We start from the raw sequence: 69,224 nt of genomic DNA on the forward strand, positions 1-69,224 counted from the left end.
ACACATGGAATCCACTGCTGCAAGAAGTGGCGGCGGCTACATTGACAGCTTCAAGAAAGGATCGGATGAACGTAATAGAGCAGAGGTCCCTCCGTGGCTATTAGCCACAATGCTGCGATGGAACGCTATGTATGGGGCAGATTCCGGTGGGTAGCTGTGTTGGTCTGAAGCAGTAGAGCAAAGTTTGAATCCAGTGGCACCTTTAAGACCAGCAAAGTCCCCCCCCCCCAAAAAAGGTATAAGCTCTCATGTGCGTGCACACTTCTTCAGAAACAATGAAATGGAATTTACCAGTCCATACATATAAGGCAGAGGTTGAACAGCAAATCAGCATACAACATGACGAACGGCACTAGCGCTGGGGGTTCTGCCGCCTCAGGCAGAGCCCTGCCCCATCTTCCAATGGGGAGGGGAGGTGTGGCAGCAGGCTGCTCAGAGCTTGGCTCCAAGCACACTCACTGCCATTGCTGCCCCCCCCCCCGACCTCGCTCAGCCTTCCTGGGTCTTGGGATGGCTGAGCATGGTCGTGACTGCAGCGGGCACACTCAGAGCCAGGCTCCAAGCACGCTCACTGATGCCCTAATCCTGCTCAGCCTTCCTGGGACCAGGAGGACTGGGTGGGGGCAGGAGGTGGCCGCCTTCATGTTCCCCAAGTCTGCAAAAGTGGCCGGGTGGCACCTGAGCACTGCGGTCCTCAGAGTCTGCAAGGCTGAGGAGTGCGCTGCGCAGGTGCTGCTCACGAAAGCGACCCAGCGGCATATGCGCTCCATGAAGCTTGCTTTCTGTTGGGGAAGGCAGGCTCTGAGAAGCACACACGCTGCAGGTGGGGATACGGGGCACCTGGCAGTGGCGCCCAAAGTGGCTGCCTACTTGGCCTAGGTGTGTGATAGTGATGCCGGGTGCGATAGTGAAGGTGTTTTAACTGATGCACACTGGAATAACAAGCTAAATTTATAAGGTTGTCACCATTGTTTGGATTCATTCCGAGGAAAATTGAAGCAAATGCAATATGACGAATGAATGAGTGGATTTAATTTCAAGGGAAATTGAAGCACATCAATATGTTAAAATTAGGGAAAGATGTGTAAATGTATCTTTCTTAATTGTGGAGTGCTAAGAGTAATTAACTGAAACCTTGTTATTATGCTCCGTCTGTCTCCTCTCAAGCATGGAGGTAGCGAACAGCATCTTCTTGAGGGGGAGTGATTTATGGTGCAGTGTTATGTCTCCTCCGTTACCAGACCAGAAAGATACATTCCAATATATCAAGGGTAGCCAACGGTAGCTCTCCAGATGTTTTTTGCCTACAACTCCCATCAGCCCCAGCCAGCATGGCCAATGGCTGGGGCTGATGGGAGTTGTAGGCAAAAAACATCTGGAGAGCTACCGTTGGCCACCCCTGCAATATACCATCAAGGTTGGCCCTGCCACTAAGCAATCTAGATGATTGCCCAGGGCACCAGCCTTCTGGGTGAACCAAATTGGGTACCAAACTGGGTGCCCCCAATATGACTCGGTGACATTATCAGTGTGGTGGGGGGGGGTGCCAGAAGTTAGCCTTACCTAGGGTGCCAGACAATCTAGGGCCAGCCCTGTATATCATTCTAACGTTCACTGCCTGAGGCAGTGAGACTCCATATTCCTGGCACTTGGAGGGCAATAGTGGGAGGGCTTCTGTAGTTTTGGCTCCGCTGGTGGATCTCCTGATGGCACCTAGTGTCTTGCTACTTTGTGGCAACAGAGTGTTGGACTGGATGGGCCATTGGCCTGATCCAACATGGCTTCTCTTATGTTGTTATTCAATACAAAGAGCAAAAAGTCCATCGACCCAGCAGAAACAAATTAATAAATTCATTAAAATCTGAGAATTGTGGGGGGAGGGGGAGTGGAAACCAGCAAACAGGCAATGAAATCAGGCAATTCAACAGTATCTTTAAATGCTTTGAAAAATAATTCTAAAGAACATAAGAGTCCTGCCGGATCACACCAGTAGTCCATCTAGTTAGGTATCCCAGTTCACATAGCGTCCAATGAATTGCCTCTGAAGGCCAACGAAAAGAGCATAGAGGCCAAGGCCTTCCACAGGCATTGCTTACTAGTGGTGATAATCAGAGATTTACTGCCCTAATAGGAGGTTCCATAACTAGTGGGTGCCACAGCTAGTAATAGTCAATTGTAGACCTATCCTCCATGAATTTGTCTAATCCCCTTTTATAACCATCCATGTTTGTGACCAGCACTACATCCCTTGGCAGTGAATTCTAGAGTTTAATTACCTGTTGAGTGAAGAAGTAATTATTTTCATCTGGGGAATGAATGGATATCATATGTCATGAGTCTTTCCCCTTCTGCAGATACCCAATGCAGACAACAACAGGCATTGATTATCTGCTTCTGATGTTGGGATCCAGAGATAGACTGGAAATTCTTCCTGTTTTACAGGCTACCTAGTTCCCCAAAGGGCTTCCTATCCTATCCCAGTGGAGCAGTGATGCTCCATATTCTTGGTGTTAGGTGGAAAGGCAACAGTGTCCTGGCCTCACTACTGGAACTCCTGATGGCACCTGGGTTTTTTGGCCACTGTGTGACACAGTGTTGGACTGGATGAGCCATTGGCCTGATCCAATGTGGTTTCTCTTACGTTCTTATCTGAGCTAGTAGTGGTGCTCTTGAGTCTGATGCTGGAGATACCTAGACTGATTATTCTGGGAGACTTCAACATCAGGGGTGGGTTGGCCCTGGGAAAAATCTGGTGACCTACTGACCTTATGCCCTCCCCCACTGCAGAGTCAGAAGGGGCAGAACAATGATGCCAGCCCAAGCAGGGTATTGCCAGCCCAGCTTAACCCTACGTGGCTGGACATGCAACCACTACGTGCAGCCAACATGGAGAAGCAAAGTATAGGATTGCCAGAGCCCTCCAGGCAACCAGCAGGGGATGGGGAGGGACTTACCAGAAGCAGGACGAAGGCCTAGGTGATCTTGTCAGCAACGTGTCTATGTCACTTTCAGTGTGTGCTAGAAGTGACATCATCGTGCTGCGCCGGCGTGGTGATGCTCTGGTATTTCGGCAAAAACTCTGTGGTAAAATGGCTTCCTTCATTGAGTTTTTGCTCATTTTCCAGAGTGTTGCCCCAGATATTGCCAACATGATGACTACTTGTGGACTCTGGAATGTGCCGGAAGTGGCATCGCCACATTGTCATCCATGTAGCCTGGGCGTCCCTTCCACTCCTGGTATGTCCCCCTTCTGGTCAGCTGATCAGTGGCAGGGAGCAGGGCATTCCAGAAACCCCATGTGGGGTATCAGTGCCAAGCTTTGCAACAGCAGGAGGGTTCTGTGACCCTTTTCCAGGGCTGTTTTGGCCTCCCAGTCTGTCCCCATTTTGCATTTTATCTGGTCCCCACGCCAGTTACTGCAATGTTCAATAATTTGCAAGTGCCCCAAGGAGACTGCAGTCTCTTAATTCTCCTTTTCAACAGGCTTGTGACTAGTCTGCTGCTTTGGGAGGGTCCCTCTTCGGAAATTGGACATGCTTGTTTAGGACTTTGGAGGAAGATTCCCGTTAACAATCCCTTTCTACCAGTGTTGTGGGGGTTTTGTAGGAAAAGCCCAGCAGGAACTCATTTGACTATTAGGCCAGATGCTCCTGACATCACCATTGTTTCGCACAGGGCTTTCTGTGTAGAAAAAGCCCAGTAGGGATTCATTTGCATATTAGGCCACACCCCCTGACACCAAGCCAGCCGGAACTGCATTCCTGTGCATTCCTGCTCAAATAAAAGCCCTGCTTTCTACTAAGGAAGGAGCTTTCCAAGTCTTGACCCAGAGAAAACGACTTATACTTTCCATCCAAACTTTCCTCTTAGTAGCTGTAAGATCCAACCCCATGTGTTTTAACCTGGCACCATAAGCTACAAAGATTCAGAACCAGATGAAAGAGATGTAGGGAAACTTTTCCATAAAAATAATTTCTACAAGGCTAGATTTACCTTTTATATACAAGCTGAACAAAGCAATTAAAAGTAACTATGTCATTAACTGTTATTACGTTTATTAACTATTGCTACTTTCCCCCCTAAGCTGTTTAAACAGTATCACACCAACTTCAATGGAAGTCCAAAAAAAGTACTGTTAGATTCCACTGGAATTGGATCTGTCTAAAGCTGGATCACCCTCCAGGGTTCCTTTTAGTTGGGTGATTGTCCCAGCTTAGAGACTCAGAACAGAGGAGGAGACTAGAGTTTTTCTTCTCCTGGTGTTTACCTTCTACTCTGCCAATTACCTATTCCCATCTGCCAGGGAACAGGTCTGGCTCTTCTTTCCTGGTTGGGCACGCCTTTTAAATGCTTCCCCAAAGGAGGGCCAACCCTGGACTCAGCTAATTCTCCCTCCCCAACTCAGTCCTGAGGAGTGTCACTGGCCCATCCCGCTGGGATTTTTTAAGGAGAAGGCTGACCTACCCGACCTCCTCAAAGAAGGTCAGTGCTGCTGGCTTTCCTGCCCCCTTTGTTTTTATTCCCCTGGGTCTCAATGCCAGGGTAGTCTCTGGTAGAAATTTGGGTGGGTTGGTGGCTGCTGCTGAGCCCACCACTACTGAGAGCCAGCTGGGCTCCTTCCAGCTGGCTGACTCCCGAGTAGATTCCATCAAGACGAAGGCCTGCTACGACCTGACAATTTCCCCCAGCCTTGAGGCTTGCTGGCATAGCGCGCTTTTGGTGGGGCTTGCAGTCTCCTGGGGTAAGTATAGAGATGAAAGCATCAACCCCAGACACAAACTTTTTAATTCTTAAGTGTTTTAAGTGTGTGGGGGGAGGGAGCAACAGTGGGAGGGCTTCTAGTGTCCTGGCCTCACTGATGGACCTCCTAATGGCACCTGGGGTTTTTTGGCCACCGTGTGACACAGTGTTGGCCTGGATGGGTCATTGGCCTGATCCACCATAGCTTCTCTTACGTTCTTATGTCTGGAGCAGTGATGTTCTGATGTTCTGGCTCCTTCCAGCTGGCTGACTCCCGAGTAGATTCCATCAAGACGAAGGCCTGCTACAACCTGACAATTTCCCCCAGCCTTGAGGCTTGCTGGCATAGCGCGCTTTTGGTGGGGCTTGCAGTCTCCTGGGGTAAATATAGAGATGAAAGCATCAACCCCAGACACAAACTTATTAATTCTTAAGTGTTTTAAGTGTGTGGGGGGAGGGAGCAACAGTGGGAGGGCTTCTAGTGTCCTGGCCTCACTGATGGACCTCCTAATGGCACCTGGGGTTTTTTGGCCACCGTGTGACACAGTGTTGGACTGGATGGGTCATTGGCCTGATCCACCATAGCTTCTCTTACGTTCTTATGTCTGGAGCAGTGATGTTCTGTATTCTTAGTGCTTGGATGGGTGTGGGGGGAAACAGTGGGAGGGCTTCTGGTGTCCTGGCCCCACTGATGGACCTCCTAATAGCACCTGTTTTTTGGGGGGGGGCGCCACTGTGCAACACAGAGTGTTGGACTGGATGGGTCATTGGCCTGATCCACCAAGGCTTCTCTTATGTTCTTATGTCTGGGGCAGTGATGTTCTGTATTCTTGGTGCTTGGATGGGGGGGGAAACAGTGGGAGGGCTTCTAGTGTCTTGGCCCCACTGATGGACTTCCTATTGGCACCTGGATTTTTTTGGCCACTGTGTGACACAGAGTGTTGGACTGGATAGGCCAGTGCCCTGATCCACCATGGCTTCTCTTATGTTTTTATGTCTGGGGCAGTGATGCTCTGTATTCTTGGTGCTTGGAGGGGGCAACAGTGGGAGGGATTCTAGTGTCCTGGCCCCACTGATGGTCCTCCTGATGGCACCTGGGGTTTTTTTGGCCACTGTGTGACACAGCGTGTTGGACTGGATGGGCCATTGGCCTGATCCAACATGGCTTCTCTTATGTTCTTTACAATTTAAATACTTAGAATTTGTTAAGGGTTTAAAAACCCAGAATCAGGAAGCTTGCTTAATTAAATTAATTAAAACCCAGAATCATGATGCGCTCGATTAAATTAGCTTAATTATAATAGAACATGTAAAAATAGACATGTGAAAACAAGGAGCTTCTTTGAAAGCATAAGGAACTGAATTGTACAGCTACCTAGTGCTAATAAAATGCTAACGAAGAGGCAGAGGGTATCCTACTCCATCGACTGGCCTCTATCCTATGATACCATCTCTGCTGCATTACCATCATTTATTTAACTATAGTCACAGACTTTAGCATGTTGCAAATGTATTTAACCATGCCACCATCTATGATTTGGTTTATAACGCGTATTGCTTATTATACTGTTTGTTTGATTTGCGTTTAACTGTATAATTTAAATTGTTATTTAAAACGGTGTTATCCATCCTGAGTCCATTCTTGGGAAAGGACGGGATACAAAATTGACTAAATAAATAAGATAAATAAAAAAATAACAAAGGAAAGAGGGACTATGAGCATGTACAGAGTGTATTTAATAACCACAGCTAGCCCGCACAAACTCAAAATTTAAGATGTAGGGCTTCCATGTCAGAGAGAAGGACATTGGTTATAGTTGACTTCCGGCACCTCTCTTCAAAAATTAACCGTGAATTTATCCCAAACATTTTGGACACCTGAGAAACTTCATGCCAGGCTCTCAGATAGTAGTTTTCTTATCTATGAATGTCTTGTTATATCCCTCTCAGCCCCCACACAGAATGGCTGTCCCCAGTCGAGAAGAACTGATAACTCTCCGGGAGTCTTTCCGGGCCAAGAAGCAAGCATGTTTCATCTTGGGTGCCTCAGGTGAGACCGGGAAGGAGTTGCTGGCAAAAATCCTGAGGCAGAAACTGTTCTCCAAGGTGACAATCATTGGCCGGAGAAAGCTGGATTTGGAAGCGCCATTCTACAGCAATGTGGTAAGAGGGCAGAACCCAATTTCTAGGAGTTTAGGGAACTGGGCAGCTAGTGATTTTGCTTACTATGTCTTTGGTTCATATTCGCATAACACCACCAGCTGCAATCTGCTCAGAGGCGTGCTTGCCCTTCCACCAGCCTGCAGGTCTGGATGGGAACGGGCTTTCTGAAAATGTGTCACGTTCTCAGGGTGCAGGCAGGCAGGAGTCCAAAGCCAGTCCAAGGTCAAAGTCCAGGAAGTCAAGCAGGAGCCAAGTCACCAATGCAGAATCACAAACCGGAATCGGAAGTCAATGTCCAAAAGCCAAAAGGTCAGGGTGCCAAGGAAATCAAGCAGGTCAGGATCATGTCGGAACATGGATGCAAGCCAGAGAATAGACTTGTTGCTTCCACAAGGTTACCAGGTCCTGAGTGGGAGCTATATGGGAGTCTCAAACTGCCTGTTCCCTGGGTGGCAGTGAGTCTGCTAGAACTCAGGGCTGAGAGATCTGAAGCATCGGTGTGCCTCATGTCTTCACTCTGAAAGTTCTTTCCGGAGCCTGCTTCGAACTCTTGAGATGGGAGGAGGAGAGCTTGGAGGAGATTGATCGTCAACAGCCTGGAGAGTGATTGATGGGCCAGCTGCTGTTTGTTCAGCTGAGGATCTGGCTGGCAACTCTTCCAGGTCTGTTAACCCTTCCAGCTCCTCCTCGTCAGGGCTCATGACAAAATGTGTGCTAAGCAGGGGTGGAATTCTAGCAGGAGCTCCTTTGCATATTAGGTCACACACCCCTGATGTAGCCAATCCTCCAAGAGCTTACAAAAAAGAGCCTTGTAAGCTCTTGGAGGATTGGCTACATCAGGGGGAGTGGCCTAATATGCAAAAGAGCTCCTGCTATAATTCCACCCCTGGTGCTAAGCAGTGTTCCCTCTAAGCTGAGTTAGGGTGGGATCACACTGGGAATCTGGTGCGGCTTTCAAAAAACCAGTGCTCTTTGATGCATGCCTTGGCAATCACACACGGGGGAGACACGGGCTGCACATGCACAAGAGGAGCATTCAAACTGCTAGTGCATGAACAGGTGGGTGCATGACATGCCCCAGCCATTCCTACAGCCAGGAAACATGACCTGCATGCGCTTTAGAGATTTGCTACTGGGAAGTTCCTGGTAGCTATTTAATCTGGTCCCAGCCTGCCCTAACATAAGGTGAGTATAGGCGGGACTCGGGGGGGCAGATGTGCATGTGTGATTGTACACATTAAATCTGGAGGGGAGGTGTGGCTAGGCTGGGCCAAATCTCTCATGTGAATGATGTGATCTCACCCTTAGTGTAAGCTCCAGTGCACACGTTTTTGTCTTAGCTCAGGAAGGCTGGCCCCAGAGCAAACTAACTTATGTAGTAGCCAAATCACTCGCTCACAACTTTAATGCCAGTAGCTCACGAAGTGGAAGTTTTGCTCACAATATTCCATAGCTTAGAGGTGCTAAACTGTGGATTGGTTATTCCTTGGAGTAGACTGAGGTGCGCTTAATCCATAGGAAAGATGCTGCACAGACCAGTACGATTAAAGGAGGTTTATCCTTTAGTGGCTACTTTTCCTTTGATCAGACGGATGTAAACATGGGATACTATTCACTGTGCTGTTTTCTTATTTGAGGCCTGTTTTACATTATGGAAATCTGTGCACAATCTCTTTGTAAAAAAGGGAGCTAGCTGAGGTAGAGTGTCTAGGTCCCTTCTGGCAATCAGTGGGGGATGAGGGGTACTTTCAAGGAGCAGGAGGGAGGCCCAAGCGATGTTGCCAGTGACGTGTCTATGTCACTTCCAGCACTTACACACTGCGACATCACAGTGACACTCTGGTATTTGGGCAAAAACTCTATGGTAATAACAGCTTCTACAAAAGAGTTTTTGCTCGAATACCAGAGCACTGCCTGGACATTGCGGGCATGATGATATCAGTTCCTGACATGCAGAAAGTGATGCCACATTGCTGGCAACCTCATCTGGGCCTTTCCCTCTCTCTCCTGGTAAGTCCCGCTACCAGCCAACTGATTAGCAGCAGAGAGTGAGGCTGGATGGTAAGGGTCCGGTGTTTCCACCGTGAGGGGAGTTGCAGCCTGAAGTTAGGATGTTTCTCCGGGTGTTAAGCAGCTAGAGACACACCTGTTAGTCCAGAAATGGAAGCGTTGGAAAGTAATGCTCCTCAGTACTAGCAGTACCCTTGTGTTTTCCGTTGTTCTACCTTACTACTACAATTAACTTGCTGACCAGATGGAGGCAGCAGCATTCCAATTTTGTGCACAAATTTGTGAAAGATTTGAACATTGTGAATATTTTCTACACATATACTGCAAGTTTCGTAAGACGCTTCCTGGAGGAAGGACCTGGCCATCCAAAATAGGTTTTACTCTGCTAGCGGTTCGTTGGACTTATTTATGATCTGGACTATTTGCACACTGTTGTATATATGTGCATAAATATGTAAAATGATGAGATTGCTGAAATGCACTTTTTTCCATGTATGAATTGCATTTTGTAATACTATTTTTCACAGAGTGGTTTTGATTTGTTTGGTTGTAATCCCCAGTTGGGGACAGGGGATCCCTCAGTTTGGTGGCCCTTCCCCTGCTTCAAGTTCAGCAAAATGCAAGGGGAGGGGGAAATGTCTGTTGAGGTATTTCCATAGGGTATAATGGAGAATTGATCTACAGGTACCTGGGGCTCGAGGGTGGACTGTTTTTTGAGGTAGAGGCACCAAATTTTCAGAATAGCATCCAGTGTCTCTCCTCAAAACACCTTCCATGTTTCAAAAAGACTAGACTAGGGGGTCCAATTCTATTGCCCCAAAAGAAGGTTCCCCTCATTATTTCCAGTGGAGGGAAGGCATTTAAAAGGCATGTGGTCCCTTTAAATGTGATGGCCAAAACTCTCTTTGGAGTTCAATTGTGCCTGTTGCAACTTTGCTCCTGGTTCCACCCCAAAGTCTCCTGGCTCCACCCCCAAAGTACCCAAATATTTCTTGAATTGGACCTGGCAACCCTAGCTGGGTGTCATAATAAAATTTCATTCATAACTAGGGATAAGATGGGCAGTGATTAGACAAAGGTGGTCACTGGAAGGGAGGTTAGGTGATCATCTTCAGAGTGCAACAGTTGTAGTTCTTCTTGCATACCCCAAAGAGGATGTTCAGATAGGAAGGGAACCTTCCTTCTACTAGACAAAAACTTCTTGTGCTAAAAGCAAGGACCTGGACTCACTCTGGTCCCGTTGGTGGCGCCGCAGGGAGGGCAGCCTTTTGTTGGGTGGAGGGGGCGGGCCAGGTCAAGCGCGGGAAGTAGACCCCACCCCCAGCCTAATACTGGCCCTATGAGCTGTCTCTGGGGTTGGTCAGAGGGCAGGGATGCCAAGCAGCTACTTAGGACCCAGCGTTGCAGCCGCCTGCCCTCTTTGACCATTGGATTGCTTGGAATGCACACATGCTGCCCCAGTCCCAGGCCACGCACATGGCTTTGTTGATCAGGAGTACAGAGACCCGGAGAAGGCAGCAACGAGGGAAGGGACAGAGCAGATGAGTGGCAGAGATAGGAAGAGAGCCTTCCTTCTACCAGACAAAAACTCCTTGTGCTAAAAAAGGTTCCTTGCAGCTGAACAGAGTGGTAGGATCCAGCCCTGACTCCTTATCCCTGTGGAGGAGAGCAAGCAAAAGCTTGCTCGTGTACGTCTGAGGAACAGCAGAACTGCCTGTACTTAAAATGCCAGAGGGATGAATACCCCCTGTAAAGAACAATGCTTTTTCTCAGAGTGATTCCCTGACCACTTAGATCCGACACATCTGGAAGTGAGCGCAGCCTTCTAGATTGGTCTGAGAGCACGTTTTCCTGGCAGTCCTTGTCCCAGCTTTATTATTTAAGTTTTTTAATGACTTCTTTCCTCTTCTGGCTTCTCCTTGTGCCCCACCTCCCAGAGGCAAGAAGTTGTTGACTTTGAGAGACTGGATGAGTTTGCTGCTGCCTTCCAAGGTCACGATGTAGGATTCTGCTGCCTTGGCACGACCAGAGGCAAAGCTGGAATGGTAAGGAACTCAGCTGAAATAAGGTGTAGGACAGGGCACAAGACACAGCAGAAGCAAAGGAAGGTGGGGGCATGGCAGGGAGCCAGGAAATGAGGGGAATATGGCAATCTTAGGAGAATTTGTCAGAGCAGACATGAGCCGCTTTCTATCCCACCAGGTCTAAGGCCTTTTCAGCAAACTCAACTTACTCCTTATTTTCTTGGCAGTTGATTCACAAACATTGAAGTCTATAGGGGCACAGGTCTTCCACCCATCTGCCCTTCCTCTGCATTTTCACAGTTGTAGAGTCAGTTTATTCTCTTCCACATGTGCCTTAAATAAAGGACTTTAAAGGGAGGGTGTGGTCCACATGAGTGGTGTCACTGCTGGCTAGGTTTGTCAGGTAAGGTAAGGTAAAATTTTATTTATATCCCGCCCTCCCCCGCTGAAGCAGGCTCAGGGCGGCTAACAACATCTAAAAGCAAACAATCAATAATACAACATCAAGTTAACATTAAAACATTAAGACATTAAAACCATCAATACTTAAGTAACAATTCTTACCTGGCTGCCGGCAAGGGTACCATAGAGGGTTTTTTTACCAAAATGCTAGTGCATCCCTGTGCGCCATGCTGGGATGGAGCTCTTTGGGGGCAGGTCTCCCCCACCATCCAATCCTGTGTTGGTGGGTTGGAGGATCCAAAATCAGGGGAACCCCCACCCCCCAAAGGGAGGCTGGGAACCCTATTGCTGGTGTCACGTCACACACAAACCCTTTTTTTATTTTTTGCACATACTTATACTGATATATTGATATCATGGCTACATTATTTAAAAGGGTACTGAAATGTCATTCTATCAATGTACTGTTGCAATGGTAGGTTGAGCAGGTTGTCCAAATTTCCAGCTTTAATAATAATAACAAGTAAGTCCCTAGCCTCATGGAGATGTAAGGGGGGAAAGCATATCTCTGCAAGGGAAGAGGATAGAGACTGAACCATTTTAAAAAAATAAAACTGGAAATTCAGAGAACTTGCTAAGCCTATTGTTACAATGGTATAGTGTTATATCAATATTTTAGTGCATTTTTTGAAAAAAAAATTAAAATGCAATCACATCTTGAAGGTGGGGTGTAGGAGATGGAGTGGTTTGGTGGTGGTGGTGTTCCAATAGTTGAAAAGTGAGCTAGAGGTAGATGGGAGTGGGCAAGACAAAGAAAACCAACAGAAACATTAATACAGAAGTTGAAGGAAAACTCAAAATCAGCTTCCAGTGGAAAAATAGGGGTAAAAGTGGTCTCCAAATGACGGAAAGCCACAGGGGGTTGGGGAACAAAAACCCAAAGTGAAAACTAAAGGCACAAAAATGTGTGGCTATTAGGGGATAAACCAAAGCAGTATGGGATAAGAACAACAGCAAAGCAGAAAAGTGCTGAGTATAAAATGGGAATGCTCTGGACAATAGGAGAATTCCATCATTCTGTTTAAGCAAGATATGTGCTGGATTTTGGATTTCAGAGAGGGAGATAGGGTGAGAAAATGTCACATATCCCAATTTAGAAAGAAGCATGTATTTTATTTTCACAATTTTATACCAACTCCCTTGGCATCGAGGTTACTTTTTATAAATAACCACAGCCTTTGCCCCTTTGCCTCTTTCCTCCAAGTCTGTTTTCCAGCAGCAGCTATTTGATGAGGGAGTATTAGGAGAAGACTGGTCCACAGGCCTAATGTTTGAGACCTAATATTTACCTAAAATGAAGCCCCATCACAAGAGTCTAAATGAATTGTAAGAATTCTGGGTCGTATGAAAGCCACAGAAGCTCTGGAAAACTACAGTTCCCAGAGATTTGTGCAGTGATGATTGATCTTTGTGCCTAATGAACAGGGTTGCCAAGTCCCTCTGCCGCTTCGGCGAGGGACTCTTTTGGCATGATGACATCACCCAGAAGTGCCATCATCACACCAGGGCACATGACACCGTGGACACTCTAGGATTCAGGGTAAAACTCTATGATACCCAGAACGACACACTAGGATTCGCGGTAAAAACCTCTATGGTACCATAGAGTTTTTCTGCAAATCCTAGAGTGTTCATGGCATGCCCGGCACGATGACATCACTTCCAGGTAACATCATCGTGCAGGGCCCATCACGTGGCAATGGGGCTGTTTGGGGGCAGGGATCCCCCAGCAGCTTGCTCTGTGCCGGTGGGTTGGCCCCAATGAGAGCTTGGCGGCCCTACTTATGAAAACTCAAGGAAAAGCCTTCTGTTTCCCTTCCCCTATCATCTCGTTGTTAAAAACAATAAAAATATTGATTTAGAATATTAATATTGATTTGAAAACAATAATATTGATTTATCACTGGTGATACTGAATATATATGTGGGTGCATGTGTGTGTGTGTGTATATATATAAATCCAAATAAATTACTCCTTTTCTCCACTTCCGCAGGCTGGACTGGTGCGTGTTGACAGAGATTATGTTCACCATGCAGCAAAATTAGCCAAAGCTGGTGGATGCCGCCATTTCATCTTACTGTCAGGCATGGGAGCAAGTCCCACCAGCCGTTTCTTCCTCTTGCAGGTTAAGGTGGGTCTGAGGGGTGACGCAGGGTTGCCAGCTCCAGGATGGGTTTTTATTTATGTCTTTGATTTTTTTATCCCACCCTTTCCTGCACAGCAAGACTCAGGGTGGGATAAAAAAGTTAATGGTAGTCCCCTGAACCCAGCTTCTGCTGGAATCGAACTCAGGTCATGAGCAGAGCTTGGACTGCAGCTTAACATTCTGTGCCACAGGGCTCTTTTCAGGATGGGTAAAGTCATAATAAATAGTTAAAAACTATACAATATTAAAGAGAAACACTTAATAAACTATAGAATATTAAAGATAAACACAAGATTGGTGCTTAATTAAAACCAATGCTCTATAGGCAATAACAATCGGGAAGGGGCAGGTAAGAGGGAACAGAAACCAGAGTAGCAAAGGTTGGTGCTATTCAGACCATTGCTATCCCTGCTGATATGCTTGGTGGAGAGGGGAGGGACTTCAGTGGGGGATAACACCCCAGAGTCAATCCACTTCCAAAGTAGCAACAACAGAGAACAGTTCACTTGGAGAAAAATGTCTGCTTTGTAAGTGGACTGACTCTGGGGTGTTATCCCCCACTGAAGTCCCTCCCCTCTCCATAGGGTTGCCAAGTCCCCATAGAGTTTTCCCTCCCAAATGGCTAGAGCATCCGGGAAAACCATAGAGTTTTCCCGGAAACGCCTAGAGTGGCCACCGTGTGACATTGCCGGCATGATGATGTCACTTCCAGACAACATCATCACACTTGTGCCGTAGAGGGAGGTTCCCCCTGCCGGCCCAATGTGGGCTGGCAGGTTGGGAACCTCCCGGGCAAGGGAACCCCCTCCCAGACTGGAGGCTTGGCAATCCTACCTCTCCACCAACCATTAGTAACCTTTATTCCATCATCTGTACACCATTGTGGAACAAACAGCAGCCAGTTGAAAGTTCTTGAAGCCATGTAATAATGCATATGTGGAAGGGTCATTCTGGAATGTTTCAGAGACTATAAAAGCAACTGTAACTGTTATCAGAACTCTGAACTGCTGGCATTTCATGCTAGAGTTCCCTTTATCCAAATACAGTTTGCTCCTGTTGTATTGGGGGCCTCGCCTGGTATGGTTTTACTGGACTTGACTCACCAGAGAACACTCACCAGAGAACACAAGCCCAAGATCTGGTTAACACCATCAAGAATAAACAGCTTTAACGGGAGGTTAGATCGCTTCATGGAGGATAAGTCTATCAATGACTACTAGCCATGGTGACTGAGGAGAACCTCCACATTCAGAGGCACTAAACCTCTGAATCCCAGAGTCAGGAGGCAACATCAAGGGAAAGACTGGGCCTCTAATCCCTGTTGCTGGCCCTCCCAAGGAACTCATTGGCCACCGTGTGTGACAGGATGCTTGACTAGATGGACCATTGATCTGATCCAGAAGGGCTCTTATGTTCTTAATCAATCTCCTGTCTTCTAGCCCTTAACTGTGATACCATGGGGGTGAGCACACTAGGCTGAAGAGTCTTTGATTTTGGAGGACTTTAACCCAGGGCCGGAATTGACATAAATGAGAGCTTGTCAGGCCGGGCCATGTGTGTGCCTGTTTAAGATGGGGTAGCAGAGGTAGAAATTTTTAAAAGGTTTTTTTAAAAAATAAAATAAAACATTATTAAAACATTAGCACTTGTTCTTAAAGATGCTTTCTTTGTATTTCTCCCGTGGAATCCAGGAAACTGGGCGAAGGAAGCCCTGGTTTTTTCCCTCCCTCCCCAGGGGACCAGGAGGGGGAGGAGCCTCAAACAATGGAGAAGATCAAGGTTTTGCTCTGTAGCTCCTGTGCGATTGAGCAAGCCTTGCAAAGCAAGTTGAGATGCTGAAAGAAGCAAGAGAGAGGGAGAAGGAAGCAGACAAAAGCCAGTTCCTCAGGGACCTGATAGGCAGGACCAGATCTACATGCTTTTTTGAGGGAGGGGGAAAAATTAAAAATGGCACCCCCTTATGGGCCCATTCTACCTTATGGGCCCATAGAATAGAATGGACTCCATACCCAATTTGGCGCCCCCACCTCCGGTGGAGCCTGGGGCAAGCACCCCCCCTCTGCCCTCCCCCTAGATCTGGCACAGCTGATAGGAGCCCCCCAGGGGCCTGATTTGGCCCCCAGCTCACATGTTTGGCACCCCTGCTTTAGCCCCTAATGAATTTGTATACCAGCTCAATATCCGGGGCCTATAATTTTGAGACGGACCAAATGGCATTTGCAGTGGGTGTGCTCGAGAACTGACACCTTACATTTTGTTTGATTTGTCCATTCAGGGTGAAGCAGAGTTGAAGGTCAAAGCAATTGGGTTTGACCGCTACTCCATATTTCGACCAGCGTAAGTACCAAGAAGAGAGTGTGTGTGAACTGGAGATGGATGGGTGTGCCAAAAGGATGAATGCCAAACAATTGAGCATAGTGCCATTGAAGCTGGACCTGCAGTGACTGGCCCATACCAATTGGCAAGCTTAATGACAGAGTGGGAATTTGAACATGGATCTCCCAGGTCCTCACGTGATGCTCTAACCACTGCACCAGTGTGACTCACCTTTTCAATGTGATGTCAAAGGTGTCAAGCCAGCAACAGTTATAATCAGGGCTTTTTTCGTAGCAGGAACTCCTTTGCATATTAGGCCACACACCCCTGATTTAGCCAATCCTCCAACAGCTTACAGGGCTCATAGTACAGGGCCTACTGTGAGCTCTTGGAGGATTGGCTACATCAGGAGTGTGCAGCCTAATATGCAAATGAGTTCCTGCTAAGGATGTGCAAAAAAAAAATTCGGTAATACACGGATTCGGAAATATGTGGGGAGAAAAAATCCGGAATCCCGTATATTTCTGAATTCCGTAGTTGGAATAGCCGCATATACGGTAGATGCGCGGCTATTTCCGAATATACGGCCTCATTATACCCTATGGGTCATTGAAATCAATGGCAAATAGGGTATATTTGAAGCCACCTGGAGGGGAGGGGGTTTGAGGGAGAGCCCCCAAATTTGCAGGGGACCTGTAAGGAACTCTCCCCTACAACCCCCCCAAGTCCCAAAAAGATTGGGCCAGGGGGTCCAATTCCTGGGGTACCCAAAGCCAAACCTAACTTCACACCAGAGAATCTCTATAGGACCCAAATGCACTATATACATCTAACTACTCTATGAACCCTGCCACACAAAACACGATCTGCTCAAGGTCTGCTCTGCAGACCTGGCTGCAGCAAACCCAGATGCCAGCTCTCCAGCCCTGCCCCAAAGAACGCAGGGAGAGCTGGCAAAGCACAACAAGCATGCTGGCTCTGGGTCTCTCACCCAGGTGCCAGCTTCCCTGCCACAGAACATACAATCTACAGATGCCATCTCTCCAGCCCTGCCCCAAATAACATGGGGAGAGCTGGCCAAGCACAACAAGCCTGCTGGTTCTGGGTCTCTCACCCAGGTGCCAGCTTCCCTGCCACAGAACATACAATCTACAGATGCCATCTCTCCAGCCCTGCCCCAAATAACATGGGGAGAGCTGGCCAAGCACAACAAGCCTGCTGGTTCTGGGTCTCTCACCCAGGTGCCAGCTTCCCCCTCCCAAAAAAAAAACCAGAACCAGGAAAAGGGACAACAGGAGAAGGCCAAGAAACTCAACTGTTAAAAAAGTGGCTTTTTAAACAATGAAAATTAGGCCAAACAGCGCCCCCCCAAGAACCAGAAGAGAAAAGGAACAACAGCAGCACAACACAGCAACAACGAATCAAACATAATCCTTTTAAAACGGTAAAAAACTTTACCAACCCCTCCCCCCCCAAAGAAAACTTTCCCCCTAACCCCAAGAAATCCAAGCCACCCAAATCAGGAAAAGTAAAAGGACACTGCACTTTTAAAAGTCCTCTCACTAAAGTAAGATATGGGCAAATTGGCAAAAAAAACCCCACCCCAGGCCCCCTCCCCCAGCAGAACCCCCTAACCCTAACCCCAAATAAGCTACCCACCACCCAAATCTGGATAAGTAAAGAGACTCTGAGTCTTAAAAAGTCTTTTACCAACTAAAATAAAAACAAGAACCCCAAGACTATCTTACCTTAGACGTCTTCTCTACTCCAGGCAAGTCTGGTAAGGCTGATAGAGAGCAGCAGCAGCTGAGGCCAAGGGCCAGCACAGAACAATCTCTCTCTTACACCAACACAGCAGCAATGGAGGAGTCCAGCCAGGCAGACTCCTTAAAAAGGTTCTCTGGCCCTACAGAGAGCAGTTTCAAAAAATAGCACTGCTCTCTGATTGGCCAGACAACAGTGCTTACTTGGATACCCAAGTAAGCAAAAGATCAAAAGAACAACAATGTTGCTGATGGCTGGGGGATCAGCTACACAACAGCCCTGCAAAGCATGCATTTGCAATGCATTTTGCAAATGCATGCTTTGGATTGGCTGCTGGGGCTCCTTTTCCCCCTCCCCCTCTCCCTGATCCCAGGGAGGCTATGGGAGAGGCGGGAAAAGGCTACCAAAGGCAGGAAAGGAGGCAAGCAGCTCCCCTGAGGCTGCAGAAGCCCCTTTCCCGCCTTTTGCATTGAATTCCATATACTTCCGAATATCTATACGGAAGTATATCGGGAGCCATACTCGGCTCCTGCATAATGGGCCCCAATTGGATTCGGCTGTATGCAATTCCATATACAGCCGAATCAGAGGTGATTCGGCGGTTGATTCGGTTCAGCTGAACCGAATGCACACCCCTAGTTCCTGCTACAAAAAATAAAAAAGCCCTGGTTATAATGAATGCAGATCTATGCAGAGAGTAAATCTAGAGTAAGGGCCCCCAATCTTTTTGAGACTATGGACACCATTGGGATTCTGATACAGTGTGGTGGGCATAGCCACAAAATGGCTGCCAAAAATGGCACAGCTGGCCATAAAATGGCTGCTGCCACAGCTTGCCTTCAGCCACACAGTGAAGATTCTTGTGCTGTGATGGTAAAAAGGTAAAGGTAGTCCCCTATGCAAGCATGGGGTCGTTATCGACCCATGAGGTGACGTCAAATCAGGACGTTTTCTTGGCAGACTTTTTTATGGGGTGGTTTGCCATTGCCTTCCTCAGTCATCTATGCTTTACCCCCAGCAAGCTGGGTACTCATTTTACCGACCTTGGAAGGATAGACTGACTCCATTGAATGTGATGGTAGCTGCTGCCAAAGCAGTTGTAAAAAAAAAAAAAAAACCTGCACAGCCAATCAAATCTCCGGTGATTAATCAGAAGCCTTACTGAGCAAAAGCCCCACTGCTTTCTAAAAGCATTTGGTGGGCATCAGGAAAGATCTCGGTAGTAGGGCTGCCAGTGCCCAGGTCTAAGCAAGGGAATCCCTTGATTTCAGGACTTCCCCCCCCCATCATGGACCAGCAGGCTAGCAGGAGGAACACTGCCCCTAAATAGGGACATCACACAGGGACTCTCTAGTCTTTAAGCAAAACTTTATGGTTTGAGGGTGAATTTACCATAGAGTGTTGCCCCAAAACCAGAGTGTCACCCTCAGTGTCACCAACACGATGACATCACTTCCAGGTGACATCAGCACGATGTCCCTGCCCACCCCCAAAACATCCGCCAAATTACCCTGCCAGAGCAACAAGAGAATTTGGCAACCACACTGGGGACCCCAATCTAGAGTAAAATCATGTGACCTTTGTGTGTTTCCGCCCCGCCCCCATGGGTTCAACTGGGAGGAACCAGGGGCGGGGTTTACTCATATCTCCTCTCCTCTTATAGGTTGCTGCTGTGCGATCGTCAGGAGTCGCGTCCTGCTGAGTGGGTTGCGAGGCAAGTTCTCGGAGCAGTATCGTACATCTTTCCCACATTTTATTCTGTCTCCACAGTGACTGTGGCCCGGGCAATCGCAAACAATGTAGTAATGCCAGCACCTGCTAACAAGAAGGTGGAAATTCTAGAGAATGCAGATATACATGCCCTAGGAAATATTAAGTAGTTGGCAGGCTTGTTCCTGGATGATATGGATGGGTGGAAAGCACCCCCTCTGCCCCAATGCCCAAATCTTGCCTACCTTTCCTCTTCCACAGAGACCACCCTTCAAACAGGGAGGTCTCCCATATTTCCTTGAAACCATTCTTCTGTCTTTCCATGGTAACCCAGCAAACCACCCTAGTTCCCGTGGCCACCATTTTGAATAATATTGAGAATTCCCCAAAGGTTAAATGTTCAACTTTTGATTGCTATGTAGGGATCATAAAAATTGCCAAGCGTGTCATGTGGGAGGTGGGATTGTGGTCCTACCGCTCTTTATGCTACACACTGCAGTTCTAAAGTTTTGTATGGATTGTCTCTTCCTATCATGCACTGCGTAACACAAGACACCTAAGTCGCTGTTGCTTGAAGGTCAACTCTGGACTTTCCAGCTGTTCAGTTCTAAGCCCTGGCATAAACATGTGTAAAACTTGAGCACTGGAGGGAAGGTGAGAATTAAAAGAATCCATTGGCAGGCTTCCTGTAAATATGAGAAATGAGTCTCTGACAGAAAAATCCGTGCAAGAGGACCTGAGAAAGATAAGCAAATGTGGAGTTCAGGATTTCCTACCCACCTGCTTTGAAGTATGGCATCCATATCTTCTGTTATGAACCTGGGCCTAGAATTCCCAGACTCCCGGTGGGGGTGGGGTTTCCCCCAATTTTGGGGCTCCAACCTGCTGGCATAGGATTTCCTGAAGAGTTCTGTCAGCGCCCGATGTGCCCAGTGTGATGACATCACCCAGAAGTGGCATAATCGTGCCAGACATGTCATGCGGAGGACACTCTAGCATTTTGGCAATAATCTATGGTTCACATGAGGGAAATCCCCCACTGGCATCCAGAGACAGCCTAGCAATCTAGCTGGGCCTACTAGTGAGGCCTAGTGTCTCTGGGAAAGCCTGTATTAGACTGATTACTGAGCCTACATTTCCCAGGCCATCCTTTGGACCCTGTGATTGGTTAACAGGAGATATAGAGGGAAAACTTACACCAGTAGAGGAGTAGGGGGTGTTGCCTGGGAAGAAGAGATAAAACGCCTTGCCCAAAAGGGGAGGTTGTTCACCCCTAGGAAGCAGAGCTGAGGAGAGGCTGCTGTAGATGGAGGGATCCCTCATCCAGAAGGGGTGAGTCAGCTTGAAGCCAGTCACCAAGAGGCAGCTAGGAACAGTCTAGATAGATGTGTTTAGGTGTTTTGTTTGTTCACCTGCCTTTACTGTTCTCGTTATTTTGCAAATTATTTGAAAACCAATTACTAGACCTCTCAAATAAAACTGTTTATTATTCTGCCTGGGTCCTCATGCCTCATTCAGTTACATATCAAGTAAAACTTATTGGGAAAGAGTGGACATAAGGGGTCGCGTGGGTGCTCTGGGCCCTCCTGGGTGGTGGGAGCCTACAGAGAGCTTCCCTGGTCCCCTGCCTATGATGCCTTCTCTTTAAAAGAGACAGGAGAAAAGATACTAGTCCAGAGATGGCCAAACTCATTTAATGTAAGAGCCACATAGAATAAATGCCAGGTGAGGAAGGAAGGAAGGAAATAGATTGGGGGAGGGAGGGAGAGGTGGAAATAATGCAACTTTAACTTTAAATGCATTCTCCAAGTTGCTGGCTGGCTTGGCTTGGAAAAGTGATTTGAAGAGAGAAATGCCATCTCCAAGTCGGTCAGTGAGGTGGTGGGGGCTTCAAGAGCCACACAATATGTGTGAAAGAGCCAGATGTGGCTCCTGAGAACGTTTGGCCACCCCTGTACTAGTCTTTTCTGGAAGATCCATGCATGTCTCTCCTTTGCTGGTGTTTGTACTTCACCAAAGCTCAGTTACACAGGAACCTGATTCAGATCAGAACTTGCTTGGGGGTGGGGGCAGGATTAAGTCTCCTCAACCACCCATCACTGCTTTCTCAATCTGAAATGGCCCCAAGGATCCACTATGTGCTCCACTAGGGAAACACATGCATACATTCCTATACGTATACCCTCAGTGGAAGAAAATACCTGCTCCCAGAGCCATTTCAGCTCAGGAATGAGGAAAAATGGTAAGAGGCAAGGCTTAACGCACACAAATACCCTGTGCTGTGATCCCAGTCCCTTTTGGCCCCGTTCTCCTGATTTTAAGAGAAGAAATATTGGAAGCTGTCTTTGTGGATCTCCTAGTATGATGTCTATCTGAGCCTTACGGCTGTGGTTGCTGGAAAACGTGCAATCCTGAAAGGTTGGGATTGTCCACATTTTAAAAATGTTTCCATCCGATTTGACATTTCATACCTGAGCCTGCGGAACCCTACCAATCTCTCCTTATTCCAAACGATCAGCTTTAAGACGAATGTATGCAGCTGCTGAAAAGATACATATTTGGGCATAAAATAAAAGCATGTGGAAAGACAGAATTCATCAATGACATTTTCCCAGCATCTTTGTTCTTCAGATATAAAATTCGAATAGGAAATCTCTCTATGTTTCTAGATGACTCAAATGTTGCTGTGTTCTTGCATTTAGCACTGTTGCATGTTTAAACGGGGACTCACTTATGGACAAGTGAACGAGACAGGAATGTGTTATAGCACTGAATTTAAATAGTATCACCTCTTTGTGTGGAAGGTTACTCTTGAGGCCACTTCATAAGGAAATAATGTTATTCAATAACTGTGATTGAAGATAAAATAAACAAAACTTGTCTAATGTTTTTTATGGTTTTTTAACAATTAGATCTAAATTTTGAATACGGGATCTGGGTCTTTGGAAATAACATACTCCCAGACAGTTCTCTGATTTACCATTTTTCTTTCAAATCAGTGTCCCCACTGTATCTGTGTGAAGTAGTGTGTTACAAGCCTTAGTAGGCAGAAAGCATCTGAAGTAAGAACATAAGAGAAGCCATGTTGGATCAGTCCCATGGCCCATCCAGTCTAACGCTCTGTGTCACACAGTGGCCCCCCCCCAAAAAAAAGTGCCATCAGGAGGTTCACAAGTGGGTCTAGAAGCCCTTCCACTTTGCGCCCCGCAAGCACCAAGAATACAGAGCATCACTGCCCCAGACAGTTCCAATAATATACTGTGGCTAATAGCCACTGATGGACCTCTGCTCCATATTTCTATCCAATCCCTTCTTGAAGCCTGCTATGCTTGTAGCCGCCGCCACCTCCTGTGGCAGTGAATTTCATGTTAGTCACCCTTTGAGTGAAGAAGTACTTCCTGTAAGGCTAAATGCCCTCAAAACGAGGTTGGGGAATTAGTTAGGTGGGCACCTGGCTCACTAGGAATCTTTTTACCAATATATACCAGGCTCAACCATCCAGAGGGTAATGCTCAATAAAAGGACTCTAATTTACTAAAACCAATTGTAATTTATTTAGAATAATATAGTTCTTTCACACAAGATAAAAATACAATACAATCACACATTCACACACGCCTAAGAAACACAGATAGATTGATAGGGGAACATATAAGGGTAGACACACAGGGTAATATTTAGCATCGTAGTCTTCGAGGAAGGTTCCAATGGCGACATAAGAGGACAGGGGAAATGGACCCAAAACTGTGGCCAGAATTGGGGATGGATCTAGACAGCGGAACTGGGATACTGTTAGATGCACACCTGTGGGTAGCTAGTCCACAGGTTATAAGGCCTCACCTGAGCCCTTAGGGGATGGGAGGCAACGGGGAGGAGGAGTGGGAGGCTCTGTGATGACCATGAAGGCTGGACATTAGCAGAGCCAATGGCGAGTCCCGTGGTGACACCCAATTGGGTGTCAGCTTTAACCAATGAACTTCACCTTAGTCCTGTGAACCTGGAAATTTCCAAGTTGCAATATGGCCTAAGGCGGCTCCAAGGTGTTAGACTGGGGTAAGAATGGGAATGGCTGGATACTTAAGGTTAAATGGGATTATCTGAAAAGGTGATAATAGAGAATCAAATACTGGCCTAGGTATCACCCGGGTAAGACAAAAGACTTGGTTGTGACAGGAGATGTTCTTCCTCTTCTCTCATCATCCTCTGGGCAGGAGCTATTGTTTAGGGTATTGCCAGGCAATCAGGACTAACAGTTGAGTTGTTAATCCATTCATGGGGCATATGGGTTGCTTGCGGGCCAAGGGTGACACAGGGTGTGTACGTGAGCTTCCCACTAAGAAGGAGTGGAGTCCAGCCTGGCAGGGTATGCTTGGATAAGCTTATGCAAAAGCTGAAGCAGATGCTGGAGATGGAATCAGGAAAGCAAGATGGATTCTGATGGTGTTAGCCCTTGGTTCATGGAAACAGGCTGGAAACGTGGTGGCCTGGCTTCTTCCACTGCAGCGGCCAAGACTGGGCACACAAGGAGCAGAATGCTGCTGCAAAGCTGAGGCTTATAGTATCCACATAAGCCTTAGAAACTGTAAGCAAAGTCCACTTCTTAGAGCAGATGTGTGAGAGTCAAAACTCCAGGCACCCTGGCAACCATACTGGTGATCACGATGTGCATATGTATGAAAAGTAGGGGGCTTTCCTTACATTCCTTTTATCCGTTTTAACCTGACTGGGTTAAATATCCCAAACAGTATTTTTATTTCAGTGAACTATTTAATAAAGAGTTGTCTGTTTTAAATGATGCCTTGTTTTGACTTTATTGATAATACATTGCAATTCATTAAGCTTCTGCAAAAATCAGTTTATTATTGGGAGAGGGTTTTGCATTTTACTTTTCAGCTGCCCAGTGCTGGCTTTTAAACAGATAATTAAAACATAATGTTAGCAAGGTTTCAGTTCAAGCACGATGGAGTTGCATTCTTTGTATTTCTCCCATGGGATCCAGGGAACTGGGCAAAGGAAGCTCTGGCTCTTTCCCTCCCTCCCCAGGGGACCAGGAGGGGGAGGAGCCTCAGCCAATGGAGAAAATGGAGGCTTTGCTCTGTAGCTCCTGTGCGATTGAGCAAGCCTTGCAAAGCAGGTTGAGATGCAGAAGGAAACAAGAGGGAGAAGGAAGCAGATGATAGCCAGTTGCTGGGGGGGGCTGATAGAAGCCCTCTGGGGGCCTGATTCGGCCCTCCGTCCACATGTTTGACACCCCTGCTCTAGAGCAACCAGAATGCAACGCTAGGCGCTTTGTGGGTGCAGAGATCCTGCCCAACCTACTGGTGCCAGAAAGCCAGCTGCAACGAATTCCTAGCAACGCAATCAGCAGGCGTGCCCTCCTTGCGAGGAGAAAGTCCGACATCTGCACATGCGCTCCGCTGGGCGACTTGAGGCGCCGAAGCGACAGGAAAGGACTTGAGGTTGGTTGGTTTTATTGGCTTGGTTTCACCGCAGATGAGTCAGGGGGGGAGGCGGTTCACCTTTCCCGTCCTTCTGTCCCTGCAGGGGCTGGAGGAGTCATTACCCGCCGGTTTATAAGTTTTCCTTTTGCAAACAGGCGGCCTTGGCTACATGCGTCGCATCCCGTTCCCTTCCTCTCCGCCTGCTAAGAGCAACGCCTCTAGGGAGGGCTTAGCTGCGGGGGGGGGGGGGGGGCGGAGCGAGAGAAAGCTGGAGGGCGAGCAAGTTGGCAAAGGTGCAGCTGGTGTTTCCCACTTGGGGGCGGCACGTGTTTTTTTGCAGTGACTGGAGCGGCGCAGGGCCAAAAGGTTTGCGGGTCTGTAAAGACTGATTTCTCTTGTAAACACATCAGAAGGCCAGAGGCACGAGTCATCTAGGCTTCCGCGTGAGTTTCCCCCGAGCCAGTTCTCACGTGCGCAAGATCGTTTGGGGGAGTATTGGGGAGGAGATGCAGAAAGGGGGGAAACTGAGCTGTCACGTCCCCGCTCCTCGCTGTGCAGTTTTCCCTTTAAGACTTCTCCCAATGAGCTGGAACTCATTGTTGCAAATGCGCTGCATGGATTTCCACTATGCAGTCTTTTTTTTATGCATATGGGGGGGGGGGACACAGGGGAAAATGGGACGGCAAGAACTCTCCAAATGAACTGGAACTCATTGCTGCAAATGCGCTGCATGGATCTCCACTATGCAGTCTTTTTTATGCATGGGGGGGGGGGGGACAGAGGGGAGAATGGGACGGCAAGAACTGCAAAACTGCTGCTCATTTATTATTTCTTTCCTCCTTTTTTACTTTTGGCAACCTAGAGGGGTTTCAAGGCCAGAGACACACAGACGGTTTGCTTTCGCCTGCCCCTGTGTAATGCTGCTGGGTGGTACTCTCATCCGAGCACGGTGCAGGGCTGACCCTGTTCAGCTTTCGAGATCTGCCAATTCCACCCCCGCCCATATCTTGAATTTGAGAAGATTTCACGCCAAGGATCCGCCCTGTTATGCAAGCCAGGGGAGGAGCTTCTGGGAAGGCGCTTTCATTCCTAGTAGATTCAATAGGTGTGGCTTTCGTTGCTGTTTCAATTGCCTATCCGGATGTTTATTACCGTACTTGTGTTTGTTGTTTTAGCCCCGTGGACACAGGCTGGCAGTGGCTAGGCCCCGGCTTGTGATGCTTTTAATCTTCTAAGTGACATTTCCATGATTTTGCATGCCGATTCACTGCCCACTTTCTCTATATTTAGGACTGCTTGCCATTCCATCCTACTGTGTGATGAGGTGTGCTTCTAGCACACGAAAGCTTCCATTCTGAATAAAACTTCATTGGTCTTAAAGGTGCTACTTGACTCTTGCTTTGTTCTACTGCTTCAGACCAACATGGCTGCCCACCTGGTGCTAAAACGAAGGACAGTGATTGCCCACAGACCAGGGGTGTCACTCATTTGTTATGAGGGCCGGATCTGACATAAATGAGACCTTGTTGGGTTGGGCCATGTGTGTCCCTATTTAAGATTAGGCAGCAGAGATATAAACGTTATAAAGGACACAAACACAATTAAATATGTTTTTTAAAAAAACTTAAAACATGCTTAAAATGTTAGCACTCGTTGGCCTTAGAGGTGCTTTCTTTGTCTTTCTCCCATGGGATCCAGGGAACTGGGCAAAGGAAGCTGTGGTTCTTTCCTTCCTTCCCCAGGGGAGGGGGAGGAGCCTCAGCCAAAAGAAGGAAGAGGTTCAGTAGCTCTGCTGTGCGATTAAGCAAGCCTTGTGAAGCAAGCTGTTATGCAGAAGGAAGCAAGATATAGGGAGAAGGAAGCAGATGACAGCCAGTTGCTCAGAGACCTGATAGGAACCCTTTGGGGACCTGATTCAGCCCCCAGACCGCATGTTTGACACCATAGATATGTATGACTGGGGAATAATGGAGACCACGCTTGCCCTAAGGAGAGTGATTGCCCATAGACTATACATGATTTCTTAGTTTTAGTATGTCCTGGTGGAAAGCTTTTCATAAAAGAGTAACACTTGCTAATTTTACACGCATTGGAGAATGCACTTTCAGTGTCCTTTAGCAGTCCTTTGCAGCTGGATTTTCCTGTGCAAAACAAGAAAATCTATTTGATAAAGTGCATTATCCAATGTGGGTGAAATTACCCACTGCATCCAGCTCTGCCAGCCTCCTGGCATCTCTTAGCCTCTCTCCCCAGGATTGTCAGGTTCCAAATTGTAAAATTCCTGGAGATTTGGGGATGGAGTCTTGGGAGGGCAGGGACCCACCTTAGTGGGGTTCAGGGCCATAAAGGCTACCCTCCAAAGCATCCTGTTTTCTCAAAGGGTAGTGATATCTATAGTCTGAAGATGAGCTGCATTCCAGGAGGTCTCCAGGCCCCACATGCCTGTTTCCACCTCCCCTTTAACCATGGGATGCCAGCCTCCAGGTGGGACCTGGGATCCCCTGGAGTTACAACTCATCTCCAGAATACACAGACCAGTTTCCCTGGAGAAAATGGTAGCTTTGGAAGCTGAACTCTGAGGCATCGTACCCCACTGTGGTCCCTGTTCTCCCCAGGCTGCATCTCAACTTTATTCTCGGATGAGATTCAGCACATGGAACAGAATGAGGCGGTAGAATGCTGTGTATGTACCACTTCATACTGCAGGTGGGGAGCATCACATTTTAAATGTGCTGTCTCTCAAAAAAAATCAGTTAACTGCAAATGAGTATTTCAGAGAGAAAATATGTAGCCTAGTCCTCTACAGTGAATTACCTTCCCCTAAAAGCTGAAGTGGTCTGATCCATACTGCCCCCCAAAAAAGCATCTCTATTACTGTCTCATTCCAGTACTTGTCTAGACCTGGCCTTAATGGCTTCCCTGGCATCAGATGAAAGCATATGAACATATGAAGCTGCCTTATACTGAATCAGACCCTCGGTCCATCAAAGTCAGTATTGTCTACTCAGACTGGCAGCAGCTCTCCAGGGTCTCAAGCTGAGGTTTTTCACACCTATTTGCCTGGACCCTCTTTTTGGAGATGCCTGGGATTGAACCTGGGACCTTCTGCTTCCCAAGCAGATGCTCTACCACTGAGCCACCATCCCTTCCCTATTGATATATTTATTTCCCTCAGGACTTTTGCCAGCTGGTGGTTTGATGGTTTGTTCTTGGCTGGCTAGTGGTTTGTTTTATTTTAAAGCTTCATATTTTCTTAGTTCTTGTTCCCTCTCTTCTTGACATTCTGGTGTTACTTTCACTATTCTGAAACAATAACTGGGTTGGTCTTGGTTTGTTTATTGCTGGGTTTTGGCATTTATTTTGCAATTTGGCAGTATCCCCTCATTACCCCCTTCCCCACCATCTCTATTTTGAAAAAATTTTATGGCGAGCGTCCACCCTGCTCTGCAAGCCAAGGAAGGACGTTTTGGGAAGGCTCTTTCATGCCCAGGAGCTTTTTAATGTTACTTAAAATCCTGCTCAGTTTCTAGGGTTGCCATCCTCCAGGTGGTATCTGGAGATCTTCTGATCAACTGAACGCCAGATGACCAAGATCCCCTGGAGAAAACAGCTGTCTTGAAGAATAAACTTGATGGCATTACATCCTGCTGAGGTCTCCCCAAACCTTCTGCAAGCTCCATTCCAAAAATCTCCCTGTATTTCCCAATTCAAGGCTGGAAAGCCTGTCCGTATGGGCTGCGATCACACACACTAAACAATGAACTTTCAATCCACTTCCAGTGCACTTTCCAACTGGATTTTGCCAGCTCACATAGTAAAATCCAGTTGGAAAGTGCTTTAGTGTGTGTTTGGTTTCAAGTGGGTAGCCTTGTTGGTCTGAAACAGCAGAACAAAGTGTGGTTTGTGGCACCTTTAAGACCAATGTAGTTTTATTCAGGGTATAAGCTGTCAGGTGCATACAGACTTCCTCAACATGGCTATCCATCTGAATCTATCGAAATATGAAGCCTTATGGAATGGAGCTCAATCAGCCACACTTTCATTTATTATTCTTTTTTTTAAAAAAAATATCAATTTTTGTTTATGACATCCTGAGAGCCTTAGAGCAGAGAATGGCGATCTCCCAACACAGTCCTTGTGTATCTCATAGTGTCCGTCAATGCATTTCCTGTCACCTGTGTGTTTCTTCTTCAAAGCAATGGTCAATCTTGGCTTTTGAGAAGCTCAGGAGCAGGTCCTTTTGTGTTTCTGGAGAGATTCATTTGAAAACGGCTGCCTCATCATTGGAAACTCTTCATATTTTGTTGAACCTCTCCTTATTTGTGGTTGGACCCAGCCCCTGTGGCAGCCACTTTGTAATTGGCCCTGTCCTTTATGGCAGCCATTTTGTTGTGGCGGCCACTGCCAGTTCTTGTATTCCAAAATAGCCTTCATCAAGGTTCATTGCCCCTGTTCATAGAAGCTTTCCAAATGAAGTAGACAAAGAACAATATAATGGTAAATATTTTTTTTAAAAAAAACTTCTAAAAGAATCAACAGAAAAAAATAAGCGTTTTAAAACCATCTGGAAAAAAATCATTAAAAGAATGTTAAAATAACCCTTTAGTTGTAGTTGAATTGTGGCACCTCTCCAATAATTAATTGTAGGTTTATCTCAAAACATTTCAGGCACTGAGAAACTTCATGCCAGGGTCTCCCATAGTGGTTTTCTCTCATAACAAATGTCTTCTTCCATTTCTTCCCAGCCCACCCAGAATGGCTGTCCCCAAGCCAGAAGAACTGAAGAAACTCCGGGAATCTTTCCAGGCCAAGAAACAAGCGTGTTTCATATTGGGTGCCTCGGGTGAAACTGGGAAGGAACTGCTGGCTGAAATCTTGAGGCAGAAAATATTCTCCACGGTGACGCTCATTGGCCGGCGAAAGCTGGATTTGGAAGAGCCACTGTACAGCAGTGTGGTAAGAGAGCAGTGCCAATAATTTCTGCTCATGATGAGAGTTTAAAAAAAAAAGGCGGGCTTGGTTAAAAAAAATTATAGGAGTGTGGGCAACCGTGCAGTTGGAGTTTTTGCCAACTTTGCCTTTAGTTGAGATTCACGTGGCAAAACCAGTTGCACTTAGTTCAAAGGCATAACCTGCACTTCTGCCGACCCACAGATCTGGGTGGGAATTGGCTTTGTTAAAATGTGTGCCACAATCCATTCTGTGTTGTTTGTTCATTGGAGTAGATTGATAGGAAAGCAGCCGTGCAGACCAGTGGGACTGATATTAGCAGGAGATTTATCCTTTACTGACTTGTCTTTGCTTTTAAGAAGAGCTTTTGACAATACTGTTTTCTTATTTTAAGCCTGCTTAACGTGATGAAGCTGTGTACATCTGTTTGTGGGATCATATGCTCAAACTTTAAAGTGGTCAAAGTTGAGCTTACTCATTTTGAGTAAGAAAAATGGTATGGGGGGATTTTAAGCCCCCCCCCAAACACCATGGTATCAATCTGCCTTGGGGCCCCTATTCACTTATACACAGGGTTGGCGCTGGGGCTCCCCTGCAAGGGAAGGCAGACTGGGAGCAAGGCCAAGCTGCCTCTTTCCTTCGCCCAATCGGGTGGGGGAAAGACGCCGCGAGTCAGTTGGCGTGTGGGGGTGCCTAGCAGTGCCCCATAGGCCATACGGGGCCCTAGGCAGCTGCCTACATGGCCTACTCCCACACGCCAGCCTTGCTTGTGCAACCACTGACTTCCCAGAATCTGACAGGACACATGGCAAACACCTGAAAGACGGTCAGGCCCTCATGAGAATAGCAGAATACAAATGTGATCTCTAGGTGAGAATCTTGTGGCTATAAAATAGTGATTGCAAAGCAAATCAGCCCAGGTGATACATCTCTGCTTGGCCCTTGCAACAATGGAAAAGTGAGTGCAAAAAACACCATATAGTTTGGCCTGAGAATGTGGCCCATTAAGACACATTTCTGTCAGATACCTGACAGGATCATCTCTGCTTTACGGCGGAAGCAACTGTTTTGTTATTGTTGCTTTACTAAAACATACACTGAGAGATCAGCCACTGTGGGTGTGAGGCATTCTCTTTACATTTATAAAGAGAATTTGTTTTTAAAAATGGATATAAAGAGAACACATAGACTGCTGATTTCTCAACCTATGTTTTAACAAAAAGAGTGATAATAGAACACTTGCTTCAGTCAAAAGCTAAACATGATCCTCTTGGGGATCTGAGAGAGATGAATCTTTATTGGGTCACACTGACTATTCTCATGCCAAAAGACTTAAGATAAAGGCTTGGTCTGGTTTCAGTGAGCAGAGACTTATCCTAATATTAATGTGGTCCGGGGGGGGGGGGGGGAGTCTTCCCCTGACGGAACACATTTTCCACCCGACAAAGACTCCTCACGCTGGCAGAAGGGTCCTAGCAGCTGAATGGAGTAGTAGGATCTAGCCCAGAGTCCTAATAGTTCTGCTAGAGGACAGGTAAATACCACCTGTGAATAACAGATGAAGAAGTACTTCTTCACCCAAAGGGTGATTGACATGTGGAATTCACTGCCACAGGAGGTGGTGGTAGCTACAAGCATAGACAGCTTCAAGAGGGGATTGGATAAAAATATGGAGCAGAAGTTCATCAGTGGCTATTAGCCACAGTGTGTGTGTGTGTGTGTATACAGAGTGTTGGACTGGATGGGCCATTGGCCTGATCCAACATGGCTTCTCTTATGTTCTTAACAGTGCTTTTTTTTCTCGGGTATTTCCCTTATCACTTGGATCCCATATGTCTGGAACTAAGTGAAGCCTTCTAAAATTGGGCTGAGGGAAGGTCTCACAAGAAAGTATGTGCAATTTGCCGTGTCGCCTTTTTTTTATCTAAACTTTTTAATGTTTGTTTGTTTTTTTACATTCTGGCTTACCTTGCGCCTCAATCCACAGAAGCAAGAAGTTGTTGACTTTGAGAAACTGGACGAGTTTGCCGCTGCTTTCCAAGGCCACGAGGTTGGATTCTGCTGCATGGGCACGACCAGAAGCAAAGCTGGAGCGGTGAGCCTAACTGGGAAGTAGGGCAGCACGTGATACGTAAAAGAAGCAAAGGAAGGCGGAGGGATGAGAGGGAGCCGGGAAATGAATGGAACATGGCTGTCCTAGGGGAATGGGCCAGGGTAGAGATAAGGACCTCTTTGCTTCTCACCAGGTCTGAGTATGAAACAGGAGCTCTTTGGACACTGGGTAGGATCCCAAGGCTCTGTGTGTGGTGCAGGATGCCGGGGCATTGCATGCCGGAACAGGCATGCTTAGTTTTTCCATTACTGCTGTGGCTGTTGTACAGCTTCCACAAGGCAGGTTTCCCTGTAGCTTCCCCGTGCCATTTCCCTGACGGTATAGCAAAACTATAGGATCTTAGTGTACAGCTGTGTAAATAAAAAAACCCGCTAAGAAACACCATACATTTTAAACAAGAAGACAGTGTAATGTAGAGGTCTGTGGTGTACTGACAAAACTTGCACATAGAACTTCCAATAGAAAGCATGTAGAAAAAAAAACGTAAACAGTTGAAAAGCAGTCTTTCCAATCACAAAGGAGTGACAATTTCCAATCACAAAGGAAATTGTGATTTCCCTAACAGTAGCCATTCCCCTTGCACTCCCAGTTATATTTTAGTTTTAGTTCCATTTAAAAAAAACCAAACAGACAAAATGTGTTAGAATGAATTCAAGATTTTCAAAAAAAATTATAAGTCTCTAGCACCTTTCATTAGGAAGATATTTCTCCTCCTCCCCCCCCCCCCCTATATCTGCAACAAAATGGCCTTAGCTCTCTGTATGGTAGTGGAAAGTGCTGTCAAGTCACAGCTGACTTCTGGCGACCCCTGGTGGGATATTCAAGATAAGAGAAGTTCAGAGGTGGTTTTCCACCCTGGTATTCCTTAGAGGTTTCCCATCCAAATACTAGCCGAGATTGACCTGGCTTAGTTTCTGAAATTGGGCTCTCCAGGTCAGGGTAGCTCTCTGTATACTTAAGAAAACAATATGTATTTCTTCCCTTTGTACTTTTTAAAAAAGTATGTTAAGCAGATAAAATCCAGAGAGATTTATTACCTTAAATAAAAACAAATAGTGCGATTGTAGTTGGTGCAATACTTTTCAATTGACTGAGGAAAAGGGTAGCCATTGTGGAATGAACATATTGCTTTTTACCTGCCTTGTCCGCTGGGTATATAAAAGACATTATCTTTGAGCTTTTTCTGCCTCCCCGCAGGCAGGGACAGTACTGGAGCTTTTGCCGCCCCAGGAGCAGCTTTGCCCTCTGCCCCTGACTTCCAGTTGGGGTGGGTGGAGGTGTGGTAGTGGATGTGCCCGGAGCTTGGCTCCAAGCATGCCCCCTGCTGCAGCGCCTGATCCGCCTCGGCTCCGCTCAGGCTTCCCACATTACAGGAAGCCTGATCAGGGTAGGGGGAGCACGACAACACTTGGGTAGCACACTCCTTGCAAGGAGCGTGGTATGCAAGTGCCATCCCCGGCTCCTCTCAGGCTTTCTGCGTTGCAGGAAGCCGGGTCAGGGAAGAGCTACAGTGCTTGTGTGCCTCGTTCCTTGCAAGGAGCACAGTACACAAGCGCTGGCCCCAGCTCCACTCAGGTTTCCTGGGTTGCAGGAATCCTGAATGGGATCAGGAGCATCACAGGGGAGAGAAGGGGCACCTGGCGGCAACACCCCCCAGGCAGGGTGGCGCCCAAGGCGGTCACCTACCCCATCCACTCCTAATACGCCAGTTCTGCCCGTATGCTGTTATGACAACATAGGAGTGGCTGTAAGATGGGATATTTAGAGAAGGACCGATTTCGCACTCAGTTTACCTCGCGGTCACGTTCCTCTTCTCTGCACAGCATCCATCAGATTTCCCACTATCTGTGCTGGAGTTACAGGAAGCGTCACGGCTCTCGCGCAGCAAATGGAAACCGCTAAAAACCAGTTTCCATTCGCTGTGCGAAAGCCGCAACACTTCCTGTAACTCTGGCGCAGATAGTGGGAAATCCGACGAACACAGCAGAGAAGAGGAACGTGACCGTGGGGTAAGCTGAGTGCGAAATCAGTCACCGTGAGGTTTTCCTAAGATTTTAAGGGGCTCTCTGAAGACATTTGGAAGGACTGAGCCCATTCCAAATCCAGTCTCGGGGTGTCAGCCTGTTTGGGTTGTATTGCGTTGTCTCCATTTCGGCTCATGGCCATCCTATGAGGTAGGTTACAGAGAGATATTCTGACTGACTCAAAAGACAGCCAGTGGGGATTTGAAGCCACGTCTCACCAGTAAGCATAAGAGAAGCCATGTTGGATCAGGCCAGTGGCCCATCCTGTCCAACATTCTGTGTCACACAGTAGCCAAAAAACCCAAGTACCATCAGGAGGTTCATCAGTGGGGCCAGAAGCCCTCCTACTGTGCCCCCCCAGCACCAAGAATACAGAGCATTATTGCCCCAGACAGAGAGTTCCAACAATACGCTGTGGCTGATGGACCTCTGTTCCATAATAAGAACATAAGAGAAGCCATTTTGGATCAAGCCCAAATCTTAGGCTGGCCGAGGGCTTTGCATAGTCTGCGAGCAAAAGTCACAGGCTGTCCTCTGCTGTAACAGATGGAGAAGGAAGCCGTTCACTTAATCACCATTTGGAAGCACAACCTAGCAAAAAAAGGCAGCCGAACTGTGTGTCAAATTTGCTGGCTTTTTACCTTGTGCACCAGTGGCTTATTCTGCTGCTCTGAAACACTTTTGAGACTGCAAGATCCTAGGGGGTGTAATTCTAGCAAACAGTACAGTGAGTTTGGATCAGTGATCAACTTGTGCAAAGACTGCAGATCTTCCATGCTGCCCCCTTCCTGTAGCAGTCCTTTCTGACCTTGGGAAAGGTTTGTGGACTAATAGCCACGTGGATCAGTGGGCTGTAGTGACAATTGAGGCAAAACCACTCCCTTCTTCCGTCCATGGAGCCGTGCAGAGCTCAACAAATGGAAGACAAGGACGAGAGCTATTTCCTCCATTTTTCCTCCTCTTGTTGTGGCTGTTGCTCCACATGGAACCCTTGATTCTGACCACCAGCTTTCCCAGGTTTGGCAAGGACATCTGCAGGAAAGGGACAGCATGGAAAGTCTGTGACTGTCAGCAGTTCGCTGGATCCAGCTGCTGGTTGTCATCAGCGACTATAGTTTATTACACAGTGCGTGGTCTTAAATATGTTATAACCAGGGCTTTTTTTGGGCAGGAACACAGTTCCAGCTGGCTTGGCATTAGGGGGTATGGCCTAATATGCAAATGAGTTCCTGCTGGGCTTTTCCCATTAAAAAGCCCTGTGTTAAACAATGGTGATGTCAGGGGTGTGGCCTAATATGCAAATGAGTTCCTGATGGGCCTTTTCCATTAAAAAAGCCCTGTGTGGAACAATGGTGATGTCGGGGTGTGGCCTAATATGCAAATAAGTTCCTGCTGGGTTTTTTCTGCCAAAAAAGCCCTGGTTATGACCTATTGTGAACACTTGTGAGGCTTCCCCCCCCCACAATCCAAGTGACTAAGTGTTACTCTCTCCACCTATCCAGGCTGGCTTTGTGCGGGTCGACCGGGATTATGTTCTGCACTCTGCAGAATTAGCCAAAGCTGGTGGGTGCCGCCACTTTGTCCTACAGTCAACAAAGGGTGCAGATGCCTCCAGCTCTTTCCTTTACCTTCGAGTTAAGGTACGTGTGAGGGGTGAGTCTCTAATCAGGGGGCTTCAGGGTCAGATAGCGGACAGGAGGAATGCCTGGTTTCTGCCTGGCTTTCCATTTTAACCTTCTGGCCTCCCTGCCAACATTGCCCAACGCTGCCTATCCATCTGCCTCTATGGAGCACTGATATTACATGCTTTAATTGACTCCTTTCTATCTGCCCGACTTAAGGACTTGCATTCTATTATTTATCTTTTGCCATCTTTTAGTTGCTTTAATTGTTTAGCTGTTTTTAAGACAATTAACTGTTTTTTAATGTTTTAACTCTGTTGTTACCTGTCCTGAGCCCGCTTGCAGGAAAGAGATGGGATAGAAATCAATAATAATAATAATAAGTTTGTCCTTATGTACCTGAGTTCCTCCTGTTTGCATAGCTGCCACACAGAATATTAGCAGAAAGTACAAAAACCTGGCCATCTCCAGGTCTTCGTCGTGTTCACAGTTAAGTAACAAAAAAAAGGGGTGAGATTAGTGTCATTGTGGAGGGACTCTCACAGTTTGGAGACCCGCCCTAAAAGGTCTTAACTGATGCTGTTACCCCTTCAAAACTTTTACTAATCCCATATTCTTATTTTTTAATTTATTTTATTTAATTTATATCCCGCCCTCCCCACCAAAGGCAGGCTCAGAGTGGCATTTTGTTCCTTATGCCCTCATATGCTACAGTCAATATCCCAAAACTGTTTCTTCCTGGCTACCACTGTTTCATCTTGTGTACACAGTCAACCTCCTGTGCTCTGAATCCTTGTCTCCAGTACCATGACTTTCCCTGAGGGTGATTGCAGTAAGCAGAGTTGTATGCTTTTGGAGTTTAGCCCCTGATGAATTCATAGGCCGGCTTCCTACTCATGACCTGTGTTCCCTCTAAGCTGAGTTAGCATGAACCAGCTCACAGATGTTTAGCCTCCAGCTGACACATTTTGGTCTTAGCTCGGGAAAATTGACTCCAGAACACACTAATTTATGCAGGAGCTCACAACTTTAATGCCAGTAGCTCACAACTTTAATGCCAGTAGCTCTCAAAATTAGAATTTTTGTTCACGAGACTGCAGCTTAGAGGGAACATGGCTCGTGACCTGTAATGTTTGAGTATGAAACCAAATGCTATAAGCGTGGGTGTGTCTGAGAGTTTGTACCTTATATTTGGTTTTCTGTATTCCGCCCCCCGCACAGGGCGAAGTGGAGTCCAGGATCAAAACAGTTGGATTTGACCGCTACTCCATATTTAGACCAGCGTAAGTATTCATAGATGTGGACATGGAGATAGATGGGAGAGGACCTTTTATGACCCAAGCGGGGCTTTTTTTGTAGCAGGAACTCCTTTGCATATTAGGCCGCATCCCTCTGATGTAGCCAATCCTCCAAGAGCGTACAGGGCTCTTCTTACAGGTCCTATTGTAAGGTCTTGGAGGACTGGCTAAATCAGGGGTGTGTGGCCTGATATGCAAAGGAGTTCCTGCTACAACGGGGGTTTTAGCCTGAATCTCCCGCATGTGTTATGTCGAAATAATAAACCTAGATCACAGCAGTCACTGTGAATACAGTTCCAGAAGGCTTAATCCTGGGGCGTCAAACTCATTTGTTATGAGGGCCGGATCTGACATAAATGAGACCTTGTTGGGCCGGGCCATGTCAGGTTGGGTCGAGCCATGTGTATACCTATTTAAGATTAGGTAGCAGAGATATAAATTTTATAAAGAAAAAAGACAAACACAAATATATAGAAGAAGAAGAAAGCTGCAGATTTATACCCTGCCCTTCTCTCTGAATTGGAGACTCAGAGCGGCTTACAATCACCTATATCTTCTCCCCCTACGACAGACACCCTTTGAGGTGGGTGAGGCTGAGAGGGCTTTCACAGCAGCTGCCCTTTCAAGGACAACTGCGATAGCTATGACTAACCCAAGGCCATTCCAGCAGGTGCAAGTGGAGGAGTGGGGAATCAAACCCGGTTCTCCCAGATAAGAGTCCACATGCTTAACCACTACACCAAACTAGTTTTTTAAAAACTTAAAACATGCTTAAAACGGTAGCACTCATTGGTCTTAAAGATGCTTTCTTTGTATATCTCTCATGGGATCTAGGAAACTGGGTAAAGGAAGCCCTGGCTCTTTCCTTTCTTCTTCAGGGGACTATAAACTTCAGCCAATAGAAGGACGAGATGCTTGGCCCAATAGCTCTTCTGTGCAGTTGAGAGAGCCTGGTAAAGCAGGCTCTCCCTCCCCAAGGGAGGAGCCTCAGCCAATGGAAAAAATAGAGGTTTTGCTCTGTAGCTCTTGTGAAATTAAGGAAGCCTTGCAAAGCAAGCTGTTATGCAAAAGGAAGCAAGATACAGGAAGAAGGAAGCAGATGACAGCCAGTTGCCTGGGAGCCTGACAGAAGCCCTCCAGGGGCCTGATTCGGCCCATGAACAGCATGTTTGACACCTCTGGTTTAATCCAAAGGCTCTGATCTTCTGTTTGTATGTCCCCCTTTTATCTCTCTGTACACTTGTCTGCCTCTCCTACTCTCTTTTCTGTAGTGCTCAGAGTGGCATTTACAGGTTTGGGTGAAAGCGAGTGACCAAAAGTCAGTGTCGTGGCTGAGTAGGGAATGTAATCCTGACCTTCGTGGCCCGAGTTCAACACTCCATCCATGTCGCTTTTGCTGAGCCACTTTCTCTCCATCAGTGTTCCCTTCACTTGCTATTTGCACAACATGACTGTTGTCAGTTCTAGAACAACACAGGAAACAGCCTTGTAAACTAGACTGGGCCTAGGTACCATTTTGTGGGTGTGGGTGTAGGGTGTGTAGGTCTTGTTGGAGAGGGGGGAATCTATTATTCTATTATATTTCTGGGTCATTTGGTCCTCACTGCTCTTGGTGTTGCTGGGAAACGCTGGCAATGTCTTGCCTCCTTCTCACCCACCTGCATTGTGTTTCTCCACACACTTCTCCCATCAAAGAGGCCATAGCTGTTGTCCATTATTTTCCCATAGGACAATCATTTGGGGCAGAATGGAGAGACAGCGTAAAACTGGGGGGAAGCTGGCTCTTGATCCACCTCTCCTCTCTTGCAGAGTGCTGCTGTGTGATCGTCAGGAGTCTCGTCCTGCCGAGTGGGTAACCAGAAAAGTCCTTGGAGCAGTCGCTTATGTCTGCCCCACATTGTACTCCATCCCTACGGTGACTGTGGGTCGAGCAATGGTGAACAATGTAGTGATGCCTGGACGTGATAACCAGAAGGTGGAAATTCTGGAGAATGCAGACATACATGCTCTGGGAAATATTAAATAGTTGGGAGGCTTGTTCCTGAATGATATATCTTGTGGAAGGCACCCCTATCAATCCCAATGACCCATTCTGGCTTATCTTTCTTCTTCCCCAGAGGCTACCCCTCAAATAGTGAGGTATTCCTTATTTCCTGGAAACCATTCTTCCGTATTTCCATGGTAACCCAGAAAGCCACCATATTTATTATGGCTGCCATTTTGAATAACATGGGGGATTTTCCTAAGTTAATTTGAGTGGTTTGTGGGGATTATAAAAAGTTGCCAAACAGGTCTTGGGGGTGGGAGATATGCCATTTTTGGGGTTACGGTTCTTTGGTGTGACCCACTACAGATCTGTAGTTTTGTATGAATTTTCTGTTCCCATCATGCACTGGGTAAAAGAAGACACCTAAGTGCCCATTTCTTGAAGGTCAGCTATGTGCTTTCCTGCTGTTCAGGACTAAGCCCAGCTCTCCTCACAGCTAGAATGTGTGTATTTGGGAAAAGTTAATAGACACATAAGCAGGTGGTGAAGACCTTTTCTGTGATCAGGCTTAAATACTGAAAACGGAGTCTGTCTGGCAGAAAAGTGCCTAGAAGAAGGATGAGAAAGGCTGACCCCACTCGCCTTGCGTGCTTTAAAGTGTGTTATCTGCACCTCTTTAGATGTCATCCAGGAAGAAACATGTTTAAAAATACTCTTCTGTTGCAGTGATATATAGTTGGTATCTAAGACATTGAGGAGGCCTGGCTGTGAGCATTGCATGATTGGAGCTCCCAGGATCTTTTCTTCTTTTCTTGGGGGGGGGGGGGTGAGTCAAATCAAAACCTCAAGGGGAGGTGGAGTTAAACCTCAGTACCATTTTTTCAATCTGAAAAAGGCCCTAGGAAGTCACTGTTCACCTACTGTGGAAGCATAGGTGCTGATAATGGGTGGAATTCTAGCAGGAGCTCCTTTGCATATTAGGCCACACCTCCCTGATGTAGCCAATCCTCGAAGAGTTTAAAGGGCTCTTTTTTTGTAAGCTCTTGGAGGATTGGCTACATCAGGGGTGTGTGGCCTAATATGCAAAGGAGCTCCTGCTAGAATTCCACCCCTGCCCAAGAGGGACAAATAGTGGCTCCCTTTTTATCAGGAAAATGGGATTGTGGGATGGGTTAACAACTACACACCTCACACCGTAGTCCCAATCCAAATTGGCTCCATGCTCCCACCACTTATAGAAGGAGAAGTACTGCGAGTTCTGTTCACAAACCTCTGTGCATCACACCTGAGACTCTGCCCCAGTAGGTGTTTCTTCTGGGATGCAGAAACTGTTATCTTTAAAGTTTTGGATTGTCCAGATCTGATTAATCATTTCATACTGAGCTTGTAGAATGTTGACCTGTCTCCTCTTATACCAAAGGCATAGCTTTAAGATTAATGTACGCTGATGCCAAAGGGACGTAATTAACAAATGATGCTTTTTTTCAAAATCTTTCATTTGTTTATAAGGACATAAAGTTTTAATATAAAATCTCTATATGTTTCTGATAACGCGAATGTAGCTTCATTACCAGGTTTAGTACTATTGTATGTTCAGAGGAAGACTTCTCTTACAAATAGGGTAATCAGAGAAGAATTTTGTTACAGTGCTGAATGTAACTGTTATCACTGCTCCAAAATATTCTTCTATGCACTGATGCTATATGAGAGGCATTATAGAGGGCCATTTCATACCTGAGTTTATCCCTATACATGTACACTGGTGTCAGATAGGGGGAAAGCTCATACTGTGGTATACACAGCAGGACTAGGATCAGAAACCAGAATCGCTGGGTGCCTACTGAGGTCTGTGCTCCAATAGGAGCTTGCAAGACCTTTCACCCGTCCCTCCTTCTCCTTTGTGCTGAAACTGCTGATTGGTCTGCTCACTAAGTGAGAGAGCATTGAGTAGAACAAAGACAAGATGAAGATTTTACTTTTCTCCTCCCTCTGGGCCATACTGCAGACTGAGACCAGAGGGACAGAAGAGATGGGTGGGGCAACATGAGGTACTTGGGGAAGGGGATTTATTTTTTTTCATGGCCCTGAAAATCCGGAGCCAACACTTATGCACCATCTTCTGTGATGATCATGCAAGCATCTTCCATAATACACTCAGGGAAGATAATTTTGGCTAAATATTCCATGTGTGTGTATAGACACACACACACACAGGGCAAAAATAGAAACATGCAAGGCTTTTTTTTTTCCTAGCAGAAACTCCTTTGCATATTAGGCCACACACCCCTGATGTAGCCAGTCCTCCAAGAGCTTACATTAGGCCCTGTACTAAGAGCCCTGTAAGCTCTTGGGAGGATTGGTTACATTGGGGAGGTGTGGCCTAATATGTAAAGGAGTTCCTGCTACAAAATAAGCCCTGGAAACATGTATGATTGTCATTTAGAATTATATGCATTCTTGGGGAAAGGTTGTATGCAAAATCACCTGCAAATCAGGAAATTGTGGGTAAGGGCGTTCTTGCCATATGTAAACCTGTGCCTTGTGTGCCAGCACTACCTTAGTTTTGATACTTGGGCAAAAGGTTTTTGAAGGGAATTTTTGTGCAGGAATAAGCTGCTTGAAACGGTTCAAGGGTAAATAGAATGGTTGAAAACGAAATAAATTCTGCCAGCCTAATATTTTTTTCATGTTTTTAAAAACAGACGTTAAGTTTGAACATAATAGATATGTGTATGTTTGCAAATAACTCAAAATATACCCATCCCACTCCTCTGGCTTAGCCTTTTACTTTAAAATCAGTGTCTGTACTATCTTGAGAGTGGCTGGTTTCAGAAGTTCAGGTCATTTTATTTAACTGCATGCTACAAATTTTGATAACCAAAGTGAAAAGAGCAACCATTACATAACCATTGAACTGACAGTTCTCAGGAACAACGGAACTTTGCTGACTAGCACTGGGCTTTGATTCACAATTCTGCGTTGTTTGTGAAACCGATTTTGTAATGCCTTAATACACTGAAAGCTTCTGAAATATCTTAAGTGGTTGTTTCCTATGGAGCCCATCGATTGAATAAAAAGTCATTTTAAATGATGACTTGTTTTTACTGTGTCGATAATAAGTCACACTTCAGTTTGTAGTTGGGTACCACACCGTGAAGCCTCTACTAGAAAAATATATTGACTTCTTGGGGAGGGGGGTTGTTGTGTTTTCACACTGCTTTAAAGTTAACAAGTAATTAAAATATAATTGGAATGCCTGGTTGTTGACTCTGCTTCCTCTTCCCTCACTGATAGCATTTTATAAATATTTTTTCTTGCTTTTCCCTCATAATATGCCCCGAGCAGGCTGAAGAGTATTCATCATAAATATATATGTTTTTAAAAACCAGCAGAGGTTGGGATCCTTCTGCTCTGAGAACCGGAAATGTTCTAACTTTAGAAAACTATCCTTGAAAAAGGAATATCAGACCTCAATAATACATGTAAAATAAAAACTTGGATTGGCAGATGCCATTGCTTCTCGTTCACACTCAGCTCGTGTTACCTGAGTGGGCAGAGAACCCCCAAAACAACAGTTCTGTGGATTGCTAATGGGTAGAATTCTAGCAGGAGCTTCTTTGCATATTAGGCCACAAACCCCTGATGTAGCCAATCCACCAAGAGCTTACAAAAAAGAGCCTTGTAAGTTTTTGGAGGATTGGCTATAGCATGGGGGTGTGGCCTAATATGCAAAGGAGCTCCTGCTAGAATTCCACCCCTGCACATCTGTGCTAAAAAGAGAATCCCACTTTAAACTATTATATTTTTTATTTATTTTATTTTTTATTTTATTTTTATTATTATATAAAAGAGCAGGGCAGATTGAGGATGTGCAATCTTAGTTAAATTCCTGTCTTTAATTTTTTTTTTAAGCTAAGGATTCTAAAAGCTGAAGTTTGCATCTATATTGTAAATATACAGGGCTTTTGTTGCAGCAGGAACTCCTTTGCATATTAGGCCACACCTCCCTGATGTATCCAATCCTCCTGAAGCTTACAGTAGACCCTGTACTAAAAGTCCTATAAGCTCTTGGAGGATTGGCTACATTGTGGGGGGGTGGCCTAATGTGCAAAGGAGTTCCTGCTACAACAAAAGCCCTGTAAATATACAATTTGAATATACATTGACTGTGGTGTTCAGATGGACTGTAGCCTTACTTAACTGGAATTCTTGGGTCAGCATGATCCCAGAACATCAGAATTAGTGACACCTTCATTGTTTTGCCCTTAGTGTCTGTTTACTGAACTTGAAAACTTTCCTCCTAAATATTACTTAACAGCCAGACCTTATCTTCCTACTCATCAAGTGCTTCATTGCTTCCTTCACATCCTTGTTCCTCAAGCTGTAGATCAGCGGATTAAGCATCGGAATCACCAGAGTATAGACCATGGAAACCACCTTGTCTTGGTCTTGGGACCCTTTGGTCCTTGGCTGGGCGTACATGAAAATGGCGGTGCCATAAAAGAGACTAAGAGTAGTGAGGTGTGAAGTGCAGGTAGAGAGGGCTTTTCGGCGCCCTTGGCTGGCATGGCCTCTGAGGACATTCCACAGGACTCGTGTATATGAGACGAAGATGATTGCTGTGGTGACCACAGCAATGACGCTTGTGGAGGCAAACAGGATCGCTTCGGAGAGATGGGTGTCGGAGCAGGAGAGCTTCAGGACAGCGGGGATGTCGCAGAAGAAGTGGTTTATCTGGTTGGGGCCATAGTAGGACAAGCGGAAAGCGCCAGTAGTCTGAATGATGGAACCAAGAAGGCCACAACCGTAAGCCCCGAGAACCAGCTGGAGGCAGCACCGTTGGGTCATGAGCAAGGTATAGGTCAATGGGTGGCAGATGGCTAAGAAGCGATCGTACGCCATGGCCGCCAGGAGGAAGCACTCGGCAGTCACCAGGGTAGTAAAGCAGAACATCTGGGTGGCACAAGCTGGCAGGGAAATGGTTGCCCTGCTCCACTGCAACTGGACCTCCAGTGCTTTGGGCGCAATGACGGAAGAGTAACAGAGGTCCAAAAAGGAGAGGTTACTGAGGAAGAAATACATTGGGGTGTGAAGACGCTGTTCAGCTCGGATCAAGGTGACCATCCAGCCGTTGCCCAGCACTGTGAACATGTAGAGAAGAAGGAAGACACTGGAAAAGAGAGGACCCAGTTCAGGCCTTTCAGTAAAGCCCAAGAGGATGAAGGTCGTCACCATGCTTGCGTTCTGACATTCTGCAGAGTTAAGGCTGGGCCTGAGGGCTCTGTGTGTGAAGCCATAGCATGATGATGAGATACAAGCTTAGAAGCAATGCTGGGAGAGCAACAATACAAAGCTGGTTTCTTTATTGCAATGCCAAACAGGGCTTTTTTTGTAGCAAGAGCTCCTTTGAAGATTAGGCCACACCCTCCTGATGTAGCCAATCCTCCTGGAGCTTACAGTAAGAAGAAGAATTGCAGATTTATACCCCACCCTTCTCTCTGAATCAGAGACTCAGAGCGGCTTACAATCTCCTATATCTTCTCCTCTCACAACAGACACCCTGTGAGATGGGTGGGGCTGAGAGGGCTCTCGCAGCAGCTGCCCTTTCAAGGACAACTCCTACGAGAGCTATGGCTGACCCAAGGCCATTCCAGCAGGTGCAAGCGGAGGAGTGGGGAATCAAACCTGGTTCTCCCAGATAAGAGTCCACGCACTTAACCACTACACCAAACTGGCTCTCCTAAGAGCCCTGTAAGCTCTTGCAGGATTGGATACATCAGGGGTGTGTGGCCTAATATGCAAAGGAGTTCCTGCTACAAAAAAAAAAGCCCTCATGCCAATGCAAAAGAGGTGATTCATCCCCCAGGTTGTACAAACCAGTTCTCTCCCAAAAAGGATAGCAATTAACTAAGTTTCTGATGACACATTTTGCAATGTACTCTGGCTCCACGTGCAAGCAGGTTTGCCATTTGAGCTTTACGCCTGTTCACAGCGCCTCTTTGATTCTGCAGATAGAAGGACAAGAGCTACAGGCTGCACTAGTGAAAGGGCACTGATTGGACGCTAGGCAAGTAGCAGTCAGGGTCAGCCCTGCCACTAGGCAAACTAGGCCATTGCCTAGGGCACCAGCCGTCTGGGGGAGCCAGATTAGGTGCTCCCATGTGACTCGGTGATGTTATCAGTGCAAGGGGGGGGTATCGGACGTTAGCCTTGCCTTGGGTTGCCAGGTCCAATTCAAGAAATATCCGAGGACTTTGGGGATGGAGCCAGGAGCAAGGTTGTGACAAGCATAATTGAACTCCAAAGGGAGTTCTGGCCATCATATATAAAGGGAAAGACCTGAATGATTTTTGGGCCTTTGGATGCTACAGCATTAAATCAGTTGAAATCAGTGCAAAAAGTATGGTTCTCGGGGCTCCTTGGAGGAAGTCCCAGCTAAAATGGATTAAAATTTGAAGACCTTCTAAGTGAGAGCACGAAGGATGCACCGATTTCCAGTTATCTTCAGACAAAGCCAGGAAGGTGAGATGTTTCCAGGGCTTTTTTTGTAGCGGGAACTCCTTTGCATATTAGGCCACACACCCCTGATGTAGCCAATTCTCCTGGAGCTTACAGAACTCTTAGTACAGGGCCTACTGTAAGCTCCAGGAGGATTGGCTACATCAGGGGTGTGTGGCCTAATATGCAAAGGAGTTCCTGCCACAAAAAAAGCTTTGACTGGATTTGTAATATTGTGACAATAATTGAATGCACTGTTAGAGTTTTCTATGAGCTGCGTTGAAATTGCAAATGTAGAAGGGGGATATTCATGCATATTTATATTTTATTTCTTATTTATTGTTTTTCTTTCTTTCTTTCTTCATCTCTGAGTTCTTTAAAACCAAATAATTTTTAAAAAATAAAAACTGGGTCCAAACTTCTCCCAGATGGGTATTCTTGAGGCCAGGAGGCAGGAGATGGAACAGGAAGAAGAAGAAGAAGATAATGGATTTATATCCCGCCCTCCACTCCGAAGAGTCTCAGAGCGGCTCACAATCTCCTTTACCTTCCTCCCCCACAACAGACACCCTGTGAGGTGGGTGGGGCTGGAGAGGGCTCTCACAGCAGCTGCCCTTTCAAGGACAACCTCTGCCAGAGCTATGGCTGACCCAAGGCCATGCCAGCAGGTGCAAGTGGAGGAGTGGGGAATCAAACCCGGTTCTCCCAGATAAGAGTCCGCACACTTATCCACTACACCAAACTGGCTCTCCGGGGAGAGAACTGGGAGACGAAGTTCCGAGAGGCCGAGTGTCAAATCTGGATTCCCCAAGTGCGCATAATGCGTGAAATGGCCATGAAATACATCCTGTTGTTCAACAATGCTATATGTTTATAAATGTTGAAAGTGAGAAATAAAATAACGTGCATTAACTGATCTGAGATGCTCGCATTTGATATATCTACAGTGACATCTTTGCAGAGAGGTGATAAGTGGCATGGACTTATTTTGCAAGTTGTCCTGAAAAGAAAAGTAGGTTCACAAGCGGGGGTTCCCCTTTTTGAAAGTTTGAGTACAACTGCTCTAACCGCCCTACGCCACACGAGTCTTTCTTCACTGGGTTGTTTTTACTGCAGAAAAAAAATAAATAAATGTATCACTACTTCTCGAGATGGATGTGTGTTTTTAAGTTTCACCATTGGATTTTTCAAAACAGAAAGGAAGGAAAGGAAATATTCAGTAACACAACAAATTATAATATTGCACAGGAAAACAGACCCTCAGCTATTCCAACCACAGCCACTGGGAAGTTTCAAACTCACCTCTCCATGACTTGGAAGATAGTTATTACAATATCTGAAAAAATAAGAGAAACTTCAGAATCTGACAACAGAGAGAATCATCATCTGATTATTTCTAATTTCATGTTTTAAAAAGTTATCATTAGATTAGCTTTTTTTTTCAGATGAAGAAGGGGAAAACAGACTGAATCCAAACATCCCTTTCTGCTAGTGGAAGAAGAAGAATTGCAGATTTATACCCCGCCCTTCTCTCTGAATCAGAGACTCAGAGCGGCTTACAATCTCCTTTGTCTTCTCCCCCCACAACAGACACCCTGTGAGGTGGGTGGGGCTGAGAGGGCTCTCACAGCAGCTGCCCTTTCCAGGACAACCTCTGCCAGAGCTATGGCTAACCCAAGGCCATTTCAGCAGGTGCAAGTGGAGGAGTGGGGAATCAAACCTGGTTCTCCCAGATAAGAGTCCATGCACTTAACCACTACACCAAACTGGCTCTCAAATGGGAAAGACATTCCCATTTGCACAAGAAATTGGTGGAGACATTTCTGCCAATCTTTTCCCATGGTGAACCCCCACACCCTAGTCTATGCCATACCTAAGAGCTCCCCCCCCCCCGCCTAAGGCCAGTGCATGGGAGTAGGCAAAGTAGGCAGTCACCTAGGGCGCCACCTGGCCTAGGGGGCACCACTGGGCACCCCCTCCCAACGCATGACTCTGGCTCCTGACCACTGTCACCTCGTCCTCTCCCATCACCAAGCTGCCTAAAACAAAGTTAAACCACCCTCCTCTCCCCGATATGTGACATGGCCTCCCACCTCATCCTATCCTGCCGCCTTCCTTCCTGGTGTGACCAGCAAGCACTTATTCTCACAATTTTTTAATAACTTATCACATTTTTTTTTTAAAAAATTAAAAATCAGTAAATTAAAAATGTGAAAAGTTTCAAGTTTGATGCTCTTCATTTTCCCTATTTTTTTTTTTACTAATGGGGGGGCCACTAGTGGGTGATTCGCCTAGGGCACCAGAAAGCCTAGCACCGGCCCTGCCCCTGCCTCAACTCTCCGAAACAGGCTTGGATAGGATAGTGGGCTCCAGCAGGAAGTGAGGCGAGTGGGAAATATTTACCTGCAGTTCTTTGGATGTAGCCAACTTTCTAGGTAGGTACACTTTCCCACTACACACAATATGTAATATTTCACGAACTACAGAATTTTTCTATAGAGAATTTCCGCATTGATAAGTGTGGAGGCCAGACACTGAAATCAGTGTTCCGGTTGGGTAGAACTTTTTTAATCACTCAGTTACTGAAGTCATACAGATGCAGAGATACTAACATCCAGGGGTCGTTTTGTAGAAAAATAGGTAGTGGAGCTCATCCAGGGATTGTTATGCAGCTGCACTACTATTCAATGGACAAGGTGGGAAGGAGAAGGTGGAACTGTCAGAAAGGTTCAGGAGCTGTGCTCCTGTGAGCTCCCGCTGAATCCGAGGCCTGCTAATATCAATGATGTGATAGCTTGCTTTCTTTTTGAAAAGCTAACCGTGTGAGATGGGACGTTGGATGAGATGAACTACTGGTCTGAACCTGCAGGGCTCTTCTGATGTTCTTGTGACAGGTGGAGTTCAAGGAGATGAGGCAGCTTAAGCTTAGAACAAAATGTTTTGTGAAGTTTGTTCCCAGTGTCTAGTTGCAGATGTTGATCTTTTAGCTATCTGTGAAGGATTGCATATCTCCTACCCTAAATTCTCTATTCTCTATTGCATTTACCAGATGGGATCTTCTCTAGAGAACATCATTGCACCCTAATAAGAACATCAGAAGAGCCCTGCTGGATCAGACCAGTGGTCCATCTAGTCCAGCATTCCGTTTCACACAGTGGCCAGCCAGTTCCTCTGGAAATACGACAACATGGCACAGAGGCTGAAGCCTTCCCCTGATGTTGCCCCCTGACACTTGAATTCAGAAGATTTATGCCTCTGAATGGGGAAGTTCCCCTCAGTCACTGTGTTTAGTATCCATTGGTCGTTCCTATGGCCATCATTACATCCTCTGGCAGTGAATTCTACATTTCAGTGACAGACAGGCCAGGGTGTCAGCTTGCCCAATATCAAGTGGGCCCTGTAGGCCCCTGATGAAGTGGGCCCCTCTTAAACATTAGACAATATGTCAAAAATGTTAATGACCCTTTTAGTAGATTGAAAATATACTAGAAGTCCCAATATTATTACTGTAATGCAGCTAAAATTTACATTGTATTTAGAGTTGCCAGCCTCCAGGTGGGGCCTGGGGATCTCCCTCTTTTGCAACGGATCTCCAGTTGTCAGAGATCAGCTCCCCTGCAGAAAATGCAATCTGTATTTGCATTTAGTATCTACTGTATACTGCCAGTAATATGTACAATATATGTGCACTGTAATTACTACATATATATACATTTGTTTCGCAAAAGTTTTAATTGTATCTTTTTCCACTTATGTATTTTTTGAAAATGTTATTTATTTCTTATACAAATTAAATGATCGCCTTATAGTTGTGGGTGGGCCCCCTATGTCTCCTGGCAACCAGTATTTTTAGACCCAGTCCACCACTGGTTGTGATCCACATATTTAAACTCAACCCCACTATACTAGCATGTATTTAGAAGCCTGCCATCCTGCTATAAAGCATCTTACTCAGAAGTAAGTGTTGCACAGAGTTCAGTGGGGTGTATTTCTAGGTACACACACTTCGGAGTGCTGTTGAATGCACTACTCTAATATTGAGCTGTTAAAGCAATTTAACAAGTGACTCTGACTTTCAGTTTCAAGCATCTGAATTTCAGACATCAATCTTACTTCGGCTATAATGCATATTCCATTAAAAATGGCCATCTTCCGCCTTAACAGTATTTATACATGCGCGCAAAGTAGTGTTATGAGAAATCCAGTGGCACCTTTAGTGCTTTGTTTGGAAACACTGCAGTCCTAAATAACACAGCCTTGGCATTTCTATACAGAGTTTTTACAAAACATCATGAACTGGTCCATGAATGAAGGAAAGCTGGTGGAGCAGAGGAAAAGGTATCCATCCTATACCCTAACTTGTCTCATAGTGTGAAAAAAAACAGAAGAGAAAGCCCTGAATTATCCATCCCTCCATTCTGGTTTTTTGTTTAGATGGGAACCAATTCTCCAGATGGCTGGCTAACGATATTAAGAACATAGAAAGAGTACTGCCGGAACAGACTTGCTGGATCAGGCCTGTAGTCCGTCTAGTCTAGCATCCTGTCTCACACAGCGGCCAACCAGTTTCTCTGGAGGGTCAACAACCGGGCAGAGAGGCCATGACCTTCCCCTGATGTTGCCTCTTGGTACTGGTATCTGTTAGCCACTGATAGACCTATCCTCCACAAATCTAATCCCCTTTTAAAGCCATCTATAAGAACATTAAGCAAAAGAACCTTGCATTTTTTAGGGAGAAGTAGCAGGATAGGGTGGGTACTCAAGTGTTCCCTCTAAGCTGAGCTAGTGTGAGCTAGCTCACGGTTTTTTAGCCTCTGGCTCACAAATTTTTGTCTCAGCTCAGGAAAAAATGGCCCCAGAGCAAACTAATTTACGCAGTAGCCAAATCATTTGCTGTCAACTGTAATGTCAGTAAGCTCACAGAGTAGAATTTTTGCTCACAAGACTCCACAGTTTAGAGGAAGCGTTGGTGGTACTTATGGGATCACTGACTAGATATTTAGAAGCTCTGTTCAGTTTGCCAAAAGGATATTTCATCCCCCCACCCCAGATACTCAGCTGATCCTCCAAAATAATGCTGTGGTTATGAGTCTTACCTTTTTGTCTGTGGGATGTCTAGAAGGGACCGATCGCATCAGCAGAAGATGAACAATACTGTAGGTGGCTAGGAAAATTCAGTTCTGATCTTCTCACATGGGAATCCTAGTAGTCCCTGTGTGAGATCTGCCAAAATGTTCAAATCTTCCACAACCTCTCTTTGCCTAGCGGCACAGTGAATTTAGATGTAAGCTTCAGCTTTTATGTCTCCTTCTAAAAACCAGGGAGGGATCACTTCTGGAAAGCAGTGACTCTCGACCAACCCCAGAGGACAAGTTAATGTCAGTTTGAAACTAAAGGGGATGTAGTGTCTTGGAGCGAGGTTTGGTCCAGGGGTATCTGCTGGTTATCTCCAGATGCATCCCGGGAAAATCTGATCAAGCCCTCAGCCATCCGACCCAGTTTTAATCGAGCTCTGTGAAATATTCCATACATTAATGCTTCATTTCTCTGTTGGATTTTATGTGCCTGAATGCCTGAATGGAACTGTGGAGCCCTAAGTGCTCCATAGAATCTACCTAAAAGCCTAATTACTCAAGATAATTGATTCCAGCTATTGCCCAGAGGATGGAATAGCTTCAAGATAATGGCATTGACTGTGATACTACCATGCTGATGTCACATGCAAGAAAAAGTATGTTAAATATATGACATTGTCGTATAGTGAATCAGCCCACTGGTCTATCAGGGTCATTCTTGACTACTGTGATTGGCAGCAGCTCTCCAGGGTCTCAGGTGGAAGTTTTTCATAAAAGCCTGTGATCCCTTTAGCAGGAAATGCTAGGGATTGAACCTGGGACTTTCTGTAATTAAGCAGATGTTCTGCCACATTCTCAGAGCCAGTTTGATGTAGTGGTTAAGTGTGTGGACTCTTATCTGGGAGAACCGGGTTTGATTCCCCATTTGCACATGCTGGAATGGCCTTGGGTCAGCCATAGCTCTTGCAGAGGTTGTCCTTGAAAGGGCAGCTGCGGTGAGAGCTCTCTCAATCCCACCCACCTCATAGGGTGTCTGTTGTGCGAGTGGAAGATAAAGGAGACTGTGAGCCACTCTGAGATTCGGAGTGGAGGGTGGGCTATAAATCCAATATCTTCTTCTTCATAACCTCTCCCAAAATATTTATACTTAGAATAACTTTTTTCCAAGTCCTTTTACTCAGCTTCACACTGTGGAACTGACAACACATCAAGGTTCAATTCAGAATTTTTTTAAAAAAATGTGAGATCGGCTCTTGGAAGTCCTCAGAGTTCTCTCCTCATGAGAACATCAGAAGAGCCCTGCTGGATCAGACTAACGGTCCATCTAGTCCAGCATCCCGTCTCACACAGCGGCCAGCCAGTTCTTCTGGACAGCCAACAACAGGGCATAGAGGCCTTCCCCTGATGTTGCCTCCTAGCTCTGGGATTCAGTGATTTAACACCTCTGAATGTGGAAATTCACCTCAGTCACCATGGCTAGTAGCCATTGATAGACTTATCTTCCGCAAATCTGTATAATCCTCTTTTCAAGCTGTTTTCCTGTGGCCATCACTACATCCTCTGGCCCTGATGTAGCCAATCCTCCAAGAGCTTACAGAAACAGAGCCTTGTAAGCTCTTGGAGGATTGGCTACATCAGGGGGGCGTGGCCTACTATGCAAAGGAGCTCCTGCTAGAAATCCACCCCTGCAAGTAAGGAAAATGAGAATGTATTTAAAAAATCTTTTTGTCTGAGCAGCTTATTTTTCTTTCTTGGTTAAAATTTCCATAACCAGGTAAACTTCAGCAGGGAATTCAATTTCAAATATACAAAAAACATGTATCTAAAATGCCATCATATAGTCCCCAAATGTCATCAAACATGAACCTAATGATTCCCAGCATGGAATGCATGGGTATCATAGTTTCACCACCGCATTTCCTGACACCCATTTGCTCCTTCCAAACACCTCTTACCCATATCAAAAAGCTAATCCCAGCTTTCTTTAAAGCATGCCAACAATCACAGTAACAGGCTGATCAACACATATACCCATTGGTGGAATTCTAGCAGAAGCTCCTTTGCATATTAGGCCCCCTGATGTGGCCAATCCTCCTTTTTTGTAAGCTCTTGGAGCATTGGCCACATCAGGGGTGTGTGGCCTAATATGCAAAGGAGCTCCTGCTAGAATTCTACCCCTGCATATACCTGTGGCTCAATGCTTATGTATCTGTGGACCTCTAGAACTAGAGAATCCCCCGCATTATGCTTTGTATTCCTCTTCTACTCTGAACCTATATATACATTCATCATGATTTAAACTCAAGCTTAGAGGTAGAAAAAATATTTTACTTACTATCTAGATTCCTATGTAACTCTCATGGTTTCCCTATGTACTGGTGGCTATGAAGATTTGGGCCCCAGTTAATAAATTGCCCCATTAATAAATTACTCAGATGTATTGTAGCTGAATTTGTTTTAAGGATAGTCAAACTTTATTTTTCTTTTATTGTGTTTATGTTTGAGGGTCTGCTTGTGAAATAAGCTGAATTCAGCCAGCTTTGAATCAACCAAGAACATTTTATTGCAAGAAGAAACAACCGCAGAGGAGCACAGGCAAAACTGCAACTATATACAATCTGACCATGGTTAACCACACCCCCTAGCAGGCAACAGTTACTCCTATTGGCTCACTCCAGAATCCTTCATTTGCATCTCTTTGTTACAAGTTGTTACATGCCTAGCATGTTTGGTGTAGTGGTTGAGTGTGCGGACTCTTATCTGGGAGAACCTGGTTTGATTCCCCACTCCTCCACTTGCACCTGCTGGAATGGCCTTGGGTCAGCCATAGCTCTGGCAGAGGTTGTCCTTGAAAGGGCAGCTGCTGGGAGAGCCCTCTCTAGCCCCACCCACCTCACAGGGTGTCTGTTGTGGGGGAGGAAGGTAAAGGAGATTGTAAGTCGCTCTGAGACTCTTCGGAGTGGAGGGCGGGATATAAATCCAATATCTAGCATCCTGATTGGCCAGTTCTTCCAGGCTTCAGGATCCTGATTTGCAAGGAGTGCCTGTCTCAAGCTCAGGCAACAAGAACCCAGTGAGATGCAATGCATAACACACACACCCCAAGTTAGGACTGTACCCAGTCACATACATAATCCTGTAGGTATTGGGGGTGAGCCCACACGTGCTGGGAGTGCTGCAGTTCCGTAGCTGGCTCCAGTGCAGCTGGAGCAGTCACCCTGCAGGGAGGAACAGTGTCCAAAGGAAGTACCTCACACAGAGGTACAGAGTTCTGTGGGTCCTCCACAGCTGGCTCAAAACTCTGCCCCGCATTGTCCATTTGGGGGGGGGGGCGTGGAATCAAAGCCACCAGTATGGAAAATCTGGAGTTCTTAGGAGGAGGAGCCACTGGAGGTTTATAGTCCATGGCAGCTGGTGGCATCGACTCCAACCACCATTGGTGTAGTTGGTCGACATGGCAGTGCTAGATTCTATTGTCCTCAGTCACAACATGATAGGAGACTGGCCCCATGGCCTTGATGATGGTGACTGGAATCCAAACTGGGCCATCCCCATAGTTCCGAGCAATACCGTGTCTGCAGGTTGGAATATCCTGGGAGTTTCAGGTGTCTCCCAGTGCAGTTGGCAGTTGGACATCAGGTCTAGATGCAGCCTGTCCAGCAATGTGGTTAGCCTCCAGCCCATCAGTAGCTCTGCCTGGTGTAATGTGTTGCTGCAATAAGAAGCCTGCCAGCCGCATATGCCAGTCCCTTGTACATTTCTCTTCAGGGAATCTTTGGTTGTTCTCACCATGCACTCTGCTTACCTATTGGTTGATGGGTGGAATGCAGCCAGTGTTGTCTGCTGGATCATATTGTTTTCAATGAACCACGGTGTGTGTGTGTGGTCTCCCAAGACTGCATAGATGCCTGTTGCATAGCTGGGCATGACTCCTGGCACAGTTGGCAAGATCAAACCCAGGCTTCGTGTTGTCCAGTCCTGGCCACCACACATAGCTCTGTACCAGAGCCTTCATTCTCACGATTCCAGGATGTCCCACATGGAGTGCCTCCAAAACTTACTGTAGACGTTTGGGTGGAATTATTACGTGGTTTCTGCAGAGCAGACATAATTTGTGCGTGGACGGTTCATGTTGTCTTGATTGGAACAGCTGGAAGTCTGCGTCGAGGAAGCCTGCTGGCTGCCGCCTCCACACCCAATTCAGAACACGCGCAAGAGAATGGACCTTGGCCAAATGGGCAGCCTCATCGGAAGTGTGGAGTGGAGGTTTTGACAGGTCCTCCAGAAGCATGATGCTGAGATCCAGAGACTGCTCGCTGGATAGTACAGGAAGTGGCGGATGGCTGAGGGTGTCAGCATGTCCCAAAGCTTTGCCAGGTTGATGTTGCACAGTATACTCAAAGGTGGAGAGAAAGGCCAACGTGCATGCATCATGCATGGAGATAGGAGCTGAGGAGTTTGGCGGTCTGATGCGAACAGACCCAACAGCAGCTTGTGGTCAGTAACTATGGTGAAGTGATGGCCGTACACGTAATCATTGGATTTTCAAACTCCTGCCTCAGTAGCCAGTGACACTTTATCAATCTGCACATAATTATGGTCTGCTGAAGATAGGATTCTGGAGCAATACGCGATGGGGGCCTCCTGCCCATCCTGCAACGGGTGGCTGAGAACAGCGCCAATGTCATATGGCAACGCATCACACAGAAGCACAAGCGGTTTCTGCTCATCAAAGAGGATGAGCATACTGTTTGAAGACAGCAGCTCCTTGACAGCAGAGAATGCCTTCTATTCTTTTGGACCCCAAACCCATGGTCTCTTGAACTCCAAGAGTCTGTGCAGAGGCTCACCCAAGGATGCCTTATGTGGCAAGAAGGAATGGCAGAAGTTCGGGAGACTGAAGAAGGACTGGAGCTCCTTTTCTGATGTTGGAGAAAGTGCGCTTTGGATGGCCTTCACTTTGGCGGTGGTTGGGTGAATGTCATCGATGTTGATCAGGAACCCGAGGAATTCAACCTGTGGCACCCAGAAATGGCAGTTTTCCTGCTGCACTTTCAGGTCAGCCGTTTGTAGTCTCCAAAGGACCTCTTGGAGGCGTTCAGTCAGACAGATGGAGTCAAAGGATGGAGGCATTCAGTCAGACAATCATCAAAGTAAGAGATGATACCTGGAATTCCCTTCCTTAGTCTTTGAAAGATGACCAGAGCCATGCTCACCCTGAATTGTAAACACTTTACCTTGAAGGCACCTTCATGGGTGATGACAGTCTGGGCCTCAGAAGAAGAAGAAGAATTGCAAATTTATACCCCGCCCTTCTCCCTGAATCAGAGACTCAGAGCGGCTTACAATCTCCTATGTCTTCTCCCCCCACAACAGAAACCCTGGGAGGTGGGTGGGGCTGAGAGGGCTCTCACAGCAACTGCCCTTTCAAGGACAACTCCTGCGATAGCTATGGCTGACCCAAGGCCATTCCAGCAGCTGCAAGTGACAGAGCGGGGAATCAAACCTGGTTCTCCCAGATAAGAGTCTGCCCACTTCACCACTACACCAAACTGGCAGTAGCTTCATCTACAGGCAGCTGTTGGTATGCTTGTGGCAGGTCTGTCTTGGGAAAGATCTTTCATCCAGCCAAGGACATGAGTAGATGGCTCACTACCGGAACAGGATAGGCTTGTCACTGAAACACCTTGTTGATGGTGCGTTTATAGTCCACACGGATGTGGACAGTCCTGTTTGGCTTGATTGGTGCGATGATTGGTGTTTCCCACTGAGTGTGGGACACTGATTCCAAAACCCCTTGAGCGATTAGTCAATTGAGTTCGGCGTTGATCTTGGGCTTTAGCGCGAATCATAAACGGCAAGCCTTAAGCCACACCAGCATCACCGTTGGGTCAAGGTCAAAAGATACTGGAGGCCCTGTATAGTGTCCTAATGACCCATCAAAGATGTCTGGGAATTCAGAACAGATGGAGTCAAAGGATGACTGGCTGATTTGTTGGACACCTGTGACGTGAATACCCAACACCCAGTGGTGGACTGGGCAGGGTGTCAGCTTGCCCGATGGCAAGTGGGCCCTGTTGGCCTTTGGTGAAGCGGCCCCCCTTAAACATTAGGCAATATGTTAAAAATGTGAATGATGTTTTTAGTAGCTTGAAAATATAGCTTGTATCATTACTGTAATGCAACTAAAATTTATGTTGTATTTAGGGTTGCCAGCCTCCAGGTGGGGTCTGGAGATCTCCCGCTTTTACAACTGGCAGAGATCGGCTCCCCTGGAGAAAATGCAATCTGTATTTACATTTAGTATCTACTGTATACGGTAATACGGTAATATGTACTATATATGTACACTGTAATTACATATACATATATATATGTATATATATATATATATAGCAAAAGTTTTAATTGTACCTTTTTTCCGCATGTATTTTTTAAAATTTTTATTTATTTCTTACAAAAATTAAATGATAGCCTTATAGTTGCAGGTGGGCCCCCTATGTCTCCTGGCAACCAATATTTTTGGACCAGTCCGCCACTGCCAACACCTCGAACCGGTCGTGTCCAAGCAGGCTAGCATGGTGACCCTCAGCAACAAGTTTCAATGGGCCGCTAAAATCTTTGTAGCAGACGTTGAAGGAGCTGATGCCAGCTACAGAAACATGCCAACCCTGGAAATCTGTAAGGTGGACCCCTAACAGCTCAAGGCAGCAATCAGGCTGCTGTGGACAGACTTGGCGGTAAGTGTCCATGGAGATGATGGAGAGTGCTGAGCCAGAGTCTACCTCCATCACACGGGGCATACCCTCAATGAGAACTGTCATCTTGATTTTCTATTGTGGTTGCAGCTGGACCTTCTGGATGGTGGTTCCCCAGGCACAGTCAGATGGGCAAGAGCACTGTGAGATGGTGGGGCACTCCTTTGATTTGACACGCCCCTTGTGGGCCGGTCATAGGCAAGGAGAGGCCAGTTGTGTGCAGTCTTTTGATGTCGTGCCCCGACAGGCACATGCAATGTGCTCAGTTTTACTGCAGTCCTGACACTGGGCATCTTGGAAATGGCAGGTCTTTCGGAGATGGGAGCCCTACAGCTGGCACAGGGCATCCTGGTAAATGGTGGTGAGTCTTTGGATGAAGTGTCAAATGGCTCAAAGTGGCCCTTGGTGGCCATGTTGACAACCGCACTGGAGAGATCAGATTACCGTGAGCTGACTGGCTAAGGTGACAATTCCTTGCCTGCAAGCAATTCAGCTCAGTGATTCAGCTGGTTCTTGGAACAGCATACCCAAGCATATCCCATCCTTGTTGCTAGTGAATAGAGTTCAGCCAGCTCTGAATCAACCAAGAATACTTTATTGAAAGAAGAAACAGTCACAGAGGAAAACAGGCAAAACTGCAGTTCTATACAATCTTGCCATGGTTAACCACATACCGCTTCCCCAGCAGGCAACAATTACTCCTATTGGCTCACTCCAGAATCCTTCATTTGTATTTTTTCCCCTTTTAATTACTATTATTTTGGTTATCATCAGTCAATAAACCTGATACAGGCAACGGTTGTGATTATATGACATTTCACCACTGGCATCTATATAAGAATTTTGGGAAGAAGAAGCTCTGTCCTTTAAGACGTTGGGCAAACGTTCTTTTGGGGGTAGGATTTCTAAGCCTCTGCTCTCAACTTCTGGGAGCTTTTGGAAGCGGGATACAGGGAGAAGTGCCAATTGCCCACTGTATGAGACAGGATGCAGGACTAGATGGGCCACTGGACTGATCCAGCAGGTCTCTTCTGATGCTCTTACGATCGCTGCCACAATGGCATGCGGGTTTTACCACAGAGTTTGGGGAAATTTCTAGAGCGTCATGGAGGATGTGATATCACTTCTGGGTGGAAGTTGGGGTGTGTGTGTGTGTGTGAACATAAGAACATAAGAGAAGCCATGTTGGATCAGGCCAACGGCCCATCAAGTCCAACCCTCTGTGTCACACAGTGGCAAAAAATGTTATATACACACATACACTGTGGCTAATAGCCACTGATGGACCTGTGCTCCATATTTTTATCTAAACCCCTCTTGAAGGTGGCTATACTTGTGGCTGCCACCACCTCCTGTGGCAGTGAATTCCACATGTTAATCACCCTTTGGGTGAAGAAGTACTTCCTTTTATCCGTTTTAACCTGTCTGCTCAGCAATTTCATCGAATGCCCACGAGTTCTTGTATTGTGAGAAAGGGAGAAAAGTACTTCTTTCTCTACTTTCTCCATTCCATGCATTATCTTGTAAACCTCTATCATGTCACCCCGCAGTCGACGTTTCTCCAATCTAAAGAGTCCCAAGCGTTTCAACCTTTCTTCATAGGGAAAGTGCTCCAGCCCTTTAATCATTCTAGTTGCCCTTCTCTGGACTTTTTCCAATGCTATACTATCCTTTTTGAGGTGCGGTGACCAGAATTGCACACAGTATTCCAAATGAGACCACACCATCGATTTTTTGATGTTGGAGAAGGTGCGCTTTGGATGGCCTTCACTTTGGCGGTGGTTGGGTGAATGTCATCGGTGTTGATCAGGAACCCGAGGAATTCAACCTGTGGCGCCCAGAAATGGCAGTTTTCCTGCTGGACTTTCAGGTCAGCCGTTTGTAGTCTCCAAAGGACCTCTTGGAGGCGTTCAGTCAGACAGATGGAGTCAAAGGATGGAGGCGTTCAGTCAGACAATCATCAAAGTAAGAGATGATACCTGGAATTCCCTTCCTTAGTCTTTGAAAGATGACCAGAGCCATGCTCACCCTGAATTGTAAACACTTTACCTTGAAGGCACCTTCATGGGTGATGACAGTCTGGGCCTCAGAAGAAGAAGAAGAATTGCAAATTTATACCCTGCCCTTCTCCCTGAATCAGAGACTCAGAGCGGCTTACAATCTCCTATGTCTTCTCCCCCCACAACAGAAACCCTGGGAGGTGGATGGGGCTGAGAGGGCTCTCACAGCAACTGCCCTTTCAAGGACAGCTCCTGCGATAGCTATGGCTGTCCCAAGGCCATTCCAGCAGCTGCAAGTGACGGAGTGGGGAATCAAACCCGGTTCTCCCAGATAAGAGTCGCTTCTGGGTTATGCTCCAGGCATCCCTCCAATCATTGTACCATAGAAATTGGAGAGATTCCTAGAGAGTCACCATCAATGCTGTTTTGCCCTCCTGTTTTTTTCTGCTGCTCCTCAAATCATCAAATCCTGGCATCATCCCTGGTTCTGCATAGGAATCGTGGATTTCCTTGGTGGTCTTCGAATCCAGTACAAAGCAGGGTTGACCCTGCTTAGGCTTTCAAGATCTGACAAGATCAGGTTAGGCTGGGCCATCCAGGTCAGGGCGTACAGTATGTTTACACACATTCAAGTGAAACTTCCACATGTGGACATTTGTGGCTTCAGAAGAGACATCAAGTCTCATGGACATTGAAGAAGAAGAAGATATTGGATTTATATCCCGCCCTCCACTCCGAAGAGTCTCAGAGTGGCTCACAATCTCCTTTACCTTCCTCCCCCACAACAGACACCCTGTGAGGTGGGTGGGGCCGGAGAGGGCTCTCACAGCAGCTGCCCTTTCAAGGACAACCTCTGCCAGAGCTATGGCTGACCCAAGGCCATGCTAGCAGGTGCAAGTGGAGGAGTGGGGAATCAAACCCAGTTCTCCCAGATAAGAGTCCGCACACTTAACCACTACACCAAACTGGCTCTCCAGTTTGCTCATGCTGATTCAAGTTAAGAGTATTGTCCTCATGCAGGGCTTTTTTTTTGTAGCAAAAACTCCTTTGCATATTAGGCCCCACCCCACACCCGATGTAGCCAACCCTCCTGGAGCTTACAGTAGGCCCTGCACTAAGAGCCCTTTAAGCTCTTGGATGATTGGCTACATCAGGGATGTGTGGCCAAGTATGCAAAGGAGTTCCTGCTACAAAAAAATGCCCTGCAACAGGTCCAGTGGCTGTGTTCAGTGGAGGCAAGCTCATTATGCAATAACTTTTTTGCTGAATGGCTCCACCATCATTCTATCCAACTAAAGCATCTGGGCGACTTGTCTCTTAGCAAAAAGTATTTGGGAGGCCTGGCTTTAGATCATTCAGCTATAGCAATCCACCCCACCCCCACCCCCCATCTCCAGTAGTAACACAAAAGAGAAAACGGCGTTTCTAAGTTTTGTCGTCTCGTCGCTAAAAAAAAATTAATGACCTATCTGGGGCATTGCTCGGAGCAGCAACCTCTGTTAATTATGCTTGCAGTTAAAAAGTACTGTTCAAAGGGCAGCTCCAAGGAGCTTATTAAAAGTTCAAAAAGTTTTTGATATTTGGGGAAAACTTGTTTGCGGCCTTGTGGCGAGAGCTCACGGGAGAGATTTTGTTTTGGAAATAGGAAAGTGAGCCCCCTTAGGGTGGTACAAAGACGGCTGACTTTATTTAATGAGCAGGGGCAGAATCATAAGCGGGAAATTTTTGCTTTTAATAACGAGGAGCTGATTGTGAAAATACTAATAAATAAAGCAAGCACCAAATTATTGCAGCTGGGAGCGCCGATAGAACTTTGCTACCCTTCATTAATTAGCTGGCTTTTACAGTGCAGTCCTAAACAGAGTTAACTCTCAAAGTCCATAGATTTAGAAGTATGTAACTCTGCTTAAGTCTGCACTGTAAGGGTTAGAAAGATGCTGGTAGCAAGCTAGGAATAGCTTCTAGCTATTACTGTCCCTAAATCAATAAACTGTATTTGCCAAAAATAATACTTTCAAAAAAAAATACTCGAATACTCTGAAAATAGTTAAAATTCCATGGGAAGCCAAGACTCAGTGGTTAATCCCCTTCACAGTTAAACACAGAGCTTGTTTCCAATGGGAATTGATTCAGTTTTTGGGATCCCAGTGTTACATTGTCTTCCTTTGCTAGATTAAATAATCCCTACAGTCCTCATCATTTGTTGCTGTGAGATCCAGCAGCCAGGCTACTGGGATTGTGGAATTAAATGCATTTACATGTAAACAGTACTCAATTTTTGAGTTACAAATGGTCACTCAGTAGAGATTCCATATCAAACAAATAAACAGTAATCACTTTGCCTCAATACGGAAGGTGCAACACATTTCCTCTTAAACATGTTCTCATGTTGCCCACATGGCTTGAAGAAGGACTTTAGCTTTTCTTCCCCTTCCCAGTGTACATTGTGTCAGGTACAGAGCAAGGGATCACAAGTAAGATGTGCATGCAGAGGGTGGGGCATGAAAACACACAAGCTCACATGGACTTCCAATCACACATAATAGCTATGTGCATTGCAGTGCAGCCAGAAACAGGGCTTTTTTTGTAGCGACAACTCCTTTGCATATTAGGCCATACACTAGGCTTCCCAATCCCCAGGTCCCAGCGGGGGATCCCCTGGTTTTACAGGCTTCCCCCCTCCCCCAGCCAGCTGGCCGGCGGGGGAAGCTCCACGCCCACAGCCATTATGCACCTCCAGGAACGATTCCCATAGGGAATGATGGGGAATTGATCCACGGGTGTCAGGGGCTCTGGGACGGCTGTTTTTTGAGGTAGAGGTGCCAAATTTTCCGTATAGCATCTAGTGCCTCTCACCAAAATACCTCCCAAGTTTCAAAAGGATTGGACCAGGGGGTCCAATTCTATGAGCCCCAAAAGAAGGTGCCCCTATCCTTCATTATTTTCTATGGAAGGAAGGCATTCTAAAAGGTGTGCTGTCTCTTTAAATGTGATGGCCAGAACTCCCTTGGAGTTCAATTATGCTTGTCACACCCTTGCTCCTGGCTCCTCCCCCAATGTCTTCTGGCTCCACCCCCAAAGTCTCCTGGCTCCACCCCCAAAGTCCCCAGATATTTCTTGAATTGGACTTGGCAACCCTACCTTACTCCCCTAATGTAGCCAGTCTTACAGCCAAGCTTACAGGGCTCTTCTTACAGGGCGTACTGTAAGCTCTTGGAGGATTGGCTACATCGGGTGTGTGGCCTAATATGCAAAGGAGTTCCTGCTGCAAAAAAAAAAAAGCCTTTGACCAGCAGGAAAGGGGCTTCTAGAACTAGTTTCACAGTTCTTTTGATCTCAGCATAGAAACTGATCCATGTGCAATGACTGATCAATTACCTACTTGTTTATTGATCCCTCTAATGAGGAAGCAAGAAGAACGGTTGCATGGGACAGCCCAATCTTACCAGTTACCAGAAGTTAAGCAGGTTCTTCGGAGGGAAACCATCAAGAAAGACACTTCATGGGAAGGCAGTGGCCAACCACCTCTGCTTCTCTCTTGCCTTGAAAGCCCCTTGCTGGGGTTGTCATAAATTGGCTGCATATTGATGGTACTTTACACACACACAAATGAGAAAGGGCGGAGGCATAGCAGTATATGTGGAGGTATATACTTGTGAGGAAATATGTGAATCTGAGTCTAGCAGCTCAGTTGAGAGTGTCTGGGTAAAAATAAAAGGAGTAAGAAATAACTGATATTATTGTGGGGGTCTGCTTTGACCACCAAGTCTATAGCAGGGAGAGGGACGGTGGCTCAGTGGTAGAGCATCTGCTTGGGAAGCAGAAGGTCCCAGGTTCAATCCCTGGCATCTCCAAAAAAAGGGTCCAGGCAAATAGGTGTGAAAAACCTCAGCTTGAGACCCTGGAGAGCCGCTGCCAGTCTGAGAAGACAATACTGACTTTGATGGACCGAGGGTCTGATTCAGTATAAGGCAGCTTCATATGTTCATATGTTCAAGTCAGACAGAGGACTTGGATGAGATACTTCTACAGCAGATTGCAAAGTTCTCCAAGAGAAGGGATACAGTGATCATGGGAGATTTCAATTACCTGGACATCTGTTGGAAGTCCAACTCTGCTAAAAATGAAAAGTCAAATAGATTCCTGACTTGTCTTGCTGACAACTTCCTTTGCCAGAAAGTGAAGAAGGAAACAAGGGGATCTGCTATCTTGGATTTGATTCTCACCAACAAGGAAGAATTGATTGAAGAAGTGGAAATAGTGGGCACCCTGGGCAGTAGTGACCATGTGATTTTGGAATTTACAGTCTTAGGGAAGGGAAAAGCTATACATAGTCAGACTTATAGGTTAGATTTCAGAAAAGCAAACTTTGAAAGAACTATGCTGGGTAAAATCCCATTGTCAGAAATACTTAGGAGGAAGGGGGTTCAGGAGGGGTGGGAGTTTCTTAAAAGCGAAATACTAAAAGTCCAATCACAGACGATTCTTATGAGAAGAAAAAATGGGAAAAGCCTAAAGAAGCCAAAGTGGCTCCATAAACAGCTCTCTAAAGACTTGAGAAATAAAAAAGACTCCTTTAGGAATTGGAAGGAGGGCCTTATAACCAAGGATGAATATAAACAAATCACCAGTGCTTGTAGAGAAAAAGTTAGGAAAGCTAAAGCTCAGTATGAGCTTAGGCTGGCCAAAGATGCTAAAAACAACAAAAAAGGGTTCTTTTCTTATGTTCAGAGTAAGAAAAAGCAAAGACATGGTAGGCCCATTGCGAGGGCAAGAAAGTGAAATTGTAACGGGTAATGAAGAGAGGGCGGAACTGCTCAATTCCTACTTTTCTTCAGTCTTCTCTTCTGAGGGGAATGGTGCTCAACATGGCAAAAACAGAACATATAAGGAGGATATGAAGTTCCAACCTAGGATCAGCATAGGGATAGTACATAAACACCTAGTTTCATTAAATGAAACTAAGTCCTCAGGGCCAGATAAATTGCATCCATTGGTTCTAAAAGAGCTTGCGGATGTAATTTCTGAGCCTCTGGCTATTATTTTTGAGAATTCTTGGAGAACAGGAGAGGTACCAGAAGATTGGAGGCGGGCAAATGTTGTCCCCATCTTCAAGAAGGGGAAAAAAGACGATCCGGGTAACTATCGACCCAGCAGCTTGACGTCTATACCTGGAAAAGTTTTAGAACAAGTCATCAAACAGTTGGTCCTGGAACATTTAGAAAGAATGGATGTGATTACTAAGAGCCAGCAAGGTTTTCTCAAGAACAAGTCATGTCAGACTAACCTGATCTCTTTTTTTGAGAAAGTGACTACCTTGCTGGATCAGGGGAATGCTGTAAACATCATTTATCTTGATTTCAGTAAGGCTTTTGATAAGGTTCCACATACTATCCTTGTTGACAAGTTGGAAAAATGTGGTTTGGATCCTGTTACCGTTAGGTGGATCTGTAACTGGCTGACAGATTGCACCCAAAGAGTGCTTGTGAATGGTTCCTCATCCTCTTGGAGAGGAGTGACAAGTGGAGTGCCTCAAGGATCTATCCTGGGACCTGTTTTGTTCAACATCTTTATCAATGATTTGGATGAAGAAATTGAGGGAATGCTTATTAAATTTGCAGATGATACTAAATTGGGGGGGGGGGTGAACACAAAAGAAGACAAAAACAGGATACAGGATGACCTTGACAGGTTGGAAAACTGGGCTAAAACCAATAAATTGAATTTTAACAGGGATAAATGTAAAGTTCTGCATTTAGGTAGGAAAAATCCAATGCATGGTTATAGGATGGGAGAGACTTGTCTTAGCAGTAGTATGTGCGAAAAGGATCTAGGAGTCTTAGTGGATCATACGTTGAACATAAGTCAACAGTGTGATGCAGTGGCTAAAAAGGCAAATGCAATTTTGGGCTGTATCAGCAGAAGTATCCAGATCATGTGATGTGATGGTATCACTTTACTCTGCTCTGGTAAGACCTCATCTGGAGTAGTGTGTTCAGTTTTGGGCACCACATTTTAAGAAGGATATAGACAAGCTGGAATGGGTCCAGAGGAGGCAACAAAGATGGTGAGGGGTCTGGAGACTGAGTCCTATGAGGAAAGATTGAAGGAGCTGGGGATGTTTAGCCTGGAGAGGAGGCAGCTGAGAGGTGATATGATCACCATCTTCAAGTACTTGAAGGGCTGCCATATAGAAGATGGTGTGGAATTGTTTTCTGTGGCCCCGGAAGGTAGGACCAGAACCAATGGGTTGAAATTAATTCAAAAGAGTTTCTGGCTCAACATTAGGAAGAATTTCCTAACCGTTAGAGCGGTTCCTCTGTGGAACAGGCTTCCTCAGGAGGTGGTGGGCTCTCCTTCCTTGGAGGTTTTTAAACAGAGTCTAGATGGCCATCTGACAGCAATGAAGATCTTGTGAATTTAGGGGGAGGTGTTTGTGAGTTTCCTGCATTGTGCAGGGGGTTGGACTAGATGACCCTAGAGGTCCCTTCCAACTCTATGATTCTATGATCTTTAGAATATAGCTCTGTTGCATCCTTTCTCCTTGCTTTCTTTCACTCACTCAACCACTTTCATCTCACCGTTTACATTTTCTTCCCTTCATTTTCTTTACAGCTGTTTCCATCCTTTCCAAGGCTTAATCTTAATAAGGAGCAGGAGTTTTCACATTTGTTTCATACTGTGATGCACAAACAAAAAATATATATTTTTCTTTCAGTTTCACTTTTCTCATTTGTTTTACAATTGGGCCTTAATAGCCCCATGGTGCACAGCGGTAAAGCTGCAGTACTGCGGTCAGAACCCTCTGCTCTCGACCTGAGTTCGATCCCAGCGAAAGCTGGTTCAGGTAGCCAGCTCAAGGTTGACTCAGCCTTCCATCCTTCCAAGGTCGGTAAAATGAGTACCCAGCTTGCTGGGGGGGGGCGGAAGTGTAGATGACTGGGGAAGGCAATGGCAAACCACCCTGTAAAAAGTCTGCCATGAAAACGTTGTGAAAACAACATCACCCCAGAGTTGGAAACAGCTGGTGCTTGCACAGGGGACTACCTACCTACTAGCCTATATGCGTGATGGGTTCTATGAGGCTAAACCAGGATGTCTTAGCAGTGCTAGGTCTAGGCATGAATAAACTAGCTATATTTAAAGGAGAAGAGGTCAACGTGCTGTTTCTTACTTGAAAAAAAGATGCCTGAACCATGAGCAGAGGGACATACACAAGAGAACTAGGATCCCACTGGGAAACCATATATTTCCATGCGGAAGTTCTCAGTTCAATCCTTAAAAAGATCTTTAAAAGATCTCAGGAAACAGGTGTTGGGAAAGACCTTTCTCTGCCTGTGATCCTAGAGAGTCAGTCAATAGCCAATACTGCATTAAATAGACCATTGGGTCTGCTGAGGTATAAGAAGATATTGGATTCAGAAGATATTGGATTTATATCCCACCCTATACTCTAAATCTCAGAGTCTCAGAGCGGTCACAATCCCCTTTACCTTCCCCCCCACAACAGACACCCTGTGAGGTAGGTGGGGCTGAGAGAGCTCTTACAGCAGCTGCTTACAAGGACAACTCCTACGAGAGCTACGGCTGACCCAAGGCCATTCCAGCAGCAGCAAGTGGAAGAGTGGGGAATCAAACCCAGTTCTCCCAGATAAGAGTTTGCTTATCTTGAAAAATAAATTCTCATGCTTCCAAAGCATGAAATATTATAAACATGCCAAAAAGCTGCAGGACACCAGTTGCAATCTTTTTTGTATACGCTGAAAAGGCATTCAATAGACTAGAGTGGTAATTTCTTGTAAGCTGTTTCAATGTCGGAATGATTTCTGCAACATGGCCAATGGGACAGTGGGGTTTCTGAGAGCCTCACAATATGCTACACGCGTGGCATGTGAAAGAGCCACATGTGGCTCCCAAGTCACAATCTGGCCACCCCTGTTCTGAACCATCATGGAGACTAGAACCAACCTTTGACCCATCACCAGCAACTTTCATGAGCCCACCAGTTACACAATCTACACCAGGAACTGTGTGGCCGTAGTGCAGATATTTCTATTGTTTATCTCATGTTTTGGACTATTTGCTCAACTATAAGGTCAACATAGCTTCATTTCTCCTGTTATTGGCATAATCACCTGAACCCTTGAAGTTTTTTGGTGAAAACAAACAGGTACAATCTATTCCTGTGCAGATTTTCTTACTTAAGCCTTCTTGAAATGAACAAGGTCTGCACAAAACCTTGTCCTTGACTTTCTAGTGGATGGTGTCCTTAAAATTACCTAAAAGAGGAGTTGGGAGTGATTAGTGCCTTCTTGCTACCCTAACCTGTTTGGCCCAGGTCCTGGAAGCTAAACAGGTTTGTGCCAGGTTAGAACCTGGAGGGGAGGAAAAGGAAAGATCCCCTGTGCAAGCACCAGTCGTTTCCGACTCTGGGGTAACGTTGCTTTCACAATGTTTTCACTGCAGACTTTTTATGGGATGGTTTGCCATCACCTTCCCCAGTCTTCTACACTTCCCCACCACCAACAAGAAAATCCCTGGTCACTGTGCAGAGACAGACAATAGCAAAACGCCTCTTTGTCCCTTGCCTTGAAAACTCTTGAGTTGCCGTAACTCAGATGCGACTTGATATTACTATCAAACTCCTCCCACCCCCAGTGATTTCTCACTGCATTAGATCCCCCAAAGCCATACATTCCTTGAGGATGCCCTCCAGTTTACAGAGATAGATCAAGATAGGTAGCTGTGTTAGTCTGTCTGTAGCAGTAGAAAACAGCAAGAGTCAAGTAGCACCTTAAAGGCTAACAAAATTTGTGGCAGCGGGAGGAAATTTTGTGAGTCACTGCTCATTTCTTCGAGCTCCTCCTCTGCCACAAATTGTGATAGTCTTTCAGGTGCTACTGGACTCTTGCTCTTTTCTACTGTTCCACTCTATGGGCTGCCTGCTCACCTGGAACTAGAGCAGGATCGGCACACAGTGCCTGAACCAAGAACGATCCAAGATGCAGTACTGGCATCAGGTTCTGTATTTCGTTGGGCCTTCTTTTTCAGGGAGCAGAATTTCCCCCTTCAAAGTAGAAGTTCTTGCTGGCGCATCCCCTGATAACTTGCCAAGCATACTGTAAAAGTTCTATATAGTAGGTAACACCAATCTCAAGCGAGTATATCTGGATACCAAATTAAAGCCGAGGCTTGCTTCTGCCGGAGCTGAAGGTTCATTCTACCAAATTATAACCTACATCTCTGTGTTGGCTTGCAGACTAAGCCTTCTTTTATGTCTGCACCCCTCTTTACCCATTGCAGAGGCAATCATCAGCTTTGGACCATATTCCTCTAGCGCTATGGTAGAGCATCTGCTTGGCATGCTGAAGGTTCCAGGTTCAATCCCTGGCACCTCCAGTTAAAAAAAACCAGGCGGTGATGTGAAAGGCCTCTGAGACCTTGGAGAACTGCTGCCAATCTGGGTAGACAAAACTAACTTTGATGGATCAAGGGGCTGATTCCGAAGAGCAGAGGGGGGGCCAACGGTAGCTCTCCAGATGTTTTTTGCCTACAACTCCCATCAGCCCCAGCCAGCATGGCCAATGGCTGGGGGTGATGGGAGTTGAAGGCAAAAAACATCTGGAGAGCTACCATTGGCCACCCCTGCTGTAGAAGACAGTTTCATGTGTTCACAGAAGCCTCAGATCACCAGAATTTATGGATTGAGCCATCCAATCTCGATTCATTCTTTGGTAAGGGCTGTGGCTCAGTGATAGAGCATCTGCTTGGCATGCAGAAGGTCCCAGGTTCAATCCCTGGTATCTCCACTTAAAAGAACTGGTAGATGATGTGAAAGACCTCAGCTTGAGACCTCAGAGAGCTGCTGCCAGTCTGAGTAGACAATGCTGACTTTGGTGGACCAAGGCAGTGGTGGACCATGGAGTTTCATGCGTGTTCTCTAAACACCTGAAAAGCACCAGTCTTGGATGAATGGAAATACATGACATCACAGGAACACGCTGCACCTTGGAAGTCTGCCTCTGCAATGGAAAAGGACATGTGCAAGTGGAAACAAAGCTTAGGATCCAAGCTGCACGCCTAAGGGCTGTTACAAGTATAGACATGCACACCTGCAGCCTT

General features: G+C 46.2%; 3 protein-coding genes across 3 annotated transcripts; 2 read left to right on the forward strand and 1 right to left on the reverse strand.

The window, feature by feature from the left end:
• The first annotated feature begins 5,074 nt into the window (after positions 1–5,074).
• On the forward strand, positions 5,075–19,715 carry LOC132581607 (oxidoreductase HTATIP2-like). Its single transcript, XM_060252937.1, has 6 exons — positions 5,075–5,121; positions 6,702–6,903; positions 10,851–10,958; positions 13,394–13,531; positions 15,822–15,883; positions 19,290–19,715. The coding sequence occupies exons 2-6, from the start codon at positions 6,703–6,705 to the stop codon at positions 19,504–19,506; spliced, it is 726 nt and encodes a 241-aa protein (XP_060108920.1). The 5' UTR covers positions 5,075–5,121; position 6,702; the 3' UTR covers positions 19,507–19,715.
• Positions 19,716–29,527: 9,812 nt separating this feature from the next.
• LOC132581606 (oxidoreductase HTATIP2-like) lies at positions 29,528–42,026 on the forward strand. Its single transcript, XM_060252936.1, has 5 exons — positions 29,528–29,733; positions 31,715–31,822; positions 35,367–35,504; positions 36,708–36,769; positions 38,594–42,026. Exons 1-5 carry the CDS (start codon positions 29,533–29,535, stop codon positions 38,808–38,810), a joined length of 726 nt encoding a protein of 241 aa, XP_060108919.1. The 5' UTR covers positions 29,528–29,532; the 3' UTR covers positions 38,811–42,026.
• Positions 42,027–43,076: 1,050 nt separating this feature from the next.
• Positions 43,077–55,477, reverse strand: LOC132581885 (olfactory receptor 5AR1-like). Its single transcript, XM_060253305.1, has 3 exons — positions 55,195–55,477; positions 46,572–46,605; positions 43,077–44,052 (listed from the first exon to the last, which is right to left on the reverse strand). The coding sequence occupies exons 1-3, from the start codon at positions 55,475–55,477 to the stop codon at positions 43,083–43,085; spliced, it is 1,287 nt and encodes a 428-aa protein (XP_060109288.1). The 3' UTR covers positions 43,077–43,082.
• Between the last annotated feature and the right edge of the window lie 13,747 nt (positions 55,478–69,224).

Source organism: Heteronotia binoei, chromosome 13, assembly GCF_032191835.1.
Source record: "Heteronotia binoei isolate CCM8104 ecotype False Entrance Well chromosome 13, APGP_CSIRO_Hbin_v1, whole genome shotgun sequence".
NCBI classification, from domain to species: Eukaryota; Metazoa; Chordata; class Lepidosauria; order Squamata; family Gekkonidae; genus Heteronotia; species Heteronotia binoei.

Bases quoted from the DNA above. Each gene is read 5' to 3' on its own strand.
- LOC132581607 (XM_060252937.1), top strand. From the start codon at position 6,703: ATGGCTGTCCCCAGTCGAGAAGAACTGATAACTCTCCGGGAGTCTTTC. The intron at 6,904-10,850 runs GTAAGAGGGCAG...CCCACCTCCCAG, and splicing joins CGCCATTCTACAGCAATGTG to AGGCAAGAAGTTGTTGACTT. The intron at 10,959-13,393 runs GTAAGGAACTCA...CCACTTCCGCAG, and splicing joins CCAGAGGCAAAGCTGGAATG to GCTGGACTGGTGCGTGTTGA.
- LOC132581606 (XM_060252936.1), top strand. From the start codon at position 29,533: ATGGCTGTCCCCAAGCCAGAAGAACTGAAGAAACTCCGGGAATCTTTC. The intron at 29,734-31,714 runs GTAAGAGAGCAG...CTCAATCCACAG, and splicing joins AGCCACTGTACAGCAGTGTG to AAGCAAGAAGTTGTTGACTT. The intron at 36,770-38,593 runs GTAAGTATTCAT...CCTCTCTTGCAG, and splicing joins TACTCCATATTTAGACCAGC to AGTGCTGCTGTGTGATCGTC.
- LOC132581885 (XM_060253305.1), bottom strand. From the start codon at position 55,477: ATGCCTCCATCCTTTGACTCCATCTGTCTGACTGAACGCCTCCAAGAG. The intron at 46,606-55,194 runs GTGAGCCTCTGC...TTATTTTTTCAG, and splicing joins GCCACATAAGGCATCCTTGG to ATATTGTAATAACTATCTTC. The intron at 44,053-46,571 runs GTGAGTTTGAAA...CTTCACACACAG, and splicing joins ATCTTCCAAGTCATGGAGAG to AGCCCTCAGGCCCAGCCTTA.